The sequence below is a fragment of the Girardinichthys multiradiatus genome, chromosome 18 (genome assembly GCF_021462225.1).
Source record: "Girardinichthys multiradiatus isolate DD_20200921_A chromosome 18, DD_fGirMul_XY1, whole genome shotgun sequence".
Taxonomy (NCBI): domain Eukaryota; kingdom Metazoa; phylum Chordata; class Actinopteri; order Cyprinodontiformes; family Goodeidae; genus Girardinichthys; species Girardinichthys multiradiatus.
In genome coordinates, this window is record NC_061810.1 from 23968542 (window position 1) to 24036313 (window position 67772).

General features: G+C 39.8%; 3 protein-coding genes across 10 annotated transcripts; 2 read left to right on the forward strand and 1 right to left on the reverse strand.

Annotated features, from left to right (window-relative positions):
- The first annotated feature begins 4297 nt into the window (after positions 1-4297).
- On the forward strand, positions 4298-6944 carry LOC124883764 (sarcolipin). The gene is made up of 2 exons (XM_047391065.1): positions 4298-4699; positions 6202-6944. Exon 2 carries the CDS (start codon positions 6252-6254, stop codon positions 6345-6347), a length of 96 nt encoding a protein of 31 aa, XP_047247021.1. The 5' UTR covers positions 4298-4699; positions 6202-6251; the 3' UTR covers positions 6348-6944.
- kbtbd3 (kelch repeat and BTB (POZ) domain containing 3) lies at positions 6635-25013 on the reverse strand. 6 transcript variants are annotated; one of them, XM_047391056.1, is made up of 10 exons: positions 24907-25013; positions 21931-22213; positions 15637-15802; positions 15243-15425; positions 14775-14948; positions 11926-12210; positions 11541-11783; positions 11151-11441; positions 10895-11044; positions 6635-7744 (listed from the first exon to the last, which is right to left on the reverse strand). In XM_047391056.1, the coding sequence occupies exons 2-10, from the start codon at positions 22200-22202 to the stop codon at positions 7628-7630; spliced, it is 1881 nt and encodes a 626-aa protein (XP_047247012.1). In that variant the 5' UTR covers positions 22203-22213; positions 24907-25013; the 3' UTR covers positions 6635-7627. The 6 variants fall into 6 exon arrangements, with proteins under 6 accessions (XP_047247012.1, XP_047247014.1, XP_047247013.1 ...); XM_047391058.1 differs by lacking the exon at positions 24907-25013 and adding an exon at positions 22450-22588 and having other exon boundaries at positions 11151-11261; XM_047391057.1 differs by lacking the exon at positions 24907-25013 and adding an exon at positions 22450-22588 and having other exon boundaries at positions 11151-11264.
- fam168a (family with sequence similarity 168 member A) lies at positions 24287-53722 on the forward strand. Of its 3 annotated transcripts, none has more exons than XM_047391062.1 (8): positions 24287-24485; positions 40822-40929; positions 41564-41655; positions 47373-47453; positions 50951-51096; positions 51735-51921; positions 53276-53402; positions 53583-53722. In XM_047391062.1, exons 2-7 carry the CDS (start codon positions 40868-40870, stop codon positions 53386-53388), a joined length of 681 nt encoding a protein of 226 aa, XP_047247018.1. In that variant the 5' UTR covers positions 24287-24485; positions 40822-40867; the 3' UTR covers positions 53389-53402; positions 53583-53722. The 3 variants fall into 3 exon arrangements, with proteins under 3 accessions (XP_047247018.1, XP_047247019.1, XP_047247020.1); XM_047391063.1 differs by having other exon boundaries at positions 41573-41655; XM_047391064.1 differs by lacking the exon at positions 40822-40929.
- The last annotated feature ends 14050 nt before the right edge of the window (positions 53723-67772 follow it).

Sequence of the window (67772 nt, forward strand, 5' to 3'; positions counted from 1 at the left end):
CCCACCAGGAAGGAGCGCTACCATCAGACTGTTCGATTCTACTGTATAACAACTAGTGCAACAACCTCTGTATTTGTAAATACCTGCAATCAATGTCACTTTAGCACAAATGATCTCCACGTTTTACTGCATACAAATAATTTTATTTATTTTATTCTATTATTACTATTTGTTTTTGCACATTTACCTTGTTCTTCTTTGATTGCACATCCTAACTACCTGCACCCTACTTGTGTGTTACTAAGAGCTGCTGTAACAAGTTTACTTCTCCATTTTGAGATCAATAATGTCTATCTTATCTTATCTTATACTCCACCACCACCTCCAGGTCTTCTTCCATGATGGAAATAGTGTTTGACTAATATTCTTGTTTTTCTTAAAATCTACAATCATCTCCTTTGTTTTATTCACGTTCAAGATGAGATGATTGTTTCTACACCATGCCACAAAGCGGTCCACCAGCTTCTTTTCCATCTCTGATCCAACCCACAACTGCAGAATCATCCGAGTATTTCTACAGATGACAAGAGTCGGTCTTGTACTGGAAGTACAGTGAGAAAGAATGGTGAGAGTACAGTCCCCTGTGGTGCTCCTGTGCTGCTGACTACCTGGTTAGACTCACAACCCTTCAGTCTCACAAACTGTGGTCTGTTTGTCAGGTAGTCTTTGATCCAGGAGATTGTTGAGGCCTCCACCTGAATCTTCTGGAGTTTCTGACAAAGCAAATCAGGTTGGATTGTATTAAATGCACTGGAGAAATCAAAGAACATGATCCTTACAGTGCTGCTGGCTTTGTCCAGATAACAGCAAGTTTGTTGAAGCAGGTGTATGATGGCATCTTCAACTCCAACTCCACAGCGATAAGCAAAATGAAGGGGTGCTAATATTTTATCGTTTGCTTACTCAGGTGGGCCAACAGGAGTCTCTCTAGGACCTTCATGATATGGGATGTCAGGGCAACAGGTCTATAGTCACTGAGGACTGATGGGTGAGGTTTCTTTGGTACCGGAACAAGACAGGAGGTATTCCACAACACTGGAACCTTTTTCTGGGCCAGGCTAAGGTTGAAGAGGTGCAGAATCCCACAGTGCTGCTCCGTCCAGGCCTTCAGGACGCTAGGGCTGACACCATCTGGACCTGCAGCCTTATTCTGGTTCAGTCTTTGTCTCTTCACCTGACTTCTTGAGACACACAGGTGGAAGGTGGAGTCAAAGGGAGCATCAGTATCTTCTGATTTGATTGAAGGCAAACAAGTAGAAGCAGAAAGGTCAATGGCTGAGGTGGAAGATAAAACATTTGAGGTGTGACAGGAAAGCTTTGGGTCAAAGAAGGGTGGGAGGTCTGTTTGGCTGTGAGCAGGAGCGGAGGGTGCTGAGCTTGTTTCTGAACTGAACCTGATGAAGAATGTGTTTAATTAAATGGCTCTGTCCAGGCATCCATCGGTCCGATGGACCACACCATTACAGGCTGCCTCTGAACAAGGGGCTTATATTTCAAGCATAGAAAAACAAGGTTGTGATCAGATTTGCCTAGAGGAGGCCTTGCTGTAGAGATATATGAGTCCTTGACATTTGCATAAAACAAATCCACTGTTTTGTTTTCTCTGGCAGAGCAGCTGACAAACTATTTAAACGTTGGAAGTGCAGCAGAGGGTGAAGCATGGTTAAAATCACCAGATATTGCCACAACGCATTGGGGTGTTGTGTCTGTAGCTTAGCAACGACTCAGCTGATGACATCACATGCAAGTGTCAACAACAGCTAAAGGTGGAATGTAAACATTTGCCCAAATAACACTGGTGAACTCTCTGGGTTATTCAAATTCAATTCAAATTCAAAAATACTTTATTAATCCCAAAGGGATTAATAAAGTATAACCCTAAATAATATGGATATAAATTTACAGCTAACAGTTCAGTATCTGGACTGCAGAGACAACACTTTTCAGTAACATATACTGGATTACACCATCTGTTGTTCACAAGTACCGCCAGTCCACCTCCTTTGAGTTTGCCGCTCCTCTTTAAATCTCTGTATGCTCTTAATGTCAGAAAACCTGGCAGAGAGACGCTGGAGTCAGGGATATGATCCTGCAGCCATGTCTCAGTAAAACACATAATACTGCATTCCCGATACTCTGGCTGGGTCCTTTGTAGGGCTTCTTGTTCATCCAATTTGTTTCCCAACTATCTCACATTGCCCATCAGAATAGATGGTTTGAACCCCTTCCTTCTCTCTCGTCTCTCCTGCTCTGGATCCACGGCGCCTCCTTTTCAAATCATCGGGGATTTGGGGTTGTAGTTAAAGTATTATTTAAGCTTTTAAGATATTAATCAGCTGCTCCCCGTTGTAAAAAACAACCTTGTTGCTATGGTGATGCATCATAACAAATGTCCAAAGGTAAAAAAGTATCAGCAAAAATCCTGCCAGCTGCACAGCATCCAATACTGGAGACGATAATCGTCCAAAAAAATACATTTTTATCCACCACAAGAGGAATTGAGTTCTTAAAAGGAATGAATCAGAATAAAAAGTAACAGCAACCCAACCTGCTGTCACATTGAGCGCCGCAATTCTAATAAAGTTAACATACAAAGAGCATGGAAAAAGGTATGTGGAGTATCTACATATGTTGGTTGCTTTATACACCCTTCTTTGGCTCCCTGTCAACCAATCGCCAAGGAGCTTAGTGGTCCAGCAGTTTTTTCTCAGTCTCAGTCTTCGGTGTTTGTTGCTGGTTGAGATATTTTCTTTCACTTCCTTAGGTTTCCAAATCAAATCAAATAAAAGTTGTCTCTTACTTTTAATTTTACTACCACATTCAGCAGTTTCAAAAGTAAAATGTTGTAAGCTAAATTTAAAATTTAAGAGGAATTTTAATGTAATCATTTTAAGGTTTCACATCCTTTTTCCCATGCTGGAGGGACTATGTCTCTCGGCTGGCCTGGGAACACCTTGGGCTCCCCCCAGATCAGCTGGGGGAGGTGTCTGAGGAGAGGGACGTCTGGGTGTCTCTACTGAGTCTGCTGCCCCCACAACCCAGTCCCAGATGAAGCAGAAGACGACGAGTGACACCCTTTTTATTTTATTATTAACTATTTTTTACTTTTTTACAATTAAATATCTCTAGTCTAACACCCTGAAATGAAATACAGTGTTAAATAACTGTATTTATTCAGAGATGTGTGACTTCGGAAAGAAATTGGTTGGAATTTCAGGGTTATCAGAGAAAAGGGTGTGAAGGCAAGTAAGCACCACGCTTTTAAAATTTTTATTTGCAAAGAATCTTGAAAACCATTCATAACTTTGCCTTGTGGTAGACTGACATCCTGTCCACAGCCTGTACCCCTCCCCTCACCCAATCACCACTGAAGATGGGCACCAGCCCCCCCCCCAATTATTAGCAGGTTGTCACAGTGGGTGATGGACTGAAGCAGTAACACGACATTGGCAGAGGCAGAGGAGACGGATACATTTTATTGAAGGTAAGAGGAACTAGGGATAAGAACATGATGATAACAGTGACATGGAACAGGTAGTCAACAGTGCATGGAAAACAATAGGACACATTGGTGAGCAATTAAAACCAGAGGGCTTAAATACAGAGGCAGGGTGGAGGAATGACCAATGAACTAGAATGGCTAATCAGGAGAAATGTGAATCAGCTGGTGGGAGGGAGAATACAGAGCAAATGAAGGGAGGAGGTCTATTAACATGGATGAGTGGGAACACAGAGGAGTAACAGAAATATTTAAACAAAAGAATGAACCATGAACCTAATCTAATAAGAATGACTAGAATAACAGCAACTGAACAGGGAATTCTAGAGAAACAGACAAGAAACTCAAAACACAAACATACACAGGAGAATCATGACACAGGTATAGACAATGGATAGAGAGATGGACGTAAAATTGTCCTTTCTCTTCAGAATTATGAGCTATAATGTGTTGGCCTGTCACAAAAATTCTAATAAAACACTTGCAGCTAAGGTTGCAGCAACATGTGATCCTGCAAAGTATTTACACAAATACAAGTCACACTTTGGAGATTTATTTCGTTGTAAAGAAATTTGGTGTATCACATAAAATCCAAAAAAGAAACATTTACAATTGTGTTTGTAAATTTACAAAATTCAAAAAGATTTGTTGGATTTGAATACATGTGTAAGGCACCTAATGTTTTATTTTGGATTAGTTGCTTTGTCATCCTCCTCTCCTCAAAGTGTGGGTCTGACCTGGATACTATTACAGGTTCCAAAATTCATCAGATGATACAAGGATTGGGTTTTGGAATTTTGGAACAACTGCGACCCATCAAGTATCTACAACAAGGGTGCAAAAATAACCTCCTCTGTTGTGTGCAGAAGGAAGGGGAGACTCTGTAAGGTTATAGATTGAAAATACTCCAGTGGACGATAATGTGGAAAATAACACCCTCCATTGGTCTTTTAGATGGTGTGTGACATCATTCTGTATGTATGTTAGCTATGGGCGGTCCTCTGAGAGTGGGCTACTTTAGGAGCCAAATCTGTCTTCAACTGAAGCAGAAAACTGGACAACAGTGAGCAGCAGAAACTACTGAGGTGCAGCAACAAGAGGGAGAAGCTTTCAGCAAGCAGAGGACAAGAAGTTGTGTCAGCGGTCAGAAAGGACAAACAAACACGCAGAACATCTGAACAATTTCTACAGATAGACCAGGTAACAGTTAATCAGTTTAATAATTTTGTCCAGTTTCTTAACAATGCAGTAAAATCTGTTGGTGATGATTGAAAGATCTGCAGGAGCTTGTGCAGAGGAGATTTAACCAGATTTTATCAACGATACTGCAGAAAAAAAAAATCTTTTTCAAGCAAATCTACTTTATTTAACAAAACATCTCTCTAGAACTCAGCATTTGAAAACTCAGGGCATCTCCTCAATTTCTCTTCATGTAGCAAAAGGTGTCCCCCAAAGATCAACTCTCAGGCCACTCATGTTGATTTCATATTTCAACAATAATCAAGAAGTAGCAAATGCTAATTTAAGTTTTCATGTTAACCTTACTGTGATGCACGGTTTTGCATCTGCATCTTGCTACCTTCAACAATCTTTTATAACTGTTCAGTCTTTGTGAAATTTTAAAGCACAGTTAAATTGCTAAAAAGCAAAACTTGTGTTGTTTTCCAACCCAGATTGAAATCACCCATCTTCCACCACCCAGCATGCTTTGGAGATTGAGAAAGTCTCTGAAAGTCTCTCCCATTTGGGAGACTGCCAGATGTAATTAACCTGTAGGCCTCTTTAAAACATTTTAGCGGCAGCCTACCATAAAGCTGTGAAATTCATTACAAACTTCAAACCTCAAAGACTGATCACTGTTGATTATTCTTGCATTGAATGGCCTGCTTTTTGCCATGATGATCAAACCTCTGGCAAATCCTCTGTTATAAAAGCTAATTTTGCCCTTTTCCCTTCGTATTTAAAATTACATTACATCCACCAAAAAAGTACACGAGCTTACCATGTTTGTTCTCATAATTTGTTCCTTTTTGATGGTGGGAAGAGCTCGTAATGAGCTGAGAGAAAAGCGTTCAAATATTCTGCAGATCATTTGTGGAATTAGCTCCAAAATTATTTGTATTTAAGAAAAACATCTCACTGAGTGCACTTAAAGACATGTTAAACATTGTCAATATTCACATCTTATTTATCCTTTATACATAGGAAGAGATAACTTGGCATACATGTTTGATTTATGATTTTGGTTTGACAGGATGGTTGCACAAGCTTTTTGTTTTTGTTTTTATTTTTAATGACACATTTTTTATGTAATGTGCAGAAATTTTATGCACGTCTTGTAGCTGATTCTGACTCTATTTTGGTACCGCTTTCTTTTTGGCAAGGGCACACTTGTAAACAAGATTTCAAGAGTATTTCCTGGTTTAAAAAAGTATAGAAAAAAAATTAAAAGCTTCAACTCAGAATTAGTGTTTTAATGTTGTATCACAAACATGTCATAACATTGTGGCTCTGCTTAGGGATGCTGACTGTATATCTGAATGCTGCTGAGCCCTCTGACCTTTTCTTTCAAGGCAGCAAGCACACACACACACACACACACACACACACACACACACAGACACACACACACACACACCCAAAGATTACATGCTTATGTTTAAATGTCAGCTCAGAACCCCTCCATCTTTCTTTTCTTCCAGATCTTGTGAGTGTCCAAAAAGAAGCCTCTCGCCATTCCTCTCCGCTCACCATGGACCGCTCGGTACAGGAGCTGTTCCTCAACTTCATGATCGTCTTAATCACTGTTCTTCTGATGTGGATACTGGTGAAAACTTATCAGGACTGAGGCATGGAGCCGCGAGGGGCCAGATAAACAGAAGGCAGAGGGAACAAAGGGACAGATGGAGAGAGTCCAGCGTTTAAGACTGTTGGTGCCTGCTAGAATTTCTCTAAATACAGTGTTTACATTTTTTCAGTCTTTTAGTCTATGAAATCACATGAAGACTGATTCAGAATTCCAGTTCAATTTAGGGTCAAATACTCTGTCTATGAAATCATTTTCTGAAATGTGGTTAGTTTGTAACATTATAAAAAGTGGGGAATCATTAAAGAGATGGGAGTACAAGCAGCAAATGTTATACAGTCGGTCATATCATTTTATTGTTGTTGGCTCTTTTGTTCTACTGACTTTATGTATGCTCACGTCTTGTCCTTAAACCCTTCAATTTGTGGGTTTTTGTGGCATTACACTACCTAGCTATGCATTCACTAAAGATGTTTTTTTCTGCTTGTGCTTTTTTAAACTGGACATTATCGTAAAAAATTGTGTGGTTTTGTTTAACAGGTACAGAAATACTACTCATTTTTATTTACCAAAAGCACACAAACCAGGACATGCATAATCACATGGCAGAGTAGCAGTAAAATAAAAGCATGTTGTTTACATGAGTGTTGACATGACATTTTTTACCTTCGTGAGTTTAAATAAATTATTTAATTTCAGCTCTCCAACCGACAAGAAAATGTTTTACAGTAAAGATTAAACGGAGAAAATTTTACTAAGAAGGGATAAAACACATAAATATGTATTTTCAGTTATAGCAAAGACTGTTTAAGCAGTTATGAAATTCTTAATTTGCATTTATTTTGTGTTTAGGTCTTCTGTGGCACAGATTCTGATCTGCTGCTAGAATATGACTTTTTTAATGCTGAAAAAAAGGGCAAATTAAAGCAGCAAAAAAGCATCTGTTAATAGACAAAATAAAGTCTTCTTCTGTAGAAGAGATGGTAGTACAATGCTATTTCTATAATTGGGCTCTCTACCTGTTCTCTTGATCATGAAAAATAATCTGTTACTAAAATAAACCTTTAAAATTAGGGTTCCTCCACAGGAGGATGCTTAAACATTAGGTGGTTTGACATACAACTCTTATGATCAAATTTACATGAGATAAACCAAAATAATCATTTGACCCTGACTGTCATCTTCTTTTAAGATGTTAGCCATTCACAATGTGCACGTTTAAAAGCCATGAAAGGTCAATGCAGACATGCACATCCAGTATCATTTGGCTCCAGGTGTGTGTGTGTGTGTGTGTGTTGAGGGGGGGCATTGTCTGTTGGGTATCATTCTGCCCATGGGTCTCTGTATTGGTTGAAGCTGATGACCTGACAGTGGAACTCAGTGAGCGCTCTGGGCATGGGTGTAACTTCCTCCCATTGACTCCTCCCACTGTAGTACACCTGCACAAGTAGCACCAAAACAGGCAAACAGAAAAACAAGTCTTCTTTTAGCAAATATCTACAACAAGTTTTGACACATCTGCTCTAAATTAAAAAAAATTTAGATGTATCTAAAATAATTTTGTCAACAAAGCTGTTGCCTGTGTTAGTCCATTTTATCTATCAGAGGAGTTTTTATTGCATGACCCTTTACGAAACCTCTGGCCTTCTAGTGGCAGGTCTGCCTCTGAAGCTCCAAGGGGTTTTTGTGAAGTTTGTACTCAAAATAACATGTCCAAATCTAATTGAGTTTTTCTCAGCAATTACTAACTCTTATTTAAATAATCTTGGTATCAAAGCCAACACTTAGGAGATTCCATCAGAAGTGTAAATATCACAGTAGCTGCTATTGTTTCAGAGATAATAAGGATGGAACACAGAAAAATAAATTTGTTTTTCCCTTGCCAGAAGTTTTTTTTACATTGTATTTAAACCTTTTAGAAATATCATGAATAAGGCTACAAACTTTTGAAAACCCCAAATCCACTTGGACATTACCTGTGCAAAGATTCATGCAACTTAGGTAAACTAAAGCAAAGTTACTGAGCTTTTAGTAAAGACATACCTAGGCGTTTTGCCCATTGGCACCATATGGCACATGTTGGCACTATTTTTAAAACAAATGGTGTTTTACTTGCAAGACATAATAAACTTTTTTTTACATGTCTAAAATGGTTTGTTTTAACATAGTCTTTACTTAAATGTCCGACATTTATTTTCCATTCTTAGTAAAACACTGAGGAACTGCTCTGTTTCGCTCCAACTGCAGCATATTCACTCACCACTAGCTGTACGCGGAGCAATAATTGAAGTTTGGTTGGTCCGTATTGCACAAACGACTTCCTTTTAATCCGTAGAGCCAGTAGAATCAGATTATACCAAATACATTTATGTCAGTCCCACCAATCACCAGTTGTAAAAAGACGAAGAACTGTGACGCAGACTGAGTAACTTTTACGTTTGTCCAATGAAGACATTCTATCTGGAACCAGGAAGTAGGAATTTAAGTGGATCTGCTTGCAAAGCACACTGGGACATGTTATTCCCGATAAATAGGCAAACAAAACAAAGGATTTAACTTTTGGGGAAGAAGCAGATGTGGGTAAGAAAGTTTTTAGGTTATGTTTTTCAATCGTGAGTTATAATTCTGGTCTTCTTTTGCTGCTGGTTTAGTAAATCCCGGTTGGGTTGTGACAAAACTTACATTTTGGAATCTGTGAGCTCTGTGCTGTCTGGAGACATGTGTGTGTGTAGAAGCTGCGGGGGGCAGCTGAGACCGAGATTCGTGGTGATGGCAGTTTGTTTACTTTCTGATTAAACTGCTTATAGTTTTAACTGTGTTTGGTGTTCGTAGAAGTGGTTTATATCAGCTTTTAGCCAGGATTTGGATGTTTTAGAGGATACCACACATCTAAGTTTGACTAGGGGAACGTAGAGCAATTAAAGTACAAGAAAAAGTATAATTCCTGCTACGGTTCCAGGGGATGGGGCTGAAGAGAAGTCAGAAATAAATGAGGCCTTTATTTACCATTATTGACCTTGCCTCTGGAATGGGTTACTGAGAATGGCTGACAGAACGGCAAAGTTTAAAGCTAAAATGAAGAGAGTCTTTACATTTTAGCATCTTTTTGAAATCATTTTAATAACACACTTTTTCTTCTTAGTCAACTTTTAAATGTTGAATTTGACAATATTTTCTTTTTTTCTAAAAAATCTTCCACACACTCTTTACTATGTCTTTTTGACCTGTTATGACTAGCATCATTTTATCTTTTTATCTGGTTTTAAATGCGCTGTTTAAAAAAATAATGGAACCCTTTTTTAATCAAAGATTAATATCAAGTCAATTAAAGTTCTGGAATATTGATTTGGTCAGTTCAGTAGTAGAGGGGGCTGCTAATCAGTTTCAGCTCATGTGCACTAAAGGGAAACAATGAGATGACCCCCAAAACAGTAATGGTTTTGCAGGTGGAGGCCTCACCACTACACCACTAGTTCACACTGACCCGGTCATCCATGCATTTTTCTCTCCGTCGCAAATAGAAGCCATTCTAGTCAATGCGGTTCCATGTTGCCACGGCATCATCCATCAGCGATACAGATAGAGTCTATTTTTGATGAATGATGGACCGCAGATGTGTATATTTCAACGGTGGAAGCAGACATGGAATGTAGTCAGGTTCAACTATGGAACAGACATATTATTCCCTCCTCATTTTTTTTTACTGCTTTTTAGTAGTTTGATGTGTCAGGTAAAAAAAAAAAAAAAGAAAGTAAAGGTGATGTTGGTAGGTTGAATGTTTGATGCATGTATATAAATATGAAAGGTTTATGTCTTCCAAAAAAACCCTGAGTTGCTGATCTATTGCCTCAGGTGCATCTTTCAATGTTAAATAAGAATGTTTTCAGAAGAGCAACAGTAAACAAATTGCCCCTGCGATCAAATCAGTACTGCACAAGACCGTATTTATTTTTCCAACAGCAGGAAAAGTGTAAACGTATAGCAGATAATATTTATTATCAGAGCATCAGATGTACTCTATGTCCATTAGGCATTGTCCCTAATAAATAATGTATATAAATTAAAAACGAAAAATTCATAACAGCCATTACCTACAAATGTCAACGACGGTTGTCACCCACCTAGCTTTTATAAAGGCCAGACAGAAAAAGCTGCTTATACCATTAATAGGACACCTAAGATGCTCAGTGGCATTTTTAAATTCACCTATAATGGTTTTGCACTTTAAAATATGTTATTCGGGGAAACAAAATTTTGCATCTGCACTTTTTGTATTCTAAATGGCTGAAACTCACATATTGAAAGATCCAAGAAAAATTTACATTTTTAAGTGTGTTTCCTGTTTCAATTGAAAAGCGGATCAGGGATCTTTATGCATGCTACAATCTGAGACAAATCTCAGAAAAAAAAACATATATTCTGAAACCTCAGTACAATTCCAGTTATATTTTACTGTTGGTCAAAACCGCTCTCATTTTTAATATATATAATTCTATTCACCCGTTTTAAAGTTAGTTTATATTGCAAAAATTACTCTTTTATAAAAGTTCAAGTGTAGCAGCTCCTATGGTTTAAGGATTGAAGTTTACCTGAACTTCGTCTGTGATCTCATCCGGTGAATAGTCTCCACCGAGAATGTAGATTCTGTCCCTCATCCCTACAGCTCCTGCGTTGAATCCTGCACATTCAAACGAGCCCTCACCCTTCCACACACAGGTCTCTGGGCAGAAACTGTAAATCTGAATGAAAAAAAAACTGTGTAGTTTAAGGTTAACATATAAACTATCTGGCAATGCATCCAAAAAAACGTAATAATTATTACTGCAATTATACAGCAATAGTCACCTTGTACGTAGACAGATCGCAGAGGTGAAGCGTGTTGTTTATTGACACCGCCTTGACCAGTGTGGCGTGGAAGAACTGCCCAAACTCTGCCACCAGACGGCTCCACTGATCCTGCTGGGCATCATAGCGGAAGAAGCAGTCCAGTGAGGGATTAAATGAATCTGTGATCTCAACCTCAGACCCAAGCATATAAATAACACTGCCACAAGCACTGGCCTCTGGGAAGAAGATGGCATTTGGCAGTTGGCTAACAGAGGACCAGCCCTGATTCAGAGGATTATAGTACTCCACCTTCAATGCAAGATGGAAAAAGTGAAGACACTATTTCTGATTCACAATCTAAAAACCTGACAATGAAAGGTTATGCTCATTGTGGAAACTCTTTTATACCTCCAACAGACTCGGGGCCTCCCCTCTGGATCCCTTGGTCCGTCCCCCAATGACATACACCCGGTCAAGGCAGGTCACAGCTGTGTGCATGGTTCTGGGCTTCAACATGGCCGGTGCAGGCGTGCAGGTTAAGGTCACAGGGCAAAAACACCAAACCTCATCAGTGGCACTGTGGAAGGGTTCTGCCACATGGAGGCGAATTGCCCGGCAGCAGTTCCCCCGGCAACCGCCTGTGATAAACATCTTAGAAATGGCAAAAACTTTGCTTTATAAAAAAAAACTTTAAGAATATTTTTTAAAGAATTGGCAACATGCAGGATTAAAAAATGTTATTTGTTTTATTCTTAACAACTCAAACCAAAATAAGATCCACTCCAAAGTGTACCTTCTCAGCATAGCTGCTCAGATAAGACCCAGGTGGATCTGGCATGGAAGCCTCCCCTAGGTCTGTTTGCAGTTCTTTCCACTGGTCTGTTTCCAAGCAGTAGCAGAAGGTGTGGCGGTTCTCCCCGTTTTCCTCTGTCTTGTGAATGTAGATGTAGCTCTTCATGGTCGCGGGTCTGGCATCGGTGAGCAGGCCATTGTACTGAATCTGTTTGCCCTGGGCCTCTGATAGGAGTGTAAGACAGGAGTCATCACTGCAGATGAGTGGGTGTGAATCACACAAAGTCTGTGAAGGTAACACAGACACCATAAACTGATGATAAGATGGAAAGCTTCAGAGCAGAAAAAGTTACAAACAAAATGCAAAAAGACCAAGAATTATAGAAGTAGTTGTTTAAGTTATTTGGACTAACATGGAAAGGAGGTTAATTGCTTGTTTATTTGTCACATTTAGCCTTGGAAACCTCTCCCCACAGCATGATGTCACCACTGTGCTTGACAGTTGGTACAGTTTTCTTAAATTTGAAAGTTTCAACTGACTCCTTACTCCTTTTTCTAATCTGTGTCCCATTTGATGCTAAAGCTTTTCTTCAGAAGACATTTGGCTTGTCTATTTGGGTAGCTGCAACTTTTTGTCAAGTTTAAGCCTTGGCAGTCCTTTCATTTTTTGTTTCAGATGAGAGCACAGAAAATGCATCAATATATATATATTTTTTTGTTTTTTATGTATGCCAATATTAACTAGAATCCTTACCATACATACAAAATATCTATGAATTTCATTTGTAACCCCTTAAATGCCACTTTTAGCAGTTACATTATCCCCCATTTCATATACAAAAATGTGGATTTTTGGAAGGGTATTATTCAAGCCTGGGAGTGTCAAACATTGGCAGCAACACTGATTCTTGTGGATATCCTTATTTTCTTTTTTTTTTTTGGAGCAAAGTCAGTAAAATGCATTTCTTTCCATCCCATATAAGCATATTGGTAGTTTTTCAACACATAAAAAAATCTTCACCTACTGTAAGACAATGAAACATTCAATTTTGAAGTTATATGCACACAAGGGTATGAAAAAAATAACAGAAATCAAGTTGCAACAGTAGTGTATTTAGAAAACGAGTCAATTATACAAAACATGCAGAAGGGACTTAGATCAAGGAAACATGGAAGACTTTAAGAAAACAAAAAGTTAAAATTCATGACAGAATATGCAACCAGGCCAAATGTTGTGCCATTTGCATCAACACAGCCTACCTGTGCAAACATAAATTTCAAAAAACACAAAAAAGTCCAGAACCAAGGACGGTGCTTATTATGCAGCAGGGGCTCCTTGTTTGCTTCGCTGGCTTTACTGTGACAGAAACACTGGTATTCCAGCAGTTTCTAGTTCATGGCAGGCTTGAGCCTGTGCAGGTACTTGTTTTTTTGGAACAACCAACCAATTTTCTTTTTAATGTGTTACAACAAGACAATCGTCAAAATACATGACAAAACTGTCTTTGGAATTAAAAAAATCAGGATTCTGGGAATGCCCAGACCTCAACCTGTTACAATTCACTGATGTTGGTGTTGGTTTTCTTTTGTGTTTGTGTTTTGATCCTTGATTTTTATGTTCTTCAGGTCTTGTCTTATTTAACTGTCGTTTTTGCCTTTAGGGTTTTGCGATGTTGATTAATTCTTGTGTGTTTAGCATTTTAGTTTATTCTTGCTATTTGTACATTTGATTTTTTCCCTTTTAAATCTATGTTAGATTTCCCCCCTTGGTTTGATAGTTTCTTTGTGTCTTAGTTGAGCTCCATTCATGGTAATCAGTCTCCCTCCCTTAATCTTCCTGCTTTCCTTCAGCCTCAGCTGCTCCACCTTGTCCCCTGATTAACACACCTGCATTCTCTCAGTATATAACCTCAGTGATTGTCATTACCAATTGCTGGATTCTTCTATTTCCATGTCCTGTCACAATTTGTAGAATTTTGAGTTTGTTTACAGCATTTCTGTGTTATTATTTTTTGGGTCTCGGTTCTGATCTTTATTGTTTATGTTCTCAAGGTGGCATATTATAGTTCATGGTGCTTTTTTAGTTCTACCTGTAAGACATTTCGTTTTGTTAGATTGTGTCCTTGTATTTCTGTTTAGTTCCAGTCATGTTTTGCTTCCCACTCTCAGCCATTGCCACCGAAACCAGCTAACATTCAGTCCACCTGCATCATGCCAATCAGTCTCCCTGTCCTACCTGTGTGTGGGCCCCTTTTTATACTCTTCACTCCTCAAGTCAAGTTGTAAGTTTTTTACTTTTCATTTAATAAAAAAAAAATTTTAAACCATCCATGCTGCTCCTGCCTGCATGTCTCCATTTGCCCCCAACTCCAAAAACCTCACCTTGACATTTCCTTTAAACTGCCATGTACTCTGTTGCTCTGCCCCTTCTTCTATGACCAGCCACTGTGTAAGAAGCTCGCTGATGGCTACAATGTCAGTGTTTAACCCACACATTGCACAAATCTGCTCCCAATTTGCAGTTCCTTTAATGTGTTTGTTGTATAATGATTACACAGTTCAAATGCATTATTTAAAGTTCCAAATAAATATGACCTGTATGCCAATTGTGAGTGTAAAGCAGCTTGTTGCTGATAATGCATAATAGTTCTGACAAAACATTGAAAAATACATGACTTAGCTACTTAATAGGCTTTTAGTTGAACATCTGAAGTGTTACTGTTGCAGATAACAACATCATAAGTTTGGTGGAATACTTGTCAAAAAAAAAAAAACAGCTCAGTCATACAGACAATATGAGGTAAATTCACTATCTTTTTTTTAACCGTGCCCCACAGACATGGCTTGTACCTTCAGGGAAGCTGCAGGCAGGTGGTGAAGTCGGCTCAGAGACATCAGTTCTGAGAGCAGCTTCTGTCTCCCTGGCAAATCATGATGTATCCATTTAAGAAGAGACATCACAACTGTCTCCTCGCTGGGAACGTTTAGAGCATCTGACCTTAGGCAGGCCTTTAAGACATTTTCCTAAATACAGCAACAGAAGCTGTAAAAACCATGTCACAACAAGCAAAACACAAATAAGAATCTGTGTTACATGCTTTTTAGGATAAAATGAGAAACAGGAGCCTTTTAGGTTATAATATACATAATTATACAGTCTATGAAGGTTGGGCTTTAAGGTAAAGATTTTGTATCACTACAGCAGGCACTTCAGTGGATAGGTAGACTAAATGAGATGATTACAACACAATGTACAAGGATGCAGAGGATACCGCTCAAGCTTTTCTGCGTGCATGCAGCACCCAGACTCATGATTACCTGCATCTCCAAGAACTCCTGTGTTTTGGACAGGTCAAAAAAGTTCCTAACCACAAACTCGCTGGCACTGTGAAGGAGAGAGGCTGAACCATATGCCTCTGCCAGGGACAAGAAGGGAAGACAGTTACAAAGATCCATTGTTGCTATCAGGAAGTCACTGCATGCTCTGGACAGGACAGGGACCTGAAGAGACAGCAACAATTGAGATTCAGATTTAATCATCCTAAAGAATGACAATGTAAAGGTTAGTCCAAGCAAGCACAAGCTGCAAAAGTGAGGAAACTCTAAATCCAACACAGGTTGTACATGGTCACAAGGCAGACACTGAAATGAATTACCATGAAGATAAACAAGATGTATAGTAAGAGAGAACATCAAATGGTTGCGGGATTACCTGCAGAAAAGAAGCAAGCTGGAACAGTATGTCAACGTTGCCATCAGTGATGAGAACCTCTCCAGAGTAGGCAAAATCCAGGAAAGAACCCACAGCCTTGGGGCACTGATTAGCAAGGGTTACTGAGCCATCTCCACGCTCTCGCATGTCGACCTCAAACATGGCTCTAAACACAACAGGAGTGCATGCTGTCACATTAGGCTGATAGGTGAACATACAAGTCCAATGCCTTGCAAAGTTTTTATGCTCATTGAACTTTTTCACATTTTGTTATGTCACAACCACAAACCTCAGTGTACTCTATTTGTATTTTATGGGATTTACCGATGACTACAGATGACTACAGAATCGAGGCACGTGACGTCGCCTGGTACGACGGAGCCGGGGTCCCACCCTGGAGCCAGGCCTGGGGTCGGGACTCGTCAGAGAGCGCCTGGTGGCCGGGTTGCTCCTCGCGGGACCCGGCCGGGCCAAGCCCGAACGAGAGACGCGAGACCATCCCCCAGTGGGCCCACCACCTGCAGGGGGAACCGTGAGGGACCGGTGCATAGAGGATTGGGCGGCGGACAAAGGTGGAGACCTCTGCGGCCCAATCCCCGGATGCTTAGGCTGGCTCTAGGGACGTGGAATGTCACCTCGCTGGGGGGGAAGGAGCCTGAGCTGGTGCGGTAGGTCGAGAGATATCGACTAAAAATAGTCGGGCTCGCCTCCACGCACAGCGTGGGCTCTGGAACCCATCTCCTTGAGAGGGGCTGGACTCTCTTCTACTCTGGAGTGGCCCGCGGGGAGAGGCGGCGGGCTGGTGTGGGTTTGCTTGTTGCCCCCCAGCTCAGCCGTCTCGTGTTGGGGTTTACACCAGTGGATGAGAGGGTCGCATCTCTGCGCCTTCGGGTTGGGGAGAGGTCTCTGACTATCATTTCGGCCTACGGGCCGAGTGGTAGTGCAGAGTACCCGGCCTTCTTGGCGTCCCTGTCGGGGGTGCCGGATAGTGCCCCTCCTGGGGACTCCATTATTCTGCTGGGGGACTTCAACGCCCACGTGGGAAATGACAGTGACACCTGGAGAGGCGTGATTGGGAGGAATGCCCTCCCCGATCTGAATCCAAGCGGTGTTTTGTTATTGGACTTCTGTGCTAGTCACAGATTGTCCATAATGAACACCATGTTCAAACATAAGGGTGTCCATCAGTGCACTTGGCACCAGGATACCCTAGGCAGAAGGTCAATGATCGACTTTGTTGTTGTATCATCAGACCTTCGGCCGCATGTTTTGGACACTCGGGTGAAGAGAGGGGCTGAGCTGTCCACTGATCACCACCTGGTGGTGAGTTGGATCCGCTGGAGGAGGAGAAAGCCGGACAGACTTGGCAGGCCCAAGCGCATAGTGAGGGTCTGCTGGGAACGTCTGGCAGAGCCCTTGGCCAGGGATGTATTCAACTCTCACCTCCGGGAGAGCTTTGACCAGATTCCGAGGGATGTTGGAGACATAGAGTCCAAATGGACCATGTTCTCCACATCTATTGTCAATGCTGCTGCCCGTAGCTGCGGCCGTAAGGTCTGCGGTGCCTGTCGCGGCGGCAATCCCCGAACCCGGTGGTGGACACCGGCAGTAAGGGATGCTGCCAAGCTGAAGAAGGAGTCCTATGGGCTGTGGTTGGCTTGTGGGACTCCTGAGGCGGCTGACGGGTACCGTGGGGCCAAGCGTGCTGCGGCCCGGGCGGTGGCAGAGGCAAAATCTCGGACCTGGGAGGAGTTCGGTGAGGCCATGGAGAAGGACTACCGGTTGGCCCCGAAGCGATTCTGGCAAACCGTCTGGCGCCTCAGGAGGGGGAAGCAGTGCTTTACCAACACTGTTTATAGTGGGGGTGGGGAGCTGCTGACCTCAACTGGGGACATTATCGGCCGGTGGAAGGAGTACTTCGAGGATCTCCTCAATCCTGCCATCACGCATTCCCTGGTGGAAACAGAGTCTGGGGACTCGGGGTTGGACTCTTTCATCACCCAGGCTGAAGTCACCGAGGTGGTTAAAAAGCTTGTGGACCTGGAGAAAGCATTCGACTGTGTCCCTCGTGATGCCCTGTGGGGGGTGCTCCAGGAGTATGGAATCGGTGGCTCTTTATTAGGGGCCCTCCGGTCTCTGTACAAGCGGAGCAGGAGTTTGGTTCGCATTGCCGGCACTAAGTCGGACCTGTTCCCAGTGCATGTTGGACTCCGGCAGGGCTGCCCTTTGTCACTGGTCCTGTTCATAACTTTTATGGACAGGATTTCTAGGCGCAGCCAAGGGCTGGAGAGTGTCTGGTTTGGGGACCAGAGGATTTCGTCTCTTCTTTTTGCAGATGACGTGGTCCTGCTGGCCCTATCTAGCCAAGACCTACAGCATGCATTGGGGCGGTTCGCAGCCGAGTGTGAAGCGGCTGGGATGAAGATCAGCTCCTCCAAATCCGAGGCCATGGTTCTCGACCGGAAAAGGGTGGCTTGTCCTCTTCAGGTTGGAGGGGAATTCCTGACTCAAGTGGAGGAGTTTAAGTATCTCGGGGTCTTGTTCACGAGTGAGGGAAGAATGGAGCAGGAGATCGACAGACGGATCAGTGCAGCTGTCACAGTAATGGGGGCGCTGTGCCGGTCCGTTGTGGTGAAGAGAGAGCTGAGCCGAAAAGTGAAGCTCTCGATTTACCGGTCGGTCTACGTTCCTACCCTCACCTATGGCCATGAACTTTGGGTCATGACCGAAAGAACGAGATCCCGGATACAAGCGGCTGAAATGAGCTTCCTCCGTAGGGTGGCCAGGCACTCCCTTACAGATAGGGTGAGGACCTCGGCCATCCGGGAGGGGCTCGGAGTAGAGCCGCTGCTTCTCCACATCGAGAGGAGCCAGTTGAGGTGGCTCGGGCATCTATACCAGATGCCTCCTGGACGCTTTCCTCGGGAGGTGTTCCAGGCACGTCCCACCGGGAGGAGGCCCAGGGGACGACCCAGGACACGCTGGAGGGACTATGTCTCTCGGCTGGACTGGGAACGCCTTGGGCTCCCCCCGGAGGAGCTGGAGGAGGTGTCTGGGGAGAGGGACGTCTGGGCGTCTCTGCTGAGTATGCTGACCCTGCGACCCGGTCCCGGATAAAGCAGAAGATGACGAGTATGAGTACGAGTACGAGTACGAGGGATTTACCAACACAAAGTAGTGGAAAGAAAATGATACAAGGTTTCTTTAGGTTTCTGCTCAGCTCTATCCTGGTTAATTAGTCTCCCTCCTTCACCTGCTCTGCCTTCACTCTGCCCAGCTGCTCCACATCTCCTCTGATTACTCTCCTGGTTTGCTTGTCATTTTTTGCCAATGCCTCAGTATTTAGGCTCCTTTGTTCCTAGCTGGTTTCTTTTGTTTCAGTGTACCACATCTCTCCGCCATTCCTTGACGGTACAGTTCCTGTATGATTTCCTTTTGCAAGATCATTGTGCAAGTTCTTTATTTTAAAAGCTGTTCTTTGAAAGCCTCAGGGGTTTGTTAGTGAACAAAAAACTTCCTGAAGGTTAAGGAACATAGCAGACAGGTCATGGATACTGCTTTAGATATGTTTAAAGTAGGCTTTGATAAAACAATATCCCAAGCTCTGGACAGTGGGACGACTTCATCATCCCACTAAAGGAAAGAGTATGAGACAACCACAAGCATACTAAGACATGGCTGCCCACCTAAACTAACAGGCTAGGAAAGAGGATTATTAATCAGAGAAGCAGCCAGGAGGACAACAGTAACTGTTAAGGAGCTGCAGAGATCCAAAATTCAGTCTGTCAATAGAACAACTGTGAGAGGTAGACTCCACAAATTTAGCTCATATGAAAGAATGTCAAGAAGAAAGCCATAAGACATCCTGTGTAAAGTTTGATACATGGCATTGGGAATACAGTAAACATATGCGATGCTGTGCTCTGAGACAAGAGCTAGAGCTGCACAATACACTGAATTACAATGACCATTGTATTATCAGTGTCTGCACTATTGCAATCGCAAAGGACTGTTAGGATGCAAAATCTGGTCTAATATGTTCAGGTGTTTTTCATTAAAACTGTGTTCTAGAAACATGTGGAAGGACTTTTGCTTTACCAGCTTTCCTACTACTGTTAAGACATTGTGATGATTAAAAAAGACAGATAGTTGGGGAAAAGATATTGGTTAATAGTAATCAATATTTTTCTCACAATATTCAACAAAAATCTTGCAAGGTAATGCTTTTCTAATATTGTGCTGCCGTACCCCGAACACATCGTGAAGTATCATGCGGCATGAGGCATCAGTAGCTTTCCAGCCCATGATGATTTTCGTGGATGGGAAAGCTGGACACAACTGATGGGAAGATAGGTGGAGCTACAGGGGTTGGACAATGAAACTGAAACACCTGTCATTTTAGTGTGAGAGGTTTCATGGCTAAATTGGACCAGCCTGGTAGCCAGTCTTCATTGATTGCACATTGCACCAGTAAGAGCAGAGTGTGAAGGTTCAATTAGCAGGGTAAGAGCACAGTTTTGCTCAAAATATTGAAATGCACACAACATTATGGGTGACATACCAGAGTTCAAAAGAGGACATATTGTTGGAGCACGTCTTGCTGGCGCATCTGTGACCAAGACAGCAAGTCTTTGTGATGTATCAAGAGCCACGGTATCCAGGGTAATGTCAGCATACCACCAAGAAGGACGCACCACATCCAACAGGATTAACTGTGGACACAAGAGGAAGCTGTCTGAAAGGGATGTTCAGGTGCTAACCCGGATTGTATCCAAAAAACATAAAACCATGGCTGCCCAAATCATGGCAGAATTAAATGTGCACCTCAACTCTCCTGTTTCCACCAGAACTGTCCGTCAGGAGCTCCACAGGATCAATATACACGGCCGGGCTGCTATAGCCAAACCTTTGGTCACTCATGCCAATGCCAAACGTCGGTTTCAATGGTGCAAGGAGCGCAAATCTTTAGGCTGTGGACAATGTGAAACATGTATTGTTCTCTGATGAGTCCACCTTTACTGTTTTCCCCACATCCGGGAGAGTTACGTTGTGGAGAAGCCCCAAAGAAGCGTACCACCCAGACTGTTGCATGCCCAGGGTGAAGCATGGGGGTGGATCAGTGATGGTTTAGGCTGCCATATCATGGCATTCTCTTAGCCCAATACTTGTGCTAGATGGGCGCGTCACTGCCAAGGACTACCGAACCATTCTTGAGGACCATGTGCATCCAATGGTTCAAACATTGTATCCTGAAGGTGGTGCCGTTTATCAGGATGACAAAGCACCAATACACACAGCAAGACTGATGAAAGATTGGTTTGATGAACATGAAAGTGAAGTTGAACATCTCCCATGGCCTGCACAGTCACCAGATCTAAATATTATTGAGCCACTTTGGGGTGTTTTGGAGGAGCAAGTCAGGAAACGTTTTCCTCCACCAGTATCACGTAGTGACCTGGCCACTATCCTGCAAGAAGAATGGCTTAAAATCCCTCTGACCACTGTGCAGGACTTGTATATGTCATTCCCAAGACGAATTGATGCTGTATTGGCCGCAAAAGGAGGCCCTACACCATACTAATAAATTATTATGGTCTAAAACCAGGTGTTTCAGTTTCATTGTCCAACCTCTGTATTTACAGTAAATCCTGGAAAAACCCCAGTGGAGGCTGCAAAACACTTGAGAGTGGAGCAGAGATTCACCTTCCAGCAGAAAGAAATGATCTTAAAGCACATTCACAAGTCAGCATACCCAGCCCTAAATCCAATTTACCAAAGGGATTTAGGTGATCTATATTTTGCAAAGCAGTTTAAATGAATGGGGAAAAAAAAAATATTAATCTAAATGTGAAAAGCTGGTAAACCATACAGCAAAAAACTTACAACTGTAATTGTACCAAAAGGTTGTTCCATAAAGACTTGTAGAACTGACTACATATGTGCAACTCTTTTCTCAGATTTTTTTTTCCAGTTCACAATCATGCACTACTTTATGTTGGTCTACATCCCCTTAAAATCCCAATAAAATATGATGATAGATAGATAGATAGATAGATAGATAGATAGATAGATAGATAGATAGATAGATAGATAGATAGATAGATAGATAGATAGATAGATAGATAGATAGATAGATAGATAGATAGATAGATAGATAGATAGATAGATAGATAGATAGATAGATAGATAGATAGATAGATAGATAGATAGATAGATAGATAGATAGATAGATAGATAGATAGATAGATAGATAGATAGATAGATAGATAGATAGATAGATAGATAGATAGATACCTGAAGAAATCACTACATGCTGTAAGAACGCATCTGTGACAGGGGAATTCGTGCTCCTGGACTATGATGATGAAATCAAACAGCAGACCTTGCTCCCTGAACGATCTGAACACACCAAGGAGCTGCAGTCCCTGGGACTCAGCCACTCGTAGATGCGTCCACCGCTCTGGGGCTCCGTTGCATTGTGGGGTATTCCCAGGTTCACTACCTACAGGGGTGCTGGTGTTACGGGAGAACGTCAAACTTGTACACACCCCTCGATGTTCATCCATATTGTAAAAATCTGAAAATAAACAAAAACAAAATAAAAATTTACAAAATGTGTACGTTTGTGGGCAAGAATAAACAATTAATATTTCACACTTGTTTAGATTTAAGACCGTTTTTAGACCCTTTTTATCTAGTGTAACATGTCCGAGATTCCACCAACTTTGGGCCTTAGTCGCTCTAAAGAAAATATACACAGCATAACATACAAACATGTATTACATCATAATACAATATTTCAGCACATAATACCTGTGAAAAATACCGCAGACTCAGTATTCTAAAGCAGGAAAAGCATCTCGTACAGTGTCAGCACCTCGGACAGTTCTCGTCTCATGCTCTAACTTCCGGAAACTCTAAATCACGCGATGATTCGAACGGGACTTGTTTTCTATGATCAGACGTGTCGTTGCTTAAGTATCTGCATGAAAGGGGTTTATTTTAAATATGTGAACGACTCGCCTTGCGTCAGCCGGCGACAGCTAGCTATAAACGTCAAGACCGACGTGTTGCCTTCGGTAAAACTAGAGACCGCAAAGGCAGCTTGGAATTGTAGTTCTCCTTAATTAGCAGCTCTACTGACAGTGACCGACAAAGCAAACTCTGTGTTTATACTTACATTTGTCTAAGTATCATTTAGGTTTCCCCTATAATATCCATGAATAAAATCCAGAAAAGTCATAAGAAGTCCTGCTTGCAGTTTACCACAAGCTGTATAGGAGACTGAGTTTGTAGAAAGGGATGCTGTGCAGTTCAGACTAAAACTGAATGCTTAAAAAGGCCTACAAAGTCAAGCATAATCTGAGTAAGAAAAATGACATTATACATCACGCTAAAAACTATGCCAATGTGCAACATGGTGTTAGCATCATGCTGTGGGCATGTTTTATTTGAGCCAGGACAGGGAAGTTGACAGGAAAATTGATGGAGCTGAAAACAGGGTAATCCTGGACGAAAACTTTTGAAAGGGTTCAGTAGACTTGAGGTCAGGGCAGAGGTTCACCTTTCAGGACGACTGTAAACATACACCCAGAATGGATTAGATTAAAGCATGTCCACGTGGTAGAATGGCCCGGTCAAAATCCAGTTGTGAATCTGCTGCTTGACTTGAAACTTGATGTTCACAGATGCCATAGATTTAATCCGACTGTGCTTGAGCTATTTTGAAATGAAGAATGTGCAAAATTGTTGGTCTCTTTAGTACAAAGCTGTTAGCAAGAAACCATAAAAGACCTACAGCTGTGTTTGCAGTGAAATAACGGGCCGAAAATAAGAACATTATCACACTATTTTTTGTAAAATATTGTGAAAACCATGCATATTTTCTTTTCAATTCACAATTACGCACAATTATGTGTTGGTCCGTCACATTAAATGCTTTTTTTTTTATGTGCGACTGTAACAGGATAAATTGGAAAAGGATTCAATATATATAATGCGATTTAGTTCCGTTTATATATATATATATATATATATATATATATATATATATATAAATGCGTTTGTGTTTACATAGCACCCAGTATATAGCTCATACACTCAGGTGTCATAACATTTACAAAAATTCAGCTGTACTTGTTGGCTTATCCTTTACCACGTGATGGCGCTGTCTGCCTCGTTGGTTAAGCATGAGGCAAAAGTGTATGGAAAGGCGAACCTGAACTGCTCGAACTCAAACTTCTGATCATGCTGCCGTTTCATTTCACCACCACATCTGATTCTTATTTATGACTAAAGAACACATTTCAGGGGCTAAGATAATAACACCCACACCAGTAACAAAATTGTATCCATACTTCAGAGCAATAATTACAATAATAATAATAAAAAAATGTAATAATAATAGTAGTAGTAGAAGTGCATTCTAAACAATCAGCTTAACACTTGTAATTTAAATTTTATTGTATTTTATTTATTTATTTTTTTTACATGCACATTATATGTCGAAGTCATTTTCGCGCAGTATTTATTTTAACGACTATAAATTTCATTGATCTTAGCCTATTATCAGACACCATCCACTCGGTGGATCTTCCTCCCCTCCTCTCGCCTTGCATCCCTGCATCCCTCCGTCCCTCCCCCGCCCGCCTCTCTCCCTCCCGACAGTGCATCCCCATCCCCCACACACGGTGGCCGTCTCTCCGGGTGAAAGCTGTCTTCCCAACGCTACTGGCCCGACAAAAACGTTGCTGTAGCAGAGCCAGTCCGTACCGAGCCGAAGCTGAGCAGACCCGCGGGATAAAGAAACACACACAGAAAATATTTTACTCTTTCGCCAAGGGGTTTTGGTAAGTTTACGTGTACCGCTTATTGTAGAGGGGAAGAATGTCTCATGTGTCGACTTTGTAAGTTTTTTTCCTGTTTTTTTTTTTTCCTCCTCCATATCCCTTCAATTGTCCTCCGTGTGGAACTAGCGAGCTATGCTAGGCTAAACGACTAGCTGTAACAGCGGGACCAAACACTTCCCGAATCGTTTCACTTTGAGTTGTTTTTGGCAAAGCTTTGTGGTTTCCATATTTGTTCCCCATGTAATTCCGGTATGAGCCACTGCTACTATTTTTTATTGTCGTTTTCTAATGTCCCCCCGGCTAGGTTGCTAATTTTCAGCAGTGTGTGCTGATGGATGCGGGGATGCAGCGTCGGGGCTAACGCTCGTCTTTTCAGGTTAGCTTTTATGCTAAGCTAACGCTAGTAATATATGACTCTCACAGTTTCCTGCGTGGACTGCTACGGAGTGGGTTGGATGGCCGTTCCAGCGGTAGCCAATCTAGTGATAATTGGCAAGATGGCATCTCGGGGTTGTTATCCAGAAATCGGTGGATTTTTCAAAATGGTGTCTTAAGCTTGTGTGACCATTTTTGTCCATTGCTGTTTTGGCTTCTCTTTGCTATTTCTAGTATGCAGCGCACTGCCAGCGCATGCCATGCTCCGATATATAAACATGTAACCCACTGATGAGGTGGTAAACACAAATGTTTGCGAGCTACGCCGTGTCCCCGGGCTACAGGCTTTATGTATGAATACAAGCGTGTTTTTGGAGTTTGATTTACGGCGTTTTAATTTCTCTGCGGGCTCAGATCAGTCGATGAATTCTGTACGCTGCAGAGGTACATGACTGCAGACTGCTTTATAGACGTTTTCGCCAAAAACGGATCATTTGGGCATGATTTCTCAGTAGAAATCTGTGTTTTATAGACACAAATATATTAACATTTGTGTGCTTTCTTTGACACGTTCTGTTTAACACGAGTAGTTTAATTTTTAGCCATGCGGGAATCTCACGGTTTCCACTGATTTTATCTTTTAAGATACCCAGACATGAGTCTTAAAACAATCCACCAACTCACCTGTGATTTCTCATCTGCTAAGAAAAAGCAGATATTTAGCAGTTTAGACTGATTAGGAAGTGCAATGTCAAATTACACTGTAATTACTTTTTGCAGACTTAATAATTTATGGCATTACACCACACCGTTTTAAAAATGTAAAAATATCACAATATTGCTATCGAATGGGATCACCCCACATTGTCCTCTCCTTCTTTTCTATCATCACAATATTTCCACCACTCTCTGCATGCTGTCTAATTTTGGTCACTTAGATCTTTATCAGTTTGGGCATAAAGGACAGTAGAAGTCCACCTAGGTACCAAACATAATATTGGCAAGGAAAATTGTAATGTGTGGCATCTGGTATACTAATGCCCACCAAGTGTTTCATCCAAACAGTTCTTTGAGATTGTAGTACTGCATAAACTGATACTGTGATTTAATATATTGTCCAGCTTTAATGTATACTATGAAGTATTTAAGAAGTAGAGAAAGGTGACAATTACTTATGCTGCTTCTGAATCAACATTGCATATTGATTGGTTTTATATGATATGATGATGATATTGGCTGGTTGATTAGTTGGGAGATCTGGTTAGGTGATCAACCCAGTGAATGGAGTGTAATAACTTTCTTCCAGCCAGCTGACTGGCAGTGCACAGTTGGAGAAAACGACAGCACCTAGTTGAAAGCACTTTACGCCATTGAAACATATGACTTATTTGTCAGTACTGGCAAGCAGCCCATTCCCGTTGCCTTTTATTTCTCTTTTGTTTTATTGAGGAATTCCTTGTCTACCAATTGGTAAACACGTCTGCGTATGAATTAGAGAAAACATATTCAACGAAATGTGTGAATTTAATTCGTACTCCACCGTGTCTGCTTTTTATTGATAATATAAAATGTCTTCATTATGAGCATCAGAAGTTACAATAATTCTGCTCGATGAACAAACGGTATAGGGCTAATTTATTAGCCCTTGCTCAAAAATTTCATCAGACTAAAGTAAGTTAAATGCAACAATATTGCTTCCTTCTTGGAGCTTAACTTTATTCAGTTCTTTACAGAGAATAAGGCGCAGTCAATAAAAAGGCTGAAACATGTGCTTAGTGCTTGAAAGTGATGTATTGGGTGATTTAGTTTCGTCATCAGCCTGAGGTGACCCCTTGCTCCACGACAAGAGGAGAGCGGTATGTATGTGCTGTACGGTTGGTGGGCTGCACAATATACGCCGTTAAAAAAGGCCAGACTACTGAAAGCCGCAGTCGCTCCATGTTTCAGCAATCAATGGCTCTCTTACAGACTTCATCATTTACTCTGTGATTTGAACAGCTTAGTGATTTGCTCATTATTGGTGAGTAAATAAAAAACAGATGGCACTAAACTAAATTGTGCTTCCTGCTGGTTCACCTTGTCCAACTCGCAGTCACTCAACCAGATTTTCTATTTCTTAAGCTGCCAGATGGAAGAATCTGCATTATTCTACACTTAGTTAACAACAGCATTAGCATATTGGAAGCTTGGTATAACTGAAGTAGTTTATTGTTGTGATTTAATATTAAAACGGAGCAGCGATATGAAGACAGACTTAAAAAAGGGAACAAAGGCGTTCATGGTGTTTAGAGTATATTTATAGATGGTAAATGTGCTTGATTGGTTTAGAACAAATTAGTAACACTGCTTTCCACACTAAGCTTTCATTCATTCATTCATTTTCTTCTTATGTTTTTTTTTTATTTGTAGTTAAAAACTGAAAGCCCCTTCATTTTGTAAGCTGCAGCTCAAAGCTTGGAATGCTTTAGAAAACAATGAATCATTGCAGAGTTAATTGCAGTTTTTTTACTCTAGGAACATTTCTATATATGCCAATACTGCTATTACAAAAAAAAAAAGGCAAAATGGTCCAATATACCAATTCTTATATGATCAATTATATGAAAATGTGGAAATATTTTGTAAAGTATTTTGATGTGTTGGTAAATAAAACTTGGGACACATGATCTCTGCATTTAAGCCTGGACCCTCCCACAATATGAATGATGGCTTAATGCCTCACAGCAGTCTGTCATATTGGGGATCTGTCATGGTGTACCTGTGCACACAAGGACATCTGAGTTTATACCACAGGCTGTCATTACAGATGCTTGGCTACACTTACATTCAAACGTGAATCTTTTTTATGTTCTATCCCGAAATTACATTCAGAAATTACAATTTATTAGTGGACATGCAATTTCAATCAATTCAGTTGCATTATATTTATTTATGTAGTTCTAATTCACAACAAATATCACCTCAAGGCACTTGTCAAAATAAGTAAATTCAATCCAAACATCCACACAGATTCCAAGTCGATGACATACATCCAATTTTCCTATTTATCAAACAATGTAGTCACATTCATGTTCAAAGTTTTTTAAGGAAACCCAGCTGATTTCATTGAGTGGCAGACTTGCAGCAGTCCCACCTCCTCGACCAGCATGTAGCAACAGTGGAAGTTAATTTCCAGCATTCTTGGAGGTCTTATCTGCCAATTCAGAGATTAATCACTTGTGATTTGTTTTTAAGGAAAACCATGTAAAATGAGTATTCATTTTGTATATTCAATAAAAAATGGCATGCCAAAAATTTACACTCTAGTCAATTAAATTAATATTTAAAGGCCTTACATCAAACTCTTCTTTGCATGTTTCCGCTGGTGTTTTGATGTATCTTCAGTGATAAGCTCCAAGCCTTTGAGGAAGGTCTCCCTGCCATCACCCTGATCTTTAGTTCCCCCCACAGATGCTCTATGAAATTCAAGTCGGGGCTTTGGTTGGGCCACCCGTTATTTCACAAGAAACAAGTTGATAAAAGTAAAATAATTCTTTAAATCTAAATCTGTCAGTGGTATGGATCATTTTGGGCCTAACTGTATGTCCCTAACCTATGTCTGATTTTTATTAAACCCAAAAAAGTTCACCAAAGTACATGTTGGTTGATAGACCAAAACAGGTTTTGTAACTTTTGATGCATTTAATGAATAGGGGGGAAAAAACAACATTTTTCAGTGTTTGACTTGCTGGTAACCAATCAGAGCCATTTGATCCCTGTTTGGAAGCTCATATGGGCCCAAACTCTAAATTTGCCAGGCGCTTTATGCGAGCGTTTAAGGTGCGGATTACAGATAAAGCACGTATAAAAATAATTTAATCTCAAATCAAGCACCGCCACTTAGGGATGCACCAATATGAACATTTGGGCCAGTATTGACAGCCAATATAAATATTGATAAACAAATACCACATGGCCAACCCCCTTCCCTCCCCCTACCAAAACGCATACGCAAATGGGCAACAAGATGGAAATAAATAATTGTTTTTTTAATATTGCCCGGGTTTTTCTTACCAAACCAACGGCTGGTTTAAATAGTTTGATGCTATAGATTTTATTGTGAAGGTTTGCCGTTTTGACGCTATAGAGGCATGAACTCTCGTGTTGTGGTCCTGTGGCGTGTAATCAGACCCTTGGGTACAATGCTGGGTGTGGAATAAATCAGACGACCCGGTGAGCAGTTAAACAGACAAACCAGACCATTCTGAGTGGCATCAAGTTCAGTGTGTGTCTGCTTACTTTAGCCCCTAGGCAGATAGTAGCAGCTGGAGAAGAGGGATGCTCTTGTAGCTTCCCTCCACATGTAGGGAGGACCCTGTGCAGTCACATCGTGATCTTTGTTGGTTTAAATGTCCTCTCTGCGTTGGCAGCTTGTCAACATTTTCTTATCTTTCATGGTGTAAGATGGTCATATCGCCCACCCCTAAATGGGACTTATGTTTGTCACGGTATACGGAGCATTCATTATTTTAAAAAGGTTTCTTCACATTTTCCTGCATTTTTAGTTTAAAGAGAAATCATTAGTGATGATGTGTGGAGATTACCCTCCCTTTGTTTCGGGTGAAATTCAGTCATATTTATACTGTATTACAATAATAGTACTGATAGAATAAGGGTTCATTATGTTCATCCAAAGTTCTATATTATAAAATATAACACACCTAATAAACTACTATGTACACATGCCGAATCTGCTCTGTGTGTTTTTATGAGCCCGACAAATCTGGCCACTGAGTAAACACTTTGGTTGATCAGCAAGTCATCAAAATCGCACTCAATTTTATATGCAATAAGATGCTCTTATTTTACCTTCCTCTGTTTGCTTAGTTCCACTTCCAGTACGTGCAATAAGGCCTGTCTTCTGCTAATATTGCCCAGACCTAATGATTGTTTATCTTGGATTTATCTCCCAAGACCGAGATGATGGGGGTGAATGTGTTGCATGAGTGTGTGTGCACTTCGTATTAGGGCTGGGTATGGATTCAAATTTCAAGAATCAATTCAATTCCGATTCTCAAGATTTAGAATCGATTCTTTTAGATTCTTATCGAATTGGATTGAATCGAATCGATATTGGATTGCTGGTGTTAAATTTTTTTAAACTGTTACCTGAGGTTGGTCGTATTTCCACAATATTTCACTTCTACTTGGCATGTCTTGCAAATCACTTTGGTTTTGTCAAGCTCACCTTTGTCCACAACGTCTCTGAATCCAAAATGTTGCCAGATAAGGGCTTTGAGTGTGTTGGGCGTTTTTAACGCCAGGGCTTGGCTAACATTACCCGAATGGCCCGATGCCATGTTAAATCTCCGTCTTTATGCAAAACCGCGTATGGTGGTGTTCTTCTCCTTAATTTTCTTCTTCTTCCTGTATTGTGGCGCTTGGCAAACAGCCTTTTGGTGCATTACCGCCACCTACTGGAGTGGAGCCGGAAGTGCCGACTCACATTAAAGCTCACAGTGGAAAATGCACAAAACATCAATCTTTGGTTCTATGAATCGATCTTTAGGAATGAATATGAGAATCAATTCATAATATTGGAAAATCGATTTTTTTTTTAACACAGCCCTACTTCGTATCTCCTCTAACTCCAGGGAACAAATTATTCTGTATAGGAATCTAGTGATACTAGGATTGTGATTTGCAATGGAGGCCCTTTTTGTGCAATGCAAATTTAAGTCAAGTTGAACCAGTTTCAGTGATTTCTGTTTTTATATTTGCTGTAATAATAATGAAAAAACACTACAGCACGTTATTTACATCCTACCTAATATAATTCAGCGTAATCTTATCGCATCTTTCAAACAGTTTGTGCAAACAGCCACTGAAAATTAATGCAGCAAAATATTAAATTAAGTTCTTGTTTGTTTCTGTGTTGGAAATAGCAGCTGGAAAATATCCTGGTTAAGACCACACATAAACAAAGAATCTGTGATTTTGCATGCTTAGTTTTTTAGAAGAAATGCAGGAGACGAAGGAAACAAATTATTTGGTTCTAATGTGTCTGGGGTTTTTGTGGTTCTTGACTGGGATATAAAAAATATATCACCTCAATATCAGCATGCACGATATTTATACCGCAAAGAACTGTTTGGAGTGCAGTAACGGTTCGCAATATTATTGTCCATTAAAAGATTTTTTAATACTGCGCAGCCCTACCGTGCAAATAGTTAACAATGAATTAACATAATTATCAATTAGGCCAATAACGATATGTTAAAAAATTACCAAAATCTGCCGATGCCAATATATCATACATCCCAATTCATTTGTTTTAACTGGAGATGTACTGATCAGAGATTTGTGGCCATTTTCCAAACTGAGATTTTTTCAAAGCTCATTCATGTTAGTACTAGTATAAGCTTATTCTGATTTCTCTTCAAGAAGTATAATAAAACGGCGTTCAAAATATTTATTGGTGTAGCGGTCCATTATTTTCATTCAAGGAAGGATGTGTTTGTGTGAGAGAGCAGTCGCTGCCGAACATGATTTTACCCATTTAAAAGAAAGAAGCGATTACTAAGTTGACATTTTAAACTGTCTATAACATCTTATGTTAGCAATTAGCACAATTACAATGATTTAGTATTAGCAACCGTGAACATCAGTCTCTGTTTTTATTCCCTGGAGAAAGCTGACCCTTATCTACACTGAGATTTCCAAATTGCTGGCAATATTTGCAGCGCAAACACACAGTGCATTATTTTTACAAATACAAGGGATACAGTGAGATGTTTCTAAATAGTCCAGAGTGCAGTATATATGCTGAAGGTTTTTATTTTGAATGGAGTTGAGTCTCCGTTCATTTGCTGTTTCTACATTATGAAATAGATGATTGTCTGCTTCAGACTCAAGCGTAGGCAGATCCTCGGTGGTCCAAGCTAGAAACGGATAAGCCAGACCATTCTGAAGGTGGTACACAGTCGGCTAAAAGTGAAGTTACTTAGCTTTAAATGTGAGGGATCTCGTGGCTGCTGGAGGCTGACTCATGTTGCTTCCTTCTGCATCAAACAAGGACAAAAGCATGTTTTAAAGGCCTTCCCTTGTGCAGTTCCAAAGTGCTAGATGGTGCTGTATTTAACACTTGGTGCTCTTTGGTTTGTAAATTATCCGCACTGTATTTTCAAGGTCTTCTGTTTGTGTCTGTCGTGATGAATCTGAGATGCTGTGTTTGATGGGAAGTCAGAAAACTAAGCTTAGTAACCCAATACAGTTTTTCCATTTAAATTTCATTTTAGAGCAGTAATACTAACTAAATGTTACAGTCAATAAAACCAGTAACCATTTCATCCCTACAACATATATAAGCTAGATAAAGAAGTTGAAGAAAAAGGAGAAAAAAAAATGATGTGCTGAGCTAGAATATAGAACAGCAATTCATAGAATGTGCTCTGTAGACCACCTTATAGACCTCTTTACTTTTGCAGATTTTCAACACATGCTAATCCTCCATAATCTATTATCAGTATGTTGCCCTGGGTTATTTAACTAGTGTTAATTAACTAGAGATGCACTGATATAAAGAATTTTGGCTGATATCAATAACCAATATTAACATTACTTTTTTATTGCTGATACCAATGTTCATCTTCTACATTATTTATGTATACTGTATTTCCCTACCACATTGCAGACCTTGCTTCTCTGCTTTAGTTAAACACATTAACATCGGCGGATACAGATGTTAATGCAGATGTTAGCCTTTCTGCTTTGTGACAAGTAGACGTAGCTGTCCTTTTTCTGTCTGGAAAAACGTTGAACCAGTCTGAATTTGATGATATTTGGATTTGATACTATTGGTCTTTAGAAAGATGTGCAGAATCGTTGTGTAACCGTGACATGGGTCATTTTGTGAAGAGACTGTAAAACGATGCTAAGGATGTTATCTCCTGGTTCTGTTTACTTCTGTAATTTTACACTGATATCGGGTGTATACAATTCTTCAGTAGAAATATATAAACTATAAATATTTTATTAGTGTAAGAGTTGAAAGTGAAACAAATTTCCTCACAATCTCTTAAATAATAAAACTCCTTTACATAAGATTTGTTTGTAGCTGCGTGTCTATTTGAGCTCGAGTAATTACAAAGAAAGACTACATCTTTCTATATATGTTGGTCTTTTAAATATCCTAAAGATAAGGAAAATCCTACGTAGATGTCGGTGAATGATATAAATATCTTTTACGTCTCTTAGCTGTTTTTCATCCATCCAGCCTTCTTTGTTGTCTGTCTAATGTGTGCAGAGATAGCTTTGTTGTACACTTCCAGGCTTTTGTTGCTCTTTACAGTAATGTAGCACATATCAGTAGAATAATAATCAAGGACCACAGCAGGGATGGAAAGCAACATAAATAGGTTATGCATCATATTTAATGGTGCAGGCTCTTTGTGTGTGCAATATTCCTATCCTTAGTGAAACGGCACAGAGATGTCAGTTTAATCCAGGAATGCAGACCCCCATGAGGTGTGTGAGGGATGAGATGATTTTATAGAGAAGAATAGAATAGGAGGAAGCCAGCTCGTAGAAAAGTGGGAGGCGGTGTCCTAGATTGAAAATAGCCCAGAACTGTTCGGAGGTCCTTGCTACAGGGCAGGTCTGATTGTGTGAAAGGATGATGGGATTTTATCAAGGAATTTATCACACAGGGATGTGATGCAATGGATTTGGTCCTGGACGTGTTTATGGATAACCATACTTTAGGTAATCAGAAGCACAGGGAGTCTAAGCTGCAAGTCTGTGTTAAAGTTGTAGAGTCAGACGTTGTGTTGGACTTTAGAGCAGAAGAAATGGGACTTCAGCTAAATAATTTCATGTGAAAATGTGTTTTATCTCTTTGTGTCCAGCTGAAGGGAGGTGCATTACTGTGCAAATGGAAACAAAAGGTTCAACCATCAAAATATGCGGCTTCTTTGTTGTTGGTGTCAATTAAGCAGACAATTCCCTATAGTTTAGATGCACCAATCATTCAACCAGAGATCGTAATTGGCCAATTTTCCCTTTATTGGTTTAGATCCGGTGATCAGCAGATCAAATTCAGAAATTAAAAAAATGGCAGCAGTCTGGTGTTTTCTATTGGATTCAAAGCTATAACCTCCTATCGGAGAACTTTATTCTATTTTATTGTGTTATAATCCTTTAAATAATTATTTACAAAAACAAATTTGTCAAAAATGGAAAATGGTCAGACCTCGAAGAAAACCAGAGATTCCTATAGGCCAGGAAAAGCCTAATGGGTGCATTGCTTTTATTGTCTGCCAGGCTGAGCTGTACTAATTGATTTTAACTGAATGGGTCTAAAGGCAACAAAAAGTCCAAATAATTGACCAAAACCAATTAAATGTTTCAGTCTTTTTTGTAATTAACCACAACTAGATTGGTACACTACTCAATATCTTCATATAGGGTAAATGCAAATTAGGTCTCTGTTACATAGAAGGTATATTAAAAAACAAAAGTAGAACAAAAGAAATTAGCTGTTTATGCTCCAGATTATTATTATTATTATTATTAGCTCTGAGATTTTTTTTACTTTAAAAATTTTTTTATGTACAGCTTTTTTTTCCATGTGATCCAAGTAAAATGCTTTTCTTTTGGCTCTTCTCTCTCCCCATGTGGGAGTGTGATAACGCCCACCGGCTTTGATTTGTTGCTTAAAGAGTAGATGCCTGGTGAGGTATTATGTGGGTGGATGGAGACGATGTGGGGGTTGTGTTGAATTGTATGTGTTCTTCAGGAATGGTAGGTTTCTTTGTGTCTGTTGTGTTCTTTTGCAATCTTTCCCTCCTCCCTCTCCTCATAATTTTCACCTTCTTGGGTCCCCTTGAGAGGCTCCTTTATTATGTACCGAAACAATCATTCAAATTTTGATGGTTCAAGTGTGGGTTTATTTGGTTTACTTTGCACAAATTAAGTATCCAGTCATCAGCTTTACAAAATAGGGAAAGTGTGGATGTAAACTTATATTTTAGGTATATTTTTCTGCGGGTGATCAGCAGATGAAACAAATAAAGTCCTTCTAATAGAGTTTAAGCTGAACAATGTCCTGAAAAATAAATGGTTTAGTCAGGGAGCAGCTTATAGTGTGTGTGTGTGTGTAAGACGATGCATGTAAAAGCATTCCTGCTCCACCTAAATGTTATTACTATACCAACCAAAGCTAATAATTGCTTTAAAATTTAAACTGTTTATTTCTTGCACAACAATGAACAACATTAGGTTTTTAGTCATCCAGATATGAATGTTTATTTCTGTCTCCATGACCTCAATGCTGAACAGTTTCCTTTCTTGAGCTTAAACTTATTTTTTTCTGTATACAATTGATAGAGCAATATTTGAATATAGTATAATAGCAGAACTGGTGGTTAAAACAAAGCTTTATGGCACTGGAGAAAAGATTTGTTTGTTGTTGAGCTAAATTACTGCAACAAATCATACATTTTAAGTAAGTTAACAACTGTATGATTAACACAGAAAATAAAACCCAGTCAGGGAAAATCTGCATCAGTTGGTTCTTGTTGGGTTCAGTCAGTTTATGGAAGGAGGTGAAGACTGGAGTCTGTATGTGTGTGCGGGGAACCGACCCGACATCAATCGCAGTCAAACATGTTTCAATGTTTTGTGCCCAATATGAAAGCAGTCGGGTACTGTGAACTGCTGTTTGTACCACATGTTAATCAGGTAGACTTGAGTGACAACAAAAGATGTTTTTCAGTTAAGCAGTTTCTTTAGGAACTGCTTTGCATAAAGACCTGGTACCCAACAGCCATTTTACAGTTTGTTTTCCCCCTCAAGCATGATACAAACAAAAAACTTGACCAACTCATTTTTTCCTATGAGTAATCCACAAGCAACGATAAACATAGGTTTGCTCAGATTTCACAGCTCTTGGGTAAATAGATTTTATTTATTACCCAATGAGCAGCATTGTTGTCAGAGATTACAATGCACCTTTTCCATGCAACGCAAAACAAATTGGGATCAGAAGAAAAGCATCAAAAGAAATGTTAGGCTGCAAACAGCAACAACAGACTCTAGAAGGGAATATCCTTTTTCAGACCCACAACCTTATTTATCCCCACAATCCTGACTGACAGTATGTTCTCTCAGAGAGAGCAAGAGAAACTGTGACTGTCTGCCTGATAGCATGATGGTCTCCACATTCCTGACAGCACCTGTACTATGCTACACCTGTGTACTCTGTGTTGAAAGAAGATTAGATGGCTGGGCCCCCCTTTTCTTTATGAGCTTTTCTCACCATGCCTGGTGATTGGTGACTTGGCTCTAGGAGCACTGTGCTTCCTGATCTCATTCTTAAATACTGGTGAAGAGACACGGTTCCACTGTTCCACAGTCGAGGCATAAAGACCCCAAAAGAACCACGTCTGCAAAAAACAAAGATCCCTGAGGTTCCTGCAATAGACACCCTTTCTTCCATGGGTATGCCTGTAGATCCTTTCTATGAACGGCATAAACGGGATCGGAGACGAGGAGCCGCACTGGTTTAGTTCAACCTGCACTGGTAACACGTTTGACTTAATTATCTTCCTGAACCGGTACAATTGTCTTGCTGGCCAGATGTGTTTATCAAAGAGTTTCTTTCCTGATGTTTGACATGTTATAAAGTTGTATAGATCTTTATATATATATGTATATATATATATATATATATATGTATATATATATATATGTATATATATATATATATAGTTATATATATATATATATATTGCCAAATTTAGAAAGTGTAAATGTTTGATGTTTTTACCTACCACTTTTCATTTAGTACATACTCTTATTTCTCTAATTACCACTAGTACGTTGAAGTTGTAATAAAGACAGTTTTGCTGTTTTTGGCTGGTGTGCAGCAGTTAAATGTAATTTATTTTGCTTCCTCACACCAGAGAAACTGAGTAATTGCTTTTAAAATTGCTATTAAAAGTTAGAACATCTGAAAGAAACTCAGGAGTTTTTATTTAAATGTCCTAAATGTGATAACCCACCTATGGGAAGCATCGAAGGGCATTCATTAAAATGTCTAATTGTTGTGCAGCTGTATTGATGTTGAAAAGTAGTTGTGCTTACTCCTGTGTCATTTTAAGCACCTAACTGATGCTGAAAATGACAAACTTTCTCTCAGGGGAAACGTCCACACTGAAGAATGTTCTCAGCTTAACCCTGTAGTGTTAATAATGGCAAACCCGCTGAGAAAAAGATAAACTGTTTTAGTTACCAACCGGTGGGTCACTTTGACGTCAAATCGATCAATTATCAATTCTCTAATTTACAGCTTAAACCGAAACTCTCAGGTTCAGTTGGCTTAATAGTAGGTACTTTTTCCTATTATTTATCTGTAATACTCTTTGTCACTTTCTAAGCAGTTAACAAAATAGTGTTTCATTGATTTCTTTGAGTTAGCCTATAAGCAACAGAAGTGTGTGTTAAACAGAGAAACAGCTCTGTCTGTCCTCCTCTTCACTGGCTTCTACAAATAGACGAGTAATCTCTCCTTCTGCCTCTCCACAGTGAATGATCTGTGTAGAACGGTCTTATCTGACCTGCCGCACAGAAGGTTTACTGGTTTGAAAAAGAGCTTTTTATGGGTAGAGACCTGTTCATCACCCTCCCCCTGCATTTCTGTTGTCCTCTGTTTAGCACATACACCCTCATTAAAAGCATTGTAGAGCCCTTCTTGTTTCATACCCTTTCTCTTTTCCATCACCTTTTCTTCTGAAATATATGAACAGACCCAGCTGTAATTGGGTATGTATGGGTTAGGAGGAGGAGACCCCGGGGTCTGTATAGCCACCTGTCCACGTGTTAATGGGCTTTGTTGCTTCACTCAACATTTTTATACGGTTGTTTATAGGTAGTACCTTATCAGTGTAATGCTGTGATCAAATTAATTCTGTTATTGTGGAACAGATTTATCGGTTTTGTTGGAAACCTTATCGTTTACCATTCTAGGAACAAGATGAGGACATTTTAAGCCGTAATTTGTTAGGGGAAGATGATATTTAATCCCATTTTAACAACAGGTTTATGATGTGATGACCAGCTTCGCTCTAGAACATCCAAACAGCATTTCTAAACAGATTTTAATCTGTTTGCACTATTGGGTTGTCATGACCTAACATTTCTAACTTGATACCAATACTGTGATAAATCCTCGATACTATATCATTTTCAATACCTCGGCAACATTATTTGAAGCCACAGGGTCCTTTTGTAGTTCAGAGAAATAAATATAAGTTACACAAACGTCCTTTAGGGCAAAACCAAAAAGTATGGAACAATTTAGTCTTCATTTAGAAAAATATACAAGGGTCACTGCACTGTTTTGAAAAACGGTAGACAAGATAACAGTATGAGTGTTATTATCATTTATGGAAGTGTATACCTTTTGATTCAGATGCGTAATTATTTTATTTTATTATAATGGCTAATCTTTAGTATGCTTCCAATTTCCTGTGAATTTGCTGTTGATACAAATAAATGTTACTTCTGAGAAACAAATAAAGGTTCATTTGAATAACTTTTGTATTTGAAGCATTATATTTTCTCAGTAATAGCTAAAATAAAAATGCCTTAAAAACCTATAATCTTTTTAAACATTTGAATGTACTTTAAGTGTGTGTGTGTGTGTGTGTGTGTGTGTGTGTGTGTGTGTGTGTGTGTGTGTGTGTGTGTGTGTGTGTGTGTGTGTGTGTGTGTGTGTGTGTATGTTAGAACAATTTATAACCCCTGGTATTTTGTGTTTGTTATACTTAAGTTGAATCTCTTTTATATATTTCCTTCAGACTCCTTTTTCTGTACTTGTTAGCTTGATGTGTGCCATATTGTGTTTGGATGCTCCTAATAAACAACTTTGAAAAGCGTTGCACATTTTGAGGGAAGCGCATCTCCACAGCGGAGCTCAGATCGACTGAACTCCAACATTGGGCTGACCGTGAAGCTGATATTGGACGGATAGCATTAGCTTGTCATCCGGGAGGTGTACTTACTACTTCGCTGTTGCAGATACAGAAGCTTAACTGGCCTTTTTAGGCTGCTGTCAAACATCAGAGCCATAATGTTAGCTTATAGTGTTAGCGCAGCTAGCATGTGGCGTCCTTCGGCATTTCATTTTTTCCTGTCCTTCTGCCTTAGAGGAAAAGTTCCTCCTAACAACGCTTTTGTGTTTGCCTTGTCAGCTAAAGGAGTTAGCATATTGTGCGTTTGTATTATAATTACTGTTGCAGATTCATCTAAACTGTTTGACTAATATTGAGATGATACTATAAGCTGTTTTAATTGGATTCATAGACCGCCATTTGAAGTTTAGAGCACTACACATGGCGAAGGCTAGAAAGAAGAGCCATAAACTGTGGTGCTATTGTTTTGGCTGCCCTGCTACGAATAAACCGATACAAAACTGTGATTAAATGGTCCAATAAATCTGACTAACTGGTAAAACGTTGAGCAGACGAATCAGGCCACCTCAGGAGCCCAGACGTCCAGCTTAATGTTACCTTCCTTAGCAGAAGCATTAGCTCCTAGGCAGCATATAGTGACTGTAGGAGAGGAGTGGTCTAGTGGTTTCCTTCTGGTTGTCATTTTAAATGGCCAAATTTAAGCAATACACCGAATATCGGCTTTTTGTTGTGAATATTTAAGCATCCTAAAGTCGAGGCCAAAGCAGAGCTGTAAAGAAGGGCAGCTTTTAATTCAACTTCAGAAGAATTTGCATGTTGAAACACAGATTACTGAAGGTGGGCAAAGTAAATGATGAGTTTAACATCGAAGAGCTGCTCCGGGGCGCGAAGGGATTAAATCACAAATGATGCAGTAGATTAATGAGGATTGTACTCTGAGATGTGTTCAAGCAGGTTAATCATCTCCCTTGAGACTTAATTTCAGTGTGAGACATGAGTTTAAGAGGCGAAATAGAACTGGTGTCTTATAACACTTGTTTTAGAAGCACACTCACACCCAGGTTTGGGGCACGTGTTAAGGGATTTCTACAACATTAAACCCTTTAAGAAATCAGCTACACATTTTTGTAATTTTCATGTATCAGTGTTTTAGGTTTTGATCCTGCTGTTGGACTGAGTCTTGACCATAACTTCCTTATGCTATGTGTGTATAAAATGGGACACAGTTAGGATGCAAAGCATTTGTTTTGTAGTTAACTGACTGTGAAGCACAAGGTTAGGGTGGATCAGTTCAGATTTAATTTCCAGTCCATTCAGTTTAGAAATATGTTTTATATAGGGAGCCCACACTGACGGAGTGGTTTTAATTGAGTTTTATAACGGCTGGCTTGGAGTTTTTGGTGTTAACCACAGAAGACTCAGCATCCTCTTGTACACACCACATGACAGCGCCACCTTTACATGCACACTTCAAGTACCACGTCCCGTCTCTCACACAAGCTCAAATATCACACATTTCACACACATCCTCTCCTCCTTTTTATTGAGAATCCTTCAGTCTCCTCGCTCTATGTTTCCTTCAGCACTCTTGTGGTTCTGGTTCATGCTTGGTTCAGCTCTGAGCCTTTGTGTACTGTGTTTTGTGTAGTTGTTATGCTTGCCATCACCTGCCTGCTCACTGGGTTTGTTGTGCTTTTTCGTGGGCTGAATCAGTGTTTGTTTCGCTTTTAAATGCAGCACGTTCCATGTGTGTATACTCATACATACTCATGGGTTGTTATCATTCTGGTAAACATCCTACAGGTTTTGCAAGCCGCAGCACAGGATGAACACTACAGTTTTTAGACTTAAACTCTCGCTCAGAAATGCACTTTCACTAACCATTTACTGTTGCAACGGTGCTTGCTCTTTCTTTCCTCCTTTTCCTTTGCTGTTTTCTTTATTTTTTTTATTTCACTATATTTTCTTGTGTTCATTGTAATCATGACCTCTTGCTGTTTTAATTTCAGATTTGCATATCCACTTCCACTCCTTCCTCATTTGCATACAGCAAGAATGGCGAGCGGGCATCCCACAGACAAATTCAGTTTCATGTATCAACCAGACACGCACAAGAGGTACGGGGCATGCATGCACACACACTCACACTGTCACAAAAACACTTTCAGAATGCCCGCATTCATGATCGGCAGGTAAGTTGGACATATCAAAGCTGTGCATGAGGCATAGGTTTTTCTTTTCTTTTTTTCTTTATTTGTTTTTTTGCAGGGCGTGTAGCATTAACGACACTTCTACCCTGACCCGGTTCTAGCACCTGAATCCATTAATAGGTCACTCCTCTTTTTGCTCCAGTAGCGGAAGCCAGGCTGCCTATCTTGTCGTGCATTTGTTGGTGCTGTCGGGATAATTTTTACGTGAATTCGTCGAGCCGCATTCTCAAGACCACACAGAAGACTTTAGTTCTCAATGGATCCACACCTTCTTGTGCTTTCCAGCCAGTACTTGTCCTCCATGTTATTTCAATAGTTGGGAGTATATACTTAATGTTGAGCCTACTTAAGGGTGATGATTCACAGGGTTTCGTGACTTTCAGATGTTTTTCTATGCCAGCAGAATTCCCTAGATGAATGTCATTTTAACAGTATGTGTATTGTTTTTCCTAGTTGACATTTATTACATGTATTCTTTCTGTTTTCTTTTTCTTCCTCACCCCTCTTCCCATCCATTCACCCTCCCTGTGTTTCTTCTTAGTAAAAGCAGGTTATCTTCAGCCATGAATCCAGTCTACAGTCCAGTTCAGCCTGGCACTCCTTATGGAAACCACAAGAACATGGCCTTCACAGGTGAGACAAGCGTCCGCTGACGAGATTGGTTCTTACCCAGTATGGCATAGACTCATGCAGCATATGGAATTAGATGAAATGTTTTTGGATTTTTTTTTTCAGTTCAAAAGAGTTATCCATTGTCTACAGATTCTTTCCATCCGTCCATTAATTTATTTTTCTATCCATCGGTGTCCAGTCATCCAAGCAACCATACTTTTATTAATTCATCCGTTAACCATTCCTCTGTTATTTGTCTTTTTATCTGTGTTCATCTCAGTGCATCCATCCAATATTAATTTATTCCATCCATCCATTTGTTTCTATTTTTCATCCCTTTATCTTTCCATCACCTTCCATATGTGACCCATTCATTCATCCTCATACAACCATCTAATCATCCATCTATCCATTTATTCAACATCCATCTTTGTCTGTCCATCTGTCTACCTGCGAGTCGACGGTCCCAGAGTTCTCACCAGGAATTTCTATGAGCATTAGCACCCCACCTAAATTTTTCTTTGCACTTTAATGCAATTGAATTTATAATGCACATTATAAATGGCTAATAATGGCAGTAATAACTATCAATATGTGTCATAGTTAGGCTGAAATCATGGAGGTGGCTAGCAAAAATAGCACGGCTAGCATAAAGGTAAAATCAAAGGTTCAAAAGTGAATGCAAATAACCCAATGTGAAGACCCATCAGCTTCATCAGCGGTTATTTGCAGCCATTGGAAGGCTTCGTTTCATGCTGGGTTGATGCCAGAGTTCTGACCTCCGTTTCTTCTGCTTGTTAAGCCCTCCAACAGCAGAAATGACGTCCTTGTCTATGACTGACCCATGCTAGTACTGGCTGCAGGCCTGTCATGTTGCTCCTTGCCATTAGTGGAATAACAGTCATCCAATTTGTGCTTAGCAGCTACCGGGAAGAACGGCGTTATATGACGGTGTTTATACCCATCCTTCGAAGCTGACATGATTTTAGAAAGCTTTACCGTTAACGGTCGCACAGAGTCATAGGGTGAAAAGAAGTGGGAACAGATTCGGCGCATGCACAATAGCCGAGATAAAGACCACACGGAGGGAACCCAGATGTCAATCAAAGGGCTGATACGCTTATAAAAAATTAGCGCATTGGCCTAATTTCAGCGCAACGGTGACAACTTTCAGCGTTGCGGCCCGCTACGCTGAAATGCACAGGAGAGAACCCTGGGTCCTCCCAGCTCCCCGTCCATCTGCCTGTCTAACCATTCATCAGTTTGTCCTTCCATCTATCCAAAGGTTTGTTTGTGAGTTCATTCATCTGCTTGTCCATCGATCTTCATGTTTATTTTTCCTTCCTTTTGGTCCTTCCGAAGTCTTTGCTAATTCCATATCTGAAGCTTGACCACTGTGGACACATCTGCCATAAAGTACCGTTTATAAAATGATCTAGAAAAGGACTGAGAAATCTGTAAAAGTCAGGACATTTGACATGAAAAATGTGCAGGAGGCCTACTCTATATGGGTCACCTAACATTAGGGCTACAGCTGATGTTAGTAGATGCTATTTAACTAATCTGTTAAAGTTTGTCTGATTACTCAGCGATTATTTAAATCCCTCTCTGTTTTGCGTCGGCACACCTTCTGTTCTCAGTGCCGGTACCACTACTTCTCCAGTCTGTGTATCTGTAAGAGACACCCTGATGAACCCCGGCAGCAAATTAAAATGAGAAGTGAAACGGGAATCTGAAAAAAACTTTTTCTACACAGAATACTTTTTTATATGTTTTCTCAAACAATAAAATGTTCCAATAATCACAAACTGTGTTTTAAAGAGTCTCAAGTATCAAATGGGCAACCCTTCTAGGTATTTTAGAAAGAGCTGCTTTAAGAGGAACTAAACTCCTAATCAACTTTTTTTTGCAGATAAACAGTATAAATTGGGCTTTAAGTGTGCTATCCTTATGTTGCTGTGCTATTTTTTTTATTTCATGTAACCTTGTCTAATTCTGCAATATTTAGCCTAAAAATGTCTTAGTGCTGCCCTCTTTGGGTTGAACGGTGTCTACTGCTGTTGAATTTTCCTATTGGTTCAAACGGTGCAGCTTGGTACATGTCTACGTCACAGACCCCACGTTCGGGTATAAAACCATCTCACTCCGACGAGCATCACAGCGAGCCAACAGCTCAAACTGATATGGCTCATGTCTGCTGAGCTCCGCAAAGCCTCTCTTGACCTCCGATGATGAGGGAGGTGAAAAATCCGTTATGTTTCAATATACCAAATTAAGCTAGCTGCCACTTTACCTCGTCCTCTGGACCACAACCCCGCTTAAGCCCCTCAGCTCATCCCCACACGTGGCACTGTCCACTTTGGTGGCATTTTTCAAACTTTGTCTGGGGGAGTTATTCTTTTCCATTGGGTTTAGTTCCATTTTAAAGATGCTTCAGATTCGTAAAAAACTGGGAAGAAGCCCTTCTTCTCAACAAGCTCCCACAGAGTTGGGCGTACTTGACCCCGTGGACGTCTGAGTCCGTCGGACGCGTCTGCGAAAGCAACATTTTTATGACCGTGTTCGCATATTAGGTGTCACACAATAAACTGCTCGGCAGGATATACGTCTTCACATCAAACTTGTTTAATATATGACTCCAAGCTGATGAGAAGGACTGAGCTCTCTGCGCCACACTGACTGGTGTGCAGTGGGTGTCCCGGTGGAGAAGAAACGGGACTAGGCGCCCAGCTAGCTCATCAAACATGCGACTATCCATTCGGACGTATTCAAAGTGTTTCTTGTGGTCCATCGTCGCATGTCTTCACCAGCTTATTGTATTCCCCTTCTTCATTCATGTCTGGTTTAATAGACTTATAAACACCTTCTTTTCTTTGGTTTTTAAGGCAAATGCACTCTTCCTCCTTAACTGATGATGTCATGGCAGAAAGTGCAAAAAATGTAGGAATTTATCACAAGCAATAAAGTGATACGCTCGACCACGAAATCCAAAATATGCGCGGACAGTGTGTACGAAGTCCGCGCTGCTCACAGTATACGTACAGTACGCCCGACTCTGTGGGAGCCTTAACTTAGAAAAAAACAGCACACTGCTGTGATGAAAAGAAGGACCCCGGTTGTCTTAACAGTATAGAGGAGACTATAAAAGAGGAAAGCGAGAAGTGTGGACCCAGATCTTGAGCCATCCTGTCTTGGGTTTTAATTGTAACCCTTCCCTGCTTAAACAGCATCAGAGGTGATGCTGTTTGATGGACAAACTATATGTTGGGTGGTCAGATTACACCATTAGCTCATCCATTATTTTAAAAAATATCGACGCCCTCTATTATGACAGTAACTTCAACTATTCCCCTATTAAAATGTTGACAGCACTTTAGCCGGTGCTTTTTAAAAAGGCTTTAATTTCCCTCTATCTGTAAAAAGTAAAACGGCAACACTTAAAGGACAAATCATTGCTTTATTTTTTAAACTAGTCTACTAGCAGAATTACATTTTCACCTTCTAAGGTGTCTCTAAATCCTTAATCTTGGTGTTATTGACTGAAATACTCGGTCCCTCTCTGTACACACAGACCAGTTCGAGCCTTCACTCAGACCATTAGGCAGAAAATTGAATACAATAGAACAAGATACAAAAGCAGGCTGTTTTCCATTTCCTACGTCTTTGTCGGCATCGTTGTACGTATTAAACCGTCCCTCTGAAATTTTTAGTGTTAGGTCTTCACCAAACCTCTACAGACTGTAAAAGGTAAATTCAGTGAGATTCTCAGGAAAGCTAACTTGGTTTTCTAATACCATCCAAACAATCAGCCTTTTTTATTGTAAAAAATACCACATTTGATTTGTAAACGGGTTGAATGTCCCACTTCTGCTTAGGCTATAATATAAGGCTTTTTCTTTTTTTTTGGCTAACTTTACATTTTAATGTCATAATAAAGTTTTTCTACGACTTACTAAACAAATCACAATTTAAGTGTTGTCATTTTTGCATTATGAGTTTATTCTGCAATCTATCATCCTTGATTTTAGAGGTATTCCTTCAAGTTTTGTTTCCAGTTTTAGTGAGACAAAAATATGATTTTCATCTATATGTTTTACCCTGTTATCTTTTTAGTCAGTGAAGGGAAAATGTAGACATTTAAAGCCTCTACTGCTCACTATTTCAAGCTTTTTCCACCCAAGTGGCTCCATTGATAAACTAGAGCTTGTGCTAGCGGTAGTTCTTCCCTGGTTATATAAAACAAAACAAAACTGAAAGCCTCACATTACATCACCTATAAAGGTCTCCAACAGTCAGATCCTCTTTCTGTTGTATTTTGATGATTCTGTAGAGGATCAGAGCCCTGAGGGAAGAGTTGGACTACACAAATCACATTACTTATATCAGTATCCTTACAACGGGCTTAATATCTCCGCCTTAACTTATCAACACTTTCTTAAACAGCCTGTGTTTGTAATGGAGCCTGCAGTCCTGACCTAGATGGTCTCTGATCTGTCATAACCAGCCATGCTGCCTCCATTTAAAACACCCAACGTTTTCAGGCAGGGTTCATTTAAACTTACCTGGTGAGGTAAAAGTATAGACCTGCAAACATCAGTTGTCAGTTCAGCTCTTTGCAGTGATTTACATACAAGTTTGCTATAACTTTGCAATTATATTCATCACAAAACAATCCAACATACACAACAAAAAGACAGGAAAGCATTCATATTTACAAACTTAGCTAAAATTGACACTCATTTCAGTTGGTCAACCAATCAATAAATACATACAGGTTATTGATGGCTTATCCCAGTCCATGATCAGCTATCTCTCAACACCTTATACCTTTTTTAAATATTTCCACACAGTGGGGCGCTGCGTTGGTGCAGGGGTAAAACCCGCAGCCCACGTCCAGAGGCTTTAGACCTCGACGCAGGCCGTCACGGGTTCAAGTCCCGGCCCATTGACCTTTGCAGCATGTCGTCCCCCTCTCTCCACCCTTTCCTGTCGGCTTACTGTCAAAAAATGAGAAACTAAAGGCCACTAGTGCTACAAAAAAACAAAACTGTTCCATGCAGTTATTAAACCTATGCAGTTTAAATCATGACATAGAAATGAAGATAAATTCAGATTTTTTTTGGTTATTTAGCACCTTGTGGGTTTGTGCAAAATACAAGTAAACCTGTTTAAAAAGACATCTCAATGCATTTTACAGGACAAATGGATCCAGTAGATCTGAGCCCAAATTCAGTCCAGATTAATTCAGTCCAGTTATCTCGTTATCATCTGTTGTTGCTAAAAGCAACACAAAGAATAATCACTGTAGATTATTATAATTAAACTGTAATTTTAGGCTTGGTCTTGACTTCTTGGTATCTCTCTGTAACTTCACCCTATGACCCGGAAAGCTTTTTGTCAGGTCTGATCTTCGTGTGATTTATGACGCACAGGAGTGAGTGTCTACCTCCTGGCGTGCATCTTTGTGCGTCGCTAACGTGTCTGAATTTATCTCCTCCCACAACATAAAGGCCAGGGTGCCTCGTCTGCCTAATCGGTGGAAGTTGGACACTTTTAGTCGACTGCGTTTATTGCTCCAGACGTTCTTTTTTTAAATTTTTTTTTATGACTGCCATCTGTGCACGTCCTGCTTCAACCTATGCTCTCTTGTACACTTATCTGTGTGTCAGGTGTTTCCTCTGCTTGTTAAGTTAAAGTTTATAATGTTTCCTTTTCCACCTGTGAACTTGGTCTTGCAGCCTATCCAGGAGGGTATCCAGCCACAGCTCCAACCTACACTCCCAACCTCTATCAAACAGGCAGTCCTGGGTATCCACCAGGTGAGCTCATACTCTGAAACACTGTTTTCCAACAAGATGATACAGCTGTCATTTATCGCTACTGTTATTTAAGACGGGTTAAAAGAACCTGTTGATGTTTTTGGAAAAGAATCCAACAAACTAGATTTGGAGGAGAGAATATTTTGTCATTTTATGCCATTTTAATAAGAATTTAGAAGAATTAAATTGTTATATTTCAAAGTAGAGCTGGATAATATGTCTGACTGCTTCCATCATGTCAAAAGCCAGCCTTAGTATTGTAACTACACATTTTCCTGGTGTCGCATAGCCCTCTCTGAAACTGGGAAATCTTGTCATTCAATAAATAATTATAGAAAAATGTTGATTTAGACTTGTTTGCCATTTTCAAATGTTGCTAGTAGATTGAAATAATAAACAAATGTTTAAAATGCTTTGAGGAGTCTTTACACAGCATCTAAGTATGCTGCTGGTTTATTTAGAAAGGAACTTGCCACCTGCTGAGTAAATATGCAGTTCATGGTTGGAGAACCAGGTGATGGAGCAATTGTGAAAAGGATTTATTTTTAGTTTAAAGCTAGAGATGCGCTGTTTAAATATATGCAAGTGGGGGTTTCCTGCCTTAATCTGGTATTACTTTGATTTTATTTATGAGATTTAAATAAACTTAGAAAGTAATTTATTTTAAAGGTGCATCTAAAAAAAATTATATTAAAAGTTACTTTATTTGAATAATTGAATTCAAAATGGGAAATTCATATATTATATGGATTTCTTATACAAAGAGTTGTATATTTGTCTTGAAGCTCTGAATCCAGCCACTGTCCACACCTCATGAATCTCCCCCAAACTGTTGCATTAGATTTTCTTTACAATTCCTTAAAGCTGCACTTATCTCTGTTGCTTGTGCACATTTTCCAACAAACGTTTTGCCTTCCACTTAACTTTCCTTTAATACGTTTGATCGGGCTCTGAACAGCCAGCTTTTTTAACAGTGACCTTTTGTTGCTCACCCATCTTGTGGGTGTAAGGCGCATCTATTAGCCTTACCTTCCTGTGACCTCTCCGTCTACCTAGGGTGTTTGTTTTTTTTTGGGGGGGGGGATTGCATTTCAACTTGGGGGTCTGAAAATCGGGCTGCTTGTGTAAGAGCTGTGATTGGAATTACTATTGGCTACCTAAAGACTACATTTATGTCATAGCGGCTAAGCTCTGAAACAGAATTAAAACCAGTTCTAACTCAGAAGAAGTTTGTAATAATCCATAGATCTTTAACAATTAAAGCCGGCGACTGCGAGATGAGTATCATGGAGAGAGTAAGCACACACCAACATCCAGAAGTTGCTGCTGCATCGTGTCTGCTCAATTCAAACATCAAGTGGGTGAAAGATTCTTGCAAGAAAACTACCCCAGGAATCTTCCAAGGTTCCTGGAAAGGTTCCTGCAGTTGAAACGCACCTAAAGACAGTCTGCTGGACTACTGTCAACCCAGCAGTCTGTCGTATAGCTGTGTAAGCCGAAATATTAATATAATATAGCATTTCTGTAAGAAAATTGAGTCTCATTGTAGTATTCATATTTTTTGAGAAACACATTTTTTGGGTTTTTATTAGTTGTAAGCCTTTTAGTCCAAATGAACAGAAATAAACACTTGAAATAAATCTCTCCGTGTGTAATACATCTATAAAATGAGTTTAACATCTTACATTTCTGAAATAAATGAACTCTTTAATGATTTTATATTGTATTGATCTGTTTTTCTATTAAAGCCCCTGAAATGTTAACTATAAAGCATGTAATTTCCCTTTTTATGTTTACAAAAGAAAACTAAATAGCTTCATTGTAAAACATATCGTATGAGAAAAAATAATATCCTCAATGTTTTCCTGTCCTTTTGGATTTAGTTTGTAGCAAAGGAAGAAGCAGGATTTAGTCTCCTCCTGAAGCAGACTCCTCTCTTCCCTCCCTGAGTTTGGATTCATCTTCTGGAAGTCAAATAAAATATATCTGCTTTTGTTCTCCCAGAAATCTGAGCCTTTTTGTTGTGGTTCTGCTGTGTTGTCCTTTCTGGGCTTTCCGCTGGGCCCAATTTATATGATTAAAATAGTTCATTTTCTTTTTCCCTCAACGTGAATGAATTGCGAGATAAGCCAGCTGTGTTCTGATTAGAAACGTGTCTCGGCCGTTATTCTTCAAGACCATTGACGGACTGTGTTTTTTTTTTGTTGTTTTCTTTCTGTCAGCGCTTCTTTTGTGCAACAGTCACACACCATTGTCCCTTAATGCCTTGCATGCACATCGGAGCAGAAAGTGACCCTGAGAGCATGCATACACGCACATGCTCCAACATGCAAGCAGCTCCAGCATCTCTTTGTTCCCTTGTCCTTGTGTGAGAGAAGGGCTTTTCATAAGCTACGCAGCAGCTAGCCATTAGCATGTTTGACCTTCAGGCTCCTCCAGGTGGCTGCTCAGAGCTACTGCACCCACTGACTGCAGACTACATAGGAAAGCAGCAGAATGAGACAAATGCCATGACTGAAACATCAAGCTTTCAAGTAGTGACCTAATCTCAGTTAAATGTGGATTCTTTGTTAAATGATTTAATGTCCACCGCGTTTCTCTGCTATAAAAATGATGTGTTAAATGTAAGCCAACATCACTGATTTACACAGCATCTTTTCTCCTTACAGTATAACAAGGCTTTTGGTTAAAGCTGCAGTCTAAGCCTGCTACATCAGATTTATGTTTTAGGTTACATGGGCTTCGTTATGCTGATTGTAAGGCTGAACTCTTTTTTTTTTTTTTTTTTACACAAGCAGTCCCCATCTGGTGGTCTTTATTGGAAATGCAAATATTGTCTGGTGCAAAATTGATACACCTTTTGTTCAGTCATCTTGAGACATTAATGTGTGTATTTCTTTTAAGGTTTCTAGGGAAAAATACTTTTTAATATTTAGGCTTGGGATTGTTTTAGACTTTTCATATTAAGTTACAGTGGCATGATGGATTTATACGTACAACAATTGCTAATTTTCAGTCTGGAGTGTTTCAGCATCTTATAAGCGGTTACTGCTTATCAGCTCGGGTTGAAGAACCGGTTGGTAGCTGGAAAAATCCTCCAGACTTCACGGAAAAGGAATAAATGGAAGCAGAAATGTTTGTTTCAAAACTTTAAATAATTTGTGTGCTTCAGATGTGTTAATAGGGCCGTCGTTTCAAAATAAAGCTCAAAAGATGCCAAGATGTTACACGTTGCTTTTTTCCCAAAAAAGATGCAATTAAAACAAAATCCATGGTCCAGTTTTATATTTTAATTGTATAAACTTTAAAAATGTGTTGCACTTTATTTGCTTACGTTTTGTTTTATTATAAATTAATGTTTGGATCATTGTATCTCATTTGAAAGAATAAAAATTAACATTTTTTTTTTATATACATTTAATTTGATTAATTTGAAACTATGTTGCATTTGTTTGATGGAATTTAAATGCATCTCTTCTTTTTCTGGACATTTGCAGGATATACCCCAGCGGGAACCCCGTACAAAGTGCCCCCCACTCAGTCGAATGGAGCACCTCCTCCCTACACTCCCACCCCGACCCCATACCCCACAGCTATGTACCCCATCCGCAGTGCCTACCCTCAGCAGAACCTTTACGCACAGGTAAGGATATCTGTCTGCACCATTTAACGTGATCACTTTAACAAATAAGCGTTTCCTTGCATGTATTCTGCATATATTTAAAAGCTATTTGTTGAAGCATGTTTGCCAAACTTGTGACCAAATGGCGTCCAATCTGTGCGATAGTCTGGGAATAAGACTTTTTTTCCAAATTTCGATGTTAAAATAAATAGTCAGAAGAGATTTAGAGCATGTCTTCATTTTTTTCCTCGTTTTTTCAGATTTGTAAAACAGGGGGAAAAGGATGTGTTCTTTAAATGCGATTGGATTTGATGAGACGTTTACATCTGTATTTGCTTGTGCATGATGCGACTAAGAAGGGACACAGTAAAAACAGCGCATAAGAAAGATGGGTCACAAATATAATTGCAGTAGATTTGTTAGTTTTTCATTTATTAAGCACCGGAGCATGATGTTTAAACTGTCTAGAGCCAAGATGATCCTAACCCCCTCTGTGCTGGTCCATGTACCATATAAATATACGCGATCTAGTTTGCTTCGGGTTTCGGCAACTTCCGAGTAAGTGCTTCAATATTATTCTAACCCATACACACTGTTCATGTCCATGCCCTTAACCCTAACCTCACTAAGCGTTCTCTTCATTTGTTTTCCCTCGACAGGGAGCGTACTACACCCAACCAGTGTACGCGGCTCAGCCACATGTGATCCATCACACCACTGTGGTGCAGCCCAACAGCATCCCCTCCACAGCCCTCTACCCTGCCCCAGTCCCTGTCCCTGCCCCTCGCAACAACGGCATGCCTGCCATGGGGATGGTAGCTGGGACAACCATGGCCATGAGCGCGGGTAGGACAGATATTCATTCCAGACGACCCTGGAGTTATCGACTACTTTTCCCTGTAGAACCATTCATCCCCTTGAGTTTTTTTTTTTTTTACATTTTGTCACTGTACAACCACATACTTTAATGTATTGTTATCAAGATTTTTATGTGACAGAGCAACACAAAGTCGTGCATATTTGTGAAGAGGAATTTTTTTTACCAATAGAAATCTAAAGATTGGTATTTATTTGTATTCAGCTGACCTGTTTCAAAACTATTTAGAACCAGCCTTCAATGATAGTATAGCTGTAAGTCTTTTGGAGTATCTCTCCACCGGCTTTTAACATCTAGAGATTGACGTATTTTGCTCATTCCTCAGACAGATTTGATGGCATCTGCGAACGACAGTTTTCAAATCCTGCCACAGGTTCTCAGTTGGATTTTTCCCATCAGCTCCAACCAAGTTCCACGTCCCCGTAGAAGAAGAGCATCCCCACAGAAAGAGGATGCCACCACCGTGCTTCTCTGTGGTAGTAGTGTGTCCATGGTCATGTGAAGTGTTGGTTTTCTGACCAACATAGAGTTTTGCATGGTCAAAAAAGTTCAGTTTTGGTCTCATCCGACCAGAACCTCTTCTTCTTCCTTATGTTTGCTGTTTACCCTTCATGGTGCAAACTATAAACAGGATGTATTGTGACTTTCTTTCAGCAATGGTTTTCTTCTGGTCACTTTACCATAAATACCAGAGTTGTTAAATGAACATTAAATAGCTGTCCTGCCGACAGATTTTCCCACCTGAGCTGTGGGTCTGCAGCTCCTCCAGAGTTAGCATTGCCTTTTGGCTTCTTTTCTGATTGGCGCTCTCCTCGCCTGGCCTGTCAGTTTAGATGGATGACCATGTCTATGCAGACTTGCCGTGTTGTTTATAGTTTCTGATCTATATTGATCTACCTTGCTTTAAACGTCTCCACAACGTTCTCCCTCACCTTTCTGCTGTTGTTCCTTAGTCTTCAGGATGCTATTTGTTCTCTAATGTTCTGTAGCAAACCTCTGAGGCCTTCAAAGAACAGCTGGATTTATACTGAGATTAAATCCCAACCAGGTGGGCTCTGGTGACTAAGCGGGGGGAATTTTATTCAGGATTATCAGAGTACAAGGAACTAAATACAAATGCATGCCACACCTTTCAGATTTATTTATTTTATTGGAAACCATGTGTACTTTATGTGTTGGCCTTTCACTTAAACTTCCAATAAAATATGCTGAAGTTGTGGTTTTAATGTGTTGTAAAGGTTAACAGGATTTCATTATTTTCTTCAAGGCGATGTATAATAGAATAACTCCTTTCACATTAATGCTGGTGTTAAATCTGTGTAGGGACTCTGCTGACAACGCCCCAGCACCAACCTATTGGAGCACACCCAGTTACTGTGCCAACCTACAGGCCCCAAGGGACACCTGGTTACAGCTACGTTCCGCCTCACTGGTAGAGCCCACCCATCATGTGAGCATCCGCAGAGGAAATCCCTCCACCTCCTTTTACGCCTGTTTTTCCTCCCATGTTGTCTCCGTCCGCATGAACATGTGCAGCCTGACATTTCTTTTCTCTTTTAACTCGCTCCGACACGGTTTTAAATCAGCACCTCATGTTAGCCTTTGCTTTGTCCTCTGTTCTCTCCTCCAGATCTGGAGTCCACCATCGTATGCAACTGCTCAAATGTTACACGAGCTCCCAGCGGTAACCATGAGAACTCGGCACCTGTCTGCAAGAACAAAACTAAAGTGCAACAGCCACTTTACTATTATTATTATTTGACATTCTCTAATGTTTTTACAAAGGCTGCTTTTAGTTTTATTATTTTCTCCTTTCTTCTGTTTTATTTGCCAACCAGCCATTACCTTCTTATGTTATATTCTCTTGATTGTTTAGTTTGAAGTCCTCGTTTTGCTTTTTGCCACGTCTGTCATTGGAACTCCAGAAAGGACTCTCGACCAATCACAGGTGTCGGTCGGTCGCTTCGGTCGCTCCTGTTTCTGTGTTGTGCTGGTGTGTGTGGTCCCCGCCTGCTGCTGCCGCCGCCGCCGTTCGGTTCGCTGGAAAATATTGGGCATCATCATCAAAGACTATTGACTAATGCTGCCAAATTTTCTAACTAGATATCAGCACAGGGTTTTAACATCATCAGAATATTTGTTTTGGTTTTTAAAGGGGTAATATTTTTAACTGTCCTTTATACTACCCACCTTATTTGCGCCACTTTTTACTATTACCTGCCTTCCTCTTCATCCCTTCTTTTTTTTTTTTTTCTTTTGCCTGATTATGTTTGGTTTTTAGTCCAATCTCACTCGTCTTCCAACGCATAGCAGCTGTGTGTCCGTCATCCCTTCTGCCACATTAGTCGGCGCAGTGAGCACTTACACACCACGACCCGTCGTGTCCGCACTAACCTTGTACCAAGTACACGCTAACGAAAAGATTCGCCGACTTCATGTTACATACTATGCAGGCTGGTATGTTGGGACACTATTGGAATCTTAATCCAGCTAGTTTGAGTCACATCAGTGACTTTCGTTGTGGGTGAGTGGATTTTGAATGATACTGGGGGGGGGACTACACATTAACACACACACGGACACAAACATTTAGTGGCACTTACTGTACAGTAACTCCAGTTATAACGCACACAAAAAAAGAAACTGTTTTCTGGCAGATACGGCCAGCAGAGAAGGAGTTTAAAGGGATTGTGTAGGCACTAGGAAATGAAAGCGGGAATATGAGACATTCATGGGAAGGCGATTCCTTTTCAAGGTACAAAACATTTAAGTTTGAGTCGCTTCTCCTTTAAGGGGGACGACACGCTGCGGCTATGTTTGTACTCTATATTGATTTTCTGTCTTTCTTTTTTGGCTGTGATCGTGCGATCTCCTTCCATTTCCCAGGCGAGGACAGACACAGACGATGGAGGAGGCGAATTTAATGAAAGGCCAATAAAGTAAACGCACTGAGGGATGGACTTGGAGTCTCATCCACCGCTGCCGAATGATAGGAAACTTTCTGGTTCAAACAGGGACGCGACACACTGTTTTTGAATGTGCAAGAACAAAACAAGGCTGTAATGTTTTTACATACAAACATCTTTGATTAATTGTCCTCGCCTGGAGAAGATTTCTGTAGAAGGTTGATCGTGGGGTTTAATATTTAGATGAGGCCTGTGGCATTTTTCAGCATTTCTACTAGAATAAAAGAAAGTGACTTGCATCTAGGCATAGGCCGGCCGGCTCCTTGTATCCAGGTACAAACGGTCCACATTTCAAAGCCCATAAACTTTCCCATCATTTCTGTGGTCTGTTATTTTACAGAGATGCAAGAGAAAGTGCCACGTTTTGGTTACACAAAGACAAATTTGGCCATTTAGGAATATTTTTGGAGCATGCAAAATTTAGGGAAAAGATGAAATCGCGACATTGTTGTTGAGTATCGATGACCACTCTTTGAGCGTCATGATCACTAAGTTTTATATCAGGTGCAGGCATAAAAGACAGTAAACGTTAATCCCACCGGCCAGGTGTTCTGAAACACTACTGCGTACCGAATCTTTTATCCAAGCAGCATTTTAGCAGTTGTGATATTACATGCATTAAAATTGCAACTTCATATGTTGAGCAGCCCTATTTCAAATATTCCGTGCGATCTCTTGAAAACAATTCCATAAAATAGCAGATTTTAACCCTGTACAAGTCTATCAGTATCAAAATAACAATACATTTATAACATGGTTATAAATGTAGTAATGTTACTTTAGCAGCTGTAGGAATAACTGTTGCGTGTTTTCAAATGAAAGCAGTTAGATCATGTTTTATGTTTAAGTTTGAAGTTTTTGTCTAAATTCCAAAACTGGTGTTGGGTTTTTTTCTTTTTACTAAAGGTTATCACCCAATCAGGATCTTGTACCGGCCCATGCCTACTTGCATCTTAACTCTAAGATCTGTGCAGCACAGATTGGTATTACAAGAAGCATTTACTGCTGGTATGTGGATGGAGGGGTTTGATTATTGCAATAAAATAAGAGGGAGCGCCTCCTGCTGCTGGCATAAAGTCATTATTTTATCAGCCTTTTAAATTCGTTTGAAAAGAACAAAAATGGCTTGTAGAGAGTCGAGGCTGCTCGCGTTGCTGACGTTCAATAATTAATTCTGCAAAGAAGTTAAGAACATATCAGATGTTTGGCGTATTGAATAACATTGTGAGGAATTATTGCACAACATAAGATAAAGAAAAAAAAAACATGACTATATCATAATTTAATTCTAAGTAACAGGTACTTAGGCTTTGTAGTGCAAAATGGAGGAAGAAGCAATTTATATCATAATTAAAACAATAAGGTGGACTGTTTGAATTATTATTAGTCAAGATGTTTGTACACTAGTAGGTTATTTCTTAAGATATTGCATAATGCCGCTGTCGGAGGAAAATAAACATTGTACTGAATATCTGGTGGATAACATTGATAAAGAGTTCCTACCAGGACCAGATCCTGTATATTTGAAATTAATGGTAAGACTGAAGAAGAAAAAACAAACAGGATTTTCTTGCGACAGCAGTAATGTTACTCTACATTAGGATTATTTAACCAACCACTACTTTTGTCAGTATTTCTGAATTAAATCCTCTTGTTTGCTCCCCCCTCTCTCTCTCTCTCTTTCTCCCCCATTGGTCAGTTGAGCATAATGGGTATGCATATTATTCAGGTGTCTTTCACTATAGCATTGGATTTCTAGGTTTAAAAAAAACTAACATGCAGTATATTTAAAGAGCAAGTGGTACAGTAATGTATTTCTAGCTAAGCATGGTTGCATTAATGTGGCAGCTACTGTTTGTGCTTTTATTTTATTTAATGTTTTTTTTTTATTATTATTATTACTTCCTCACCTTTGTCCTCTACATAGCTTTCACTTTGAGGGGAGAAGTTTAACACGGTGTCTGTAGATAATTAGATGTGGAATTTGGCGCCAGTTTCCCAAATTTTTATACCTGGTGCCTGAATTCAGACACGCTGAGGGAAGTAGAGGACGAGCAACGGAGCTGAAACGGACGATAAATCTGTCTAATTTGCCATCTGTTTTAGCTCCATAGGTGCAAGGATGTATCGAATGATGTCTTTAAAAAAACCCTCAGCCTCCATTCTTTCTTTTTATTTTCATTTTCCTGTGGCATATTCGACCAATTGTTATTTAGTAACTTCGTTTCTTCTCTCTAATAACTGGTGAGCTCAGAGTCCTTGTTATGTCTTGCTTCTCGTGAAATCTGTATTTTCCTATTGCGGCCCCTTTTTTTTTCTCACGTTACTGACTCTTATTACCCGTCTGACTTGCCGTCTAATCTTACCTTTTCATTTGCGTGTATCTTGTTTTTACTGTGTGCCATTTTGCATCCCCCTTCAGACATTTAATTTCAACTCCCTTGTGGATGCAGAATCTCTTCTTTCCTCTGTCGTTTTCCACTCTTACCTCCAATGAAATGATTTCTCTTGGAGATTCATCTTTTTAGTTTCTTTCAGTTTGACCTTTGCTACAATCGCCACCCTCACCTGGACTGCAGTCATATTGAATATCATGATCGCTGGCATTCTTAATGGCAAACTGACCCTGTTTAACACTAGATGTCAGTAGTGACAAAGTCAAAAATTGGCATCTTTGTGGTTTAAGGCTTTGAGCCAACATGCATAGAAGAATTGGATATCGTATCTTGAGCACTGGCATATTATGATCCAAATAGTCTCTTAAGGACATTTCCAGAAGTTCTCCTCTAAGGTAACAAATCAGGACTCAAGATGAAGTCTCTTATTTGTTGCACTAAGAGTTTTCTGAGCTGTGGACCAACCTGGTCTTTGCATGCTGTGGTAATTTCAATTTTCTCCTCAGAAACTATGAATTAAAAAAAAGTGATTATGTAATTTTCAGTTACAAATATAAAATATTAAATTTAAATAAATGCAGTCCTTTTCATCTGTTATTAGCAGAATTTTAAGTTTTTATTTTCATATTTAGGTATATAGAAAAACAATAATATCAGCAGCAAAGAGAAACTCAAATTTGGCCGTCAGCATTGGTGGGTTCAAGTGTTTTTGGACATTTGTTTTTTAGTCCTTGTTCAAAAGATCAAAATTTTAGATGTGCATTTGTTCTACAGTCTGAGAATATAGTGGTCATTGCACTAGGTGCCTGTCTAGGAGCGTTTAAAAAACGCTTATTTTAAACATGAAAAATAAACCAAATAAAATTTTCTACTCTTTTTTTTTTTTACCACAAAAAAACAAAAACCTGCTTTTATTTCTGTTTACTATTTTGCATTTTATGAAAATCTAATATGGTTTCTGATGAGACCATCCAGTTACCAGGACATGCATGGTGCCAACACTGTGTAGAGGCAGATCCACAGAGCTGGAGCTGAGAAACGGGACACCTTTTCTTAAAAGGTATTCCTGTTTTTCAGGGAAAGCAAGTACGTGCCTGCCTATTTTGTTCGCTCCATTCCTTGTCTTGCATTTTTTTTCTCTCCAATTTGCACTTGGGTGAAAAGTAGGAGGTTGAACATTTTGCCGTGTTCTGGGCATGAACGTGTGCAAAGTTGTCTTAAACATAAATCTTTGATCATCTCCATCCGTCATCCTGCCTGCTGTAACATTTCCAAACCTGCGAAAGGTGAAAAACTCTCCAACCTTTTTTCACTTAGACAGTGAAACCAGAACCATCCGTTACCTCCTACATCCATTTCCACTCACCTCTTCTCTTTTTTCTGCCTTGCAGTTTCTGAGTCTTAGTTTTTCATGGGTAAAAATTACAACACTACTATCAAAAGGAGTAGTAGGCTTTTAATTGTCCTTGATGTTCTTGCTGCAGCTTTTTATTTTTCAACTTGTCAGAAGTCTCTCTTGGTTTTTGATTTGACACTAAATGTGATGCAAAAAGTGGAAAATTCCTCGTCTTCCAAAAGAAACAAAAAGAAAAAAAAGAAAAAACACACGTGTACTTGTATCGCACTTGGATCGAGTAATAGGAGCAACCCCATCTTTGGAAGTTTTTAGTTTGGTACCCAGTTTGCACATGCTATGGTATCTCTGTTACCGTAAGGTTTGTGTTTGAAACTGAAGCCCAACGTCTGTTCAGCGTTGAGAGAAATGAATTGTATGTTAGCTATTTGGTCCGGAGTGAAGGACCAGCGTCAGGCTTGTGATATGAAGTGTAAATCTGTTTTATTTTATTTTTTTTAAATGTATTTTTGTTGTTGAGGGTTTTTTTTTTTTTTAAGATCAGTTAGTGATCTTAGTACTATAACTAAGCCAAGTTTGTAATTGTATATTTACTGTAAAATGTAGAACATTGAATAACTATTAAAATTTTCCTATAAAAGGAAGATGGCTTCTTGAGACTTATTTTGAAATCTGCCATATTTCACAGTTGTCAGCTTGGAAATGCAGCGGTTGAGAGGATTTAATCTCATTGCAGAGGGGATATATTCCTCTGGTGCACATATTCTACTGACTTTAAACAGAGGAACATGGGATCATTACTTCCTTCGTGGTGAAAGGAAACTAACTGGAGATCACACTTCACTTTCACTTCTCTCTGTAACCATCCACAGACATCCGATCAGCTTAAGCAATATCAACGACTACTCAGTTTTCCTGTTACACAAAAAACACAATGTTAAAGCATGCGATTAGCAGTAGTTTCAAATGAAAAGGCTTGAATTTTGTTAGGGTTCCCAAACAGCCTGGAAAAGTCAAGGATTAGAGTTCATTTTTTCAGGTCTGTCTTTTTTTTATGAAAAAAGAAAATCAAAAAATGATTTCTTCTATACAAGCAAGTATCCTGTTGTCTAAAGGTTATCTTTCCTTCTCTCATCTTTTCCCCTCCTTCATAATTTTCTTTCCTCGGTCCTTTTCTTCCTTGTAACCTAGCTCTACTTTATTATCCTTCTATCCTAGCCTCCTTTTCTTTCCTGTCAGCATCCTTTCTTCCTGTACTTAAACTTACCTCCCTCCTTTGTGTCATTCATGTTCTCTTCCATCTGTCCTTCCTTTCATCGTTCCTTCTTTTGTGTCCTGTCTTTATTCCATCCTTTCTTCCTTGTTGGCCTGTGTCTACTCATAACTTCATTTGTGTACAAATACCAGAGGGTGAACATGCAGTTGCAGTTTAAAAACTAGTTTGCATGAAATGAAATCTCAAGGCTGAACCAGTTTCCCATTAGATTCAAAGTGGAAGGTTTTAGATTATCCTTCGTACACTCAGCCGACAAGGGTAAACATCCTGCTGCAGCCAACTATTAAGAGCTCAGCAAACTTTACATATAATTAAACAGAATTAACTTTGTTGTGAACTCTTCTAGCGTCATGTAAATGTGACGGCAATGGACAAAACCAGAAGCTATTGGAAGTACTCCCTCTTACAGTCGGAAGCAGTTATTTAAGTGCTTTTGATTTGAGGTTTACAGTAAGGTCAAGGTGCACATTAAACCTTTTCAAGGCTTATTTCATAAAATGAAAATGTTTGGTAAAAAAATGCATCTTTCAATGCAATCGCTGCAGAACGAGTAAGGTTATGTGAAAAGTTTGAGGCAGGATAAGAAGCTACTCATCTTTAGGTATGGGAGGGATATGGAGTTCAAATGAATATTCAGAATGAAAGACTCATCCTCACCGTCTCCACCGTCCAATAACTTTTCTGTGCGTCTCCCGGCCTTCCAATCAGCATCCCGTCCGTCTGATTCTCCATCCAATCACCTTCCGACACCTTGCTTTTAAAGGACCTTCGACTGTGTTCCTCCTAGCTTGTCAGCTCAGCTCATGTCATTCGCAGCATTCATTTCTTCCTCCCATGTCTGAGCGCCAAAGATAAAATTATGTAATTTCTCATCATTAAAACTTCTCTAATTGCCAACCATTTTCTTTGTGAGTCTTTTCAGATTAAAATGAGTATAGTAAGCAGCAAACCACTTCTGTCAAAGTGTTTCCATTTTAAGCTGCTTTACATGTAAGCTACCCTATATTTCATTTGGAGTAATTAAGTCAATTAAGTAAAGTCTGTAACATGACTATAAACCTTTAAAGGTTTTGTGAAACTGCCTATGGGTTGGGCCCATGACGAAGGTGGTGGTGTTGAAGGATTAACAAGACACACTTCTTTCAAAACTTTACTTCTATGTCTGAACACGTCTCAGTTTCATCATGACATCTATAATCATCAAACTTGTTTTGACCTACAAATGCTCTTGCTGTGTACGTAGTCATCTTAGCAGTAGGGAAATATGTTCTATTTTGTTTCCATATTCAGTCTCAACCTGTTCAGTTTCAATCTATCAAAATTCTGGGTGGAAAAGGGAGGTTCTTACACATAGTCAAGGATTATAATCATTAGTAAACACATAAAAATCAATTTGTTAATGATTTTATTAAGTTAAAAAATGACAGAAACTAACAGGATAACACAAAGACACCAACTCTACAGACTATTACAGGGAAAAGGTTTCTGAATAAGAAATTAAATATTAGTCAGTCATTTTCTACCGCTTATTCCATAGTGGGGAAGCTGGTGCCTATCTCCAGCAGTCTATGGGCGAGAGGCGGGGTACACCCTGGACAGGTCGCCAGTCCATCGCAGGGCAACACACATACACTCATTCATACACCTAAGGGCAATTTAGAGTTACCAATTAACCTTAACAGGCATGTCTTTGGACTGTGGGAGGAAGCCAGAGTACCCAGTGAGAACCCACACATGCACAGGGAGAACATGCAAACTCCATGCAGAAAGACCCCAGGCTGGGAATCAAACCCAGGACCTTGTTGCTGCAAGGCAACAGTGCTACCAACTGTGCCACCGTGCAGCCCTGAAATATTATATAAGGTGATTTAAAGTCCCTGTCCAGGGTGTACCCTGCCTCTCACCCATAGACTGCTGGAGATAGGCACCAGCTCCCCCGCGACCCACTATGGAAGAAGCGGTAGAAAATGACTGACTGATTTAAAGTCTAAACATTATCCAGTGGTTCACTGGTCTCTGTTAAATGTGAAACGAGGATTTTTGCAGCAGAATTGTGACTTCTAATACCTAACGTTATTGTAAGAAAGAGAAACGGATTTCAGAGACTGAACCTGGGGGCATGTCTGTTTCCATCAATGGAACTGGGAAGGCACCTTACTTGGGTCAGAAGAAATTATTTTCCCACGACCAAGTTGCATTTCTGCTCCGGGGTTTCACCACCTCTGCCTCTCCCTCGGCTAGAGAGGTTATTGTTGGTCCAGAGGTTACTCAGGAAGAGGCAGGCTGTACTGCTCTCTCACGCAGATCTTTTGGAAACCTTGATGGCTTCTCTAGATAAACTTAGTAGTATACAATGCAGCCAAAAACAGATAATCACAACCAAATCTTGACTGGTTAATTAGTTCTGGTTATGGACGGTTGAGCAAGAACGCTGTGGTTCTGATTCTTTTTATGTCTGAGCCCATGCCTCAGAACTTAGGTGGTCTCTGGCAGCTGGAACGTGGGGAAGAGGATATGTCACCAGGACTGGTCAGCCAATCAGAGTTGGAATTTCTATCATGTTTTCCTACCATCTTTAAACTCCCAAAGGAGGAATGGAACATAAAGAGGCTGTCCTTGTTGATACATAGTATTTCTCTGGCTGAAGTAGCCTCTCATATATTTATGTTTTTTGACATGTAATCATTTTATTGAATAAAGAGACGAGCATGCCTTCCAATGCGTAACACATCAGTCAGTTTTTAATGCTGAAACTAATCATGAGAAATCAATTGTGTAGTATTTGAATATATAAGTATAAGTATAAAGTCCCCCAGAATATAAATATAAATTATAAAGCTTTCTGAATTTTTAAATGCTACAAAAAGATCATATTTAAAGGACAAATTGATGTGTATAGACAGGCATGTGAACAGTTTTTGATCATCACAGCATAGCAAAGTCCTAAAACGTCTATATCTTCAGGATTCTTGGTTGTAATCTGTGTGGAATAAGAGGTAATGTTGACCAGGTCTAAACCCACAGTGAAATCTCAGAGTCCAGCCTTTTCTTTGAAGGTATCATAAAAGTATTTAAATATGTGAAAAGGTCAGTTCCAGTTTGTTTTTGGCCACTAAACTTGTCACTTCTTTTGAATCACCAGTGTCGTGACTGATTATCTATGGAGTTCTGATGTTTACTTAACAGATGAAGAAAAGTCCTGCGAACATTATAGTTTGCTGGAATTTTAACCACCAAATTCATATCCTGGGCTCTCATGCTATCAAGCACACCCTGATTAAATGGACTGAACTTATACAGGTCCTTCTCAAAATATTAGCATATTGTGATGAAGTTCATTATTTTCCATAATGTCATGATGAAAATTTTACATTCATATATTTTAGATTCATTGCACACTAACTGAAATATTTCAGGTCTTTTATTGTCTTAAAACGGATGATTTTGGCATACAGCTCATGAAAACCCAAAATTCCTATCTCACAAAATTAGCATATCATTAAAAGGGTCTCTAAACGAGCTATGAACCTAATCATCTGAATCAACAAGTTAACTCTAAACACCTGCAAAAGATTCCTGAGGCCTTTAAAACTCCCAGCCTGGTTCATCACTCAAAACCCCAATCATGGGTAAGACTGCCGACCTGACTGCTGTCCAGAAGGCCACTATTGACACCCTCAAGCAAGAGGGTAAGACACAGAAAGAAATTTCTGAACGAATAGTCTGTTCCCAGAATGCTGTATCAAGGCACCTCAGTGGGAAGTCTGTGGGAAGGAAAAGGTGTGGCAGAAAACGCTGCACAACGAGAAGAGGTGACCGGACCCTGAGGAAGATTGTGGAGAAGGGCCGATTCCAGACCTTGGGGGACCTGCGGAAGCAGTGGACTGAGTCTGGAGTAGAAACATCCAGAGCCACCGTGCACAGGCGTGTGCAGGAAATGGGCTACAGGTGCCGCATTCCCCAGGTCAAGCCACTTTTGAACCAGAAACAGCGGCAGAAGCGCCTGACCTGGGCTACAGAGAAGCAGCACTGGACTGTTGCTCAGTGGTCCAAAGTACTTTTTTCGGATGAAAGCAAATTCTGCATGTCATTCGGAAATCAAGGTGCCAGAGTCTGGAGGAAGACTGGGGAGAAGGAAATGCCAAAATGCCAGAAGTCCAGTGTCCAGTACCCACAGTCAGTGATGGTCTGGGGTGCCGTGTCAGCTGCTGGTGTTGGTCCACTGTGTTTTATCAAGGGCAGGGTCAATGCAGCTAGCTATCAGGAGATTTTGGAGCACTTCATGCTTCCATCTGCTGAAAAGCTTTATGGAGATGAAGATTTCATTTTTCAGCACGACCTGGCACCTGCTCACAGTGCCAAAACCACTGGTAAATGGTTTATTGACCATGGTATCACTGTGCTCAATTGGCCTGCCAACTCTCCTGACCTGAACCCCATAGAGAATCTGTGGGATATTGTGAAGAGAACGTTGAGAGACTGAAGACCCAACACTCTGGATGAGCTAAAGGCCGCTATCGAAGCATCCTGGGCCTCCATAAGATCTCAGCAGTGCCACAGGCTGATTGCCTCCATGCCACGCCGCATTGAAGCAGTCATTTCTGCAAAAGGATTCCCGACCAAGTATTGAGTGCATAACTGTACATGATTATTTGAAGGTTGACGTTTTTTGTATTAAAAACACTTTTCTTTTATTGGTCGGATGAAATATGCTAATTTTGTGAGATAGGAATTTTTCATGAGCTGTATGCCAAAATCATCCGTATTAAGACAATAAAAGACCTGAAATATTTCAGTTAGTGTGCAATGAATCTAAAATATATGAATGTTAAATTTTCATCATGACATTATGGAAAATAATGAACTGTATCACAATATGCTAATATTTTGAGAAGGACATGTATAGCGCTTTTCTAGTCATACAGACTGCTGAAAGCACTTTACACTAGAGCCACATTCACCCAATCGCTCACACATTCATACACCGATACGCAACTTGAGGTTAAGTGCCTTGCCCAGGGGCACATCAACATATGGCAGGAGGAAGCTGGAATCGAACCCACCACCTTCTGATTGCAAGACGACTACTCTTCCTACTGAACCACAGTCGCCTCATCAATGATGATTAATTATACATCTCTGCAGTCAGCCTCTTGAGATTTGTTGATGTAAATCATCCAATCTTCTGGCTTCCCACAGTCTCTCCCCACACATGGAGACACAAACTCTGTGAGTAAGATGTAATTTAATCTACAGAGTCATTAGTGACCAATAAACAGTTTTACAGCAGCTCGATACAATGACATTTAAAGACTGACAAACAAAGAGAGGAAATCGTCTGTCATCCTAATCTGTGGAAAGTCGAAGCTCTCACTCCTCTTGCAAGTGAAATCAATTTTACACTCATTGGGCCAGAAATTAAATCTAGGAGAGGCAACTTCAGACGTAACTGCTTACAAGTTTGGGAATTATGAGGGATTATGTACTGAAGGACAAAAGATAACAAAGAAGGAGTAGATGTGATTATGACTTGGTTGAGTGACTGAATTAATAAACAGTTAAGAGTTAGGTGATAAGATGATGACATACTGATGTGCCAAGCACTGAAAGAGCTAATTTCTATTTATCTTTTCCCTCCCTACACATGGATGAGGCAACCCAAATAAAATTAGTCTAAGACAGTTCAATAATAATCATGCTTATGTCTCCTTTAACTAGACAGTTTAATGTGTTCTGCACATTGTTACAAAAATCTGGAGAACTTTCAACATTTACTGTATAAACAACAAGTTAGAGGATCTTGTTTGTATTATGGCCACAAACAGAAGGATATTTATTGCATTTGATCACACTATCAAAACACTACCTATAATCAGCTACCGAGGGAGAGGCAAAATTAACTCCCAGCAAAATGCAACAAATAAACACTAACTTTGTGTTTTACACAACATATGTCCTAATTTGGATAAACTCTGAGCATGTCCTTTACAAATATGTACTCTGATGTGAAATAGCAATTTCAATCAGTCAAACGTAATTTATAGAGCACTTTTCACACATCCAATTTACACAGGTTAAAAACTGACATAAATAACAAAAGAAAAAATATATATATAATTGGTCAACAGCCCCAAAACCTACACAACCTCTTGAGAATAGTCCCTTCTAGTTTTATTCCTACCATACAAAATGTAGTAGCAATAATAATAATATTTATAGAGCCAGGATTTAATTTCTATTACTGGGTTTTAGAACAAAGAAAAATATATAACTTTTAATAAGAGAAACTTAATCGTTTTTTTTCTTGATTGGAACATTTCACCATTTATTAAGTGTGTGGACCAATAATAAAAAGGGATTACTTGTACGGTTAGTGTCAACTATTGCATGAAAATGCATTCAAACCCTGCTCAAATTAGCTTAATCTTTGTGACCTTTTACCTAGTATCATAACTTCTAGTATCATGACAGAGATTAATCCTAAAGATTCATACAAGGTTACTTGGTGTGATGCTGAATCCCCTCTTCAAGGTAAGGACATGTAACATGTTAATGGAAGAATAGGCAGCAAATAAATTTTTTTATTGTCGGTACATCATTACTGCTTCGGCTCCTGCTTTTGTTGGATTAAATTGAAGTGATGTTACTGTGTTTCTGGTTTATTTCCTCTGAGCAGGTTGGAATATTGTCTAACCACGTTAAGGTGGAAGATCAGATTAGACGAGGAGCGACACTTTAATAACCAGACCAAAACTCTGATTCAGTTTGTTGCCATCCTGTATGCCTAATAATCTGCAATCAGCTGCAATTATCTGTGCTCTGGTCATTGGTCATTGTGATGGCTCCAGCCCCACTTTGGTAAAGTCAATCCACACACTCACCTCATAAATTTGTTTTGTTTTGAGATTAAACATGTGTTTTAGTTAAGGTAAGGTAAGGTAAGTTTATTTATATAGCGCTTTTCAGCAATGAGACACTCAAAGCGCTGTACATACAATTACAATACAATCACAAAGCAAATAAACACAGATACAGACACAGAAAAACAAATCAAATGATAAAATCAAACAACAGAGGTAATTTAAAAAAGTAAAATAAAATAAAGAGAATAGAATGATGGACAAGAAAATGAAAGGAAAATCGGACTGAAAATGCAACTAATCATGCCTAAATGGCACAGTCAAAGGCCACTCTAAACAAATAAGTTTTTAATCCTGATTTAAAGCAACTTAGGGTTTCGGCGCTTTTACAGTTTTCTGGGAGTTTATTCCAGATTAGTGGAGCATAAGAACTAAAAGCTGCTTCTCCATGTTTGGTTCTGGTTCTGGGTGTGCAGAGTAGATTTGAGCCAGAAGACCTGAGAGGTCTGGGTGGTTGATACACTGACAACAAGTCTGTAATATATTTTGGTGCTAAGCCATTCAGTGATTTATAGACTAACAGAAATATTTTAAAGTCTATTCTCTGAGCTACTGGGAGCCAGTGTAAGGACTTTAGAACCGGGGTGATGTGCTCCACTTTCTTAGTTCTAGTTAGGTAATTCATTAATGTCCTTACTTAAACTAACAATAATAGTATGGAACACACAGATCAGATTATAACACGATGTGGTTTGTTGTTATTACTTATGTTTTTCTTTTTTGAGCTACCTAGTTTGGGGAGTCGGCTGCTTCCTGTCTTGGAAAGAAGCGTGGCCAAGGGTTAAGGACTTAGAAAGCATAATGTCAGCTCAGCAGGACCAACTATTTGCCCGTCAGCTAGGGGGGTGTTTAGGTTAATTTACATCAGCTACATGTTTTGGAACTTTGATATTTTTGAAGTTTGTTGG

Bases quoted from the DNA above. Each gene is read 5' to 3' on its own strand.
- LOC124883764 (XM_047391065.1), top strand. From the start codon at position 6,252: ATGGACCGCTCGGTACAGGAGCTGTTCCTCAACTTCATGATCGTCTTA.
- kbtbd3 (XM_047391056.1), bottom strand. From the start codon at position 22,202: ATGGATGAACATCGAGGGGTGTGTACAAGTTTGACGTTCTCCCGTAAC. The intron at 14,949-15,242 runs GTAATCATGAGT...TGCTGTATTTAG, and splicing joins AGGAGTTCTTGGAGATGCAG to GAAAATGTCTTAAAGGCCTG. The intron at 11,045-11,150 runs GTGACTATTGCT...TTTTTCATTCAG, and splicing joins GCGATCTGTCTACGTACAAG to ATTTACAGTTTCTGCCCAGA.
- fam168a (XM_047391062.1), top strand. From the start codon at position 40,868: ATGGCGAGCGGGCATCCCACAGACAAATTCAGTTTCATGTATCAACCA. The intron at 40,930-41,563 runs GTACGGGGCATG...GTTTCTTCTTAG, and splicing joins CAACCAGACACGCACAAGAG to TAAAAGCAGGTTATCTTCAG. The intron at 51,922-53,275 runs GTAGGACAGATA...AAATCTGTGTAG, and splicing joins AACCATGGCCATGAGCGCGG to GGACTCTGCTGACAACGCCC.